Raw genomic sequence first — 71,032 nt, forward strand, 5'->3', positions numbered from 1 at the left:
TGGTACTTGAGGGTCAACAGGTCGATGCAAGTACACTGGGCAGAACGGAAGCTAGACCAATGCATTAGGCTATCCATTGCCGATATGCAAAAGAACGAGTCAATGATGATTGCAGCTGCTTACTTCTGGTCAGACACAACAAACACTTTTATGTTTGGACATGGCCTAGCTACTCCCACACTTGCCGATGTCTACATGCTCACTGGCTTAGACATTTCAACTGCTGATGAAGGCTCCATCTATGGCAGAAAATCTGAATATAGGGTGAATACCCACAACATCGGTGGTTGGACGGGATATATTCAAGAATGCCAGAGGACCGGGACAGTTAACCAGACGGAACATGCCACATTCTTGAATATGTGGTTAGAAAAATTTATCTTCTGTGGTCGATCAGTAGGACCAACCAACGCCTTCCTCCCCACGGCTGAACTCTTGGCCAATGGTGTAAGGTTCCCTCTTGGCCGATACCTTCTGAGCTCCACTTATCATCTTCTTCATCAAGTGTCTCAGAAACTTTTGCTTGGCGAACCCATCGGCAACTTAGGAGGCCCGTGGTGGTTTATCAACATGTGGCTGAATGCCCATATGCACAAACGTTTGCAATGGGACTTCTTTGCCCAACAATTCCCACGAGAAATTGCTGAAGACCACGTGCTTGGGGATGAGGAATCGGCAACACGCTCACCCCTCAATTTTGGTGAAGCCATAATTGTCCTCCCTGGAACAGAGGCCAATGAAGACCAGATCGGCAGATTCTTCCAAAGCTTCTACAATGGTCTTTCTCGTGATCATAGGGCCTGGGTACCTTATATTGACGAAGAAAACAGATTCCCCCTTCTTTTCAACTTTGCCGATGACACTCTGAATCAGGATAATGAACTCATGATGGCCATCATTACTCCCAGGGCAATCCTAGTAAACACATTCGGTAGCGGGAAAAACACCAATATCACGTATGAATTTTACAATCCATCGGCAGTATCCCGTCAATTGGCTTTTGGGCAACTACCAATCAAACTTTGTTTTGCCGATGTGATCAAACCCAGAGAAACAATCACCTGCAGAACAGATTGGAGCAGGGTAGTGCGACTCTCCCCCGATGCCGATACTACAGATGTCGATCTATCCATCTGGACGCCAGCATCTTTCATCACCGAATCATATAAGCAATGGTGGCGAGAGTGGAGGGAACAACTGTTTGCAACATCTGCTCACACATATCGGCACATGATCGACCCTGAATACGCCATTCCCGATGACGCAGTAAGTTTCTTTTAACTCCCTTCTGCTTTTTCCTTTCATATATCGGTAACTAACTTTCTCGTGACAGGTTAACAACCCAGCACCATCTATGAGCAAAAGTGGGAAACCCTTCGATCTTCGGCCTGTTTCCCCGATATCACCGATCGGCTACAACGCCCCCACCTTAGCTGCTTTGACTCACCAGAAGACCCATGCCAAGACCATCACCTCCAAGTCCAAATTGGCTACAGCTAGGGCCACTCCATTGGCTGCTGCTACAACCCTGATCAAGGCATTCAAGGTAACAACCCTGTTTATTTCTACTCATGCCGATCACAGACTGTATTAACATTAATCAACAGGGTGTAAGAGCCGCTGCTGGATCGTCATCGGCAATTCCTCCGACATCAAGCACCACTACCTCTGACAAATCTTCAGAGGTATTCCTTTGATTTTACATTTTATCTATTAAATATCATACCTTACACTTGTTTTGCAGCAACAAATGGGTACATCGGCAAGTGTACCAGATGTTCAAGCTCCACAACCAACAAGTGCCGATGCCCCCCAGCCAACCGTTGCTGAGGCCCAAGCAAAGCGCAAAGCCTTAACAGATGCCGAGGCATAGCCAAAACGATAGAAGTCCATGCCGATCCCCACATCTGCCCCAACGTCTGCAAGCCAGCAAGAATCAGTCGATGCAACTGAGCAAGCAGTTAATCCTCCTGTACAGGACATATCATCGGTCATCATACCCCAAGGGCCAACCACCGATGAGGCCACAGAGGATATCCCATCGGCAAGCTCAGCCGATCCTCCACACGGCATACTCCAGGCTGCTTCCTCCAGCCAAGTACAGGAAATTGCCTTGAAACAGGTAAGCCGATTGACCTAGTCGATTTATAATATTCATACTTATCCTTAACTGACCTCTTTTTCTTTTTCTCAGGAACAAGACTCCCCAAACAGCCTATTTTCCTTTGCCATTGACGTTTCTGATGATGATGGAGAGGAAGCAAGTTCTTCCCTTGCACTGGGAACAATATCGGCAGAAATTAAGTCCAAGTTGGAAGCTCTCCTGGACTTGTTACAGCAGGATACCGCCCAACTAGTAGATGACTCGGACCCCGCAAAGGCAATTTTCAAAACAATCCGTGGCCAGGTCCCTGCCGATGTTGAAGAAGCACTCTTCCCAGCAGCCCATTTAGAAAGCCGCCAACTGCAATATCAACGGACTGCTCAACGCATTGCCGATAGAGCAGCTCAGGCTCAACTCAAAGAAGAGATGCTACAACTGAAACAGATTGCCGATGAGAAGCACAAGGGCATCGGCAACTTGCAGACTTCGGGCGCTGAACTTAAGCAGAAAATCTTAGATTTATCGGCAAAGAGGATGGCTCTATTGGCTGAATTGAAAGAAGTCGAGGCAGCCTTAACTCATGCCCAACAAGAAGAAAGCCAGCTACCCGATGCCATCAAGGCCCTTTCAGCAAGAAAGAGACATCCAGGCTCGCAAAGCCTTGGCCATGAAGAAAAAACTCAAGCCTGTGGAGGGTGCTGCCGATGAAGACATCAAAGAAATGAAGGAAGCCGACCAGATTCGCCTGCGTGCGATATTGGCTATCCAATCCTTGTTAAACTTGTAAATCTTGTCTATTGCATCGGCACTTTATGAGACATTGACATCCTTGTATAATTCTAGCCGATAGGACTGTTATCGGCACTTATACTTTTATGCATCCATCCAGATACTAGGGTAATATTTCTTTAAATATTTTCCATTTAATGCTCTGAGAAACACAACCCCTTCGAGGGTTTCTAGAATATATGAGTTACCAGGAATAGACTGATTTATCCGATATGGACCTTCCCAATTAGGAGACCACTTTCCAAACTTTGAACTTTTAGTCCCAATCGGTAAAATCAATTTCCAGACCAGATCTCCATCGGCAAACTCCTTTACCTTCACCTTCTTGTCATACCATCTGGCTACTCTTTTCTTATTTTCTTCGATGCTAACTAAAGCCCTTAACCAATGACCCGCCACATCTTCCAACTCGTCCTTCATAAGAGTATCATAATCATCGGCTGTCAGCTGATTTTGAGAACGTATTCGCCTAGAGCCAGTTTTAATTTCCCAAGGCAATACTGCGTCGTGTCCATATACTAACTGATAGGGTGTTACTTTGGTTGCACCTATGACATGACATCCGATATGACCACAAGGCTTCATTTAATACTGTATGCCACCTCTTAGGATTTTCTTTAATTTTGCGCTTAATGAGTTTGATGATCCCTTTGTTAGAAGCCTCAGCCTGACCATTAGCTTGAGCATAATATGGAGAAGAATTTAAAACTTTAATTCCCATACCTACAGCAAACTCATCAAATTCTCCCGATGTAAACATAGTACCCTGATCGGTAGTGATAGTTTGAGGAATACCAAATCGGTAAACAATATGCTCTTTCACAAAATCGATCATATTAGCCGATGTCACCTTTTTTAAAGGAATTGCCTCAACCCATTTTGTGAAATAATCGGTAGCAACCAGAATAAATTTATATCCTTTGCTCGATGGCGAATAAATCTGACCGATGAGATCGATAGCCCATCCCCGGAACGGCCAAGGTTTAATTATAGGGTTCATAGCCGATGCAGGCGCTCTTTGAATATTACCAAACTTTTGACACCCCTGACATCCTTTAAAATATTTAAAACAATCTTCAAGAATAGTCGGCCAATAGTATCCATTCCTTCTGATCATCCACTTCATCTTGAAAGCCGATTGATGCGCTCCACACACTCCTTCATGAATTTCACCCATCAAGCTTTTCGATTCATCACTGCTAACACATCTGAGTAAAACTCCATCTATAGTTCGATAATATAATTCATCATCGAGGAGCACATACTTGGTAGCTTGGAACCTTATACGTCTTTCAACCTTTTTATATGGATCCTTTAAATAATCGACAATCTCCTTTCTCCAGTCATCGGTATCGACTGCCGATGTTAGCACTTTCCTGAATAGGCTGATACCCTGAAGCATGCTGAGCTAGTCGATTAGCCTCTTCATTATGCAGTCGAGAAATATGTTCAAGACGAAAATCTCTAAACCCTTTCAACAATTGCAAACATCTTTCATAATACGAAATTAAAACTTCACTTCGGCATTCATAAATCCCAGCCAATTGATTTATAACTAGCATAGAATCACCAAAGATTTCAACAGCATCGGCACGTATCTCCTTCAGCAATTCTAACCCTTTTATCAAGGCTTGGTATTCAGCCTGATTGTTTGTCGATGTAGCAACAATCGGCAATGAAAACTCATACTTCCTTCCTTGAGGTGAAATCAACACAATGCCGATACCTGCTCCTTCACCACATGTGGACCCATCGAAGAAAAGTGTCCAAGGAGCAACCTCCAGAGAGTCCACTGTATTATAATGCTGAGTGACAAAATCAGCCATAACCTGCCCCTTAACTGCCTTAGTCGATTCGTAACGTAGTTCAAATTCTGATAATGCTAAAATCCACTTGCCGATTCTACCACTTAATATCGGCATCGACAGCATATACTTGACTACGTCGTCTTTGCATATGACCGTACATTCGGCAGATAACAAATAATGTCTTAATTTGACACAAGAAAAGTATAAACACAGACATAATTTTTCGATGGCCGAATACCTTGTCTCAGCATCCACTAATCTTCTGCTCAAATAATAAATAACACGTTCTTTCCCTTCAAATTCTTGAATAAGAGCTGAACCGATAACGGTATCATCAGTTGACAAATACAACCTGAAAGGTTTCCCGTGTTGAGGTGGAACTAGCACTGGAGGATTTGTTAAATATTTCTTAATTTCATCTAGGGCTAACTGCTGCTCAGCTCCCCATACAAATTCCTGATCGGCTTTCAATTTAAGTAATAGACTGAAAGTCCTTGATCTTACCCGACAGATTAGATATGAATCTTCTAATGAAATTAATCTTACCGATCAAAGATTGCAATTCAGTTTTATTGGCAGGAGCAACCACCTTGTTAATTGCATTAATAGACTTCCTACTGATTTCGATGCCCCGCTGATGCACCATAAAACCCAAGAATTGACCTGCCGATACACCAAATGCACATTTATTAGGATTCATCTTCAATCCATGCTTCCTTGTGCACTCCAGTATCTTTCGTAGATCGGCTAGATGTTTTGTGATATCTCCAGACTTAATCACTACATCATCAATGTAGATCTCCACTAATGTGCCGATGTATTCATGAAAAATAAAGTTCATAGCTCTTTGATAAGTAGCGCCGGCATTTTTCAAACCAAACGTCATGACTATCCACTCAAACAACCCTACATGACCTGGACATCTGAAAGCAGTCTTGGGAATATCTTCTTCAGCCATGAATATTTGATTGTAACCTGCATTACCATCCATGAAGCTGATAATTTGATGTCCGGCTGCAGCATCAATCAACAAATCAGCAATCGGCATTGGATAGCCATCCATCGGTGTGGCTTTGTTGAGATTCCTGAAATCAATACAAACACGAAGTTTTCCATTTTTCTTATAAACAGGAACCACATTAGAGATCCACTCTGCATATCGACACTGCCGAATAAACTTTGCCTCAATTAATTTAGTTATTTCGGCCTTAATGTCAGGAAGTATATTAGGGTTGCATCGGCGCGCTGGCTGCTGATGTGGTCGAAATCCAGATTTGATAGGTAACCGATGTTCAACTATCGATCGGTCTAATCCAGGCATCTCAGTATAATCCCAAGCAAAACAATCTTTATACTCTTTTAACAAATCAGTTATTTGCTACTTACACTTAGAATCTAACTTAGCACTAATAAAAGTAGGTCTTGGCCTATCGCCATCACCAATATCTACTTCTACTAAATCATCTGCCGATGTGAACCCTTGACCTAATTTTCCATCATCGGCAAACCTATCCATTAAAACTCTTCTTCAGAACCGACTGCTTGGATCGGTGGAATTTCATAATCAGCAACTCTAAGGAACTCTTTTTCCCAAACTTCTCCTGATATGCATTTAGTTCGCTCATAAGTATCTGATTCTGCCGATGCGATGATATAAGAAGAATCACCAGGGACAAACTCAATCTTATCCCCAATCCACTGTACGAGGCATTGATGCATTGTAGAAGGAACACAACAATTAGCATGAATCCAATCCCTCCCTAGAAGCAGATTATATGCACCCTTGCCATTAATAACAAAGAACTGTCGTCGGCAAGGTTTTGCTGCCGATGGTCAATTCAACGCATACTGCCCCTTTAGCCGGTGACACATTGCCTTCAAAATCCTTCAGCATCATATCAGTTTTGGTCAAGTCTTGATCTCCCTTACCAAGTTTCCGATACATCACATAAGGCATAATATTAATCGAAGCCCCTCCATCGATAAGTATCTTAGATACAGGCTGCCCATCAACTCTGCCTTTCACAAACAAAGCCTTAAGATGCTGTCTCTCGTCATCGGTAGGTTTCTCAAAAACAGCCATCATTAGATCTAGTGTCAACTGAGCTACTTGATCAGAGAGAACAACTTCTTCCTCATTATCAGATAGTGCCAAAAACTCCATCGGCAACATGAATACCATATTAACATCTGCCGATGGACCCTTATTTTTGTGTTTTACCTGCCACTGCTGATGACCGGACCTCTCATTGGAGGAATTTTCCTCTCGGTATAAATCCTCCTGATGCTCACGTTGCATCCTCCTTTTCTGTGTCTTTGTCAGACCCTCCGGGCACCATCGAGGAAACTTGGTTTTCCAAACCGACTGATAACAGGTCCCAGTTGATTCTACATGGCGTATATTAGGGTCCCTGTAGAATATTTCTTCATCAGGAACTCTTGCGTTTGCCATCTCCTCAAGCTCCTCTTGATTCCTTGGAAAATATCCAGCGCGTTTACCAAGCCTTTCATGTACACTAAGTCTGCCCCCAGCCGATCATGCACTGATGCTCTGCCTCTGATCGGCTCATTGATAAATAAACCCTGATTGCCAGGTTGAAACCTCCTTTCTGACCGATTGACCCCATAATAACCATTGCACTCAGGGCAATTTTCAACAGTTGGCAATTTAATACCTTCTTCCCAGCAATGGATGAAAAATGGGCACCTCCAATGATCTTTATGCCGATACCATTCTTCCCGACGTCTCTCTTCTTGCTGTTGTCGATATCGGTCCTTACGCTGACGCCAACCCTCCTGCTGCCTTCGATGGGTAATCACAATGCCAGGTCGAGGAGGGTTTTTGGAACTACTGCTTTCTCCCAGCAAACCCTTACTTTTTGCATCATCGGTAGTTATCCGATGTTGGGGATCCACTGATGCGTTTTTCTCAGCAGCCTCTGACGTCAATACCTTGGTCTTCCCTTTGGCCTCCAACATATTTGCTGGAAAAGGGTGTTGATCAATTTTCATCGGCTTCTGGGCCTTGTAAGTACCAAACTTAATTCTCCCAGATTCAATAGCCGATTGTAACTGTTGCCTGAACACCTTGCACTCATTTGTACTGTGTGAAGTTGCATTGTGCCATTTGCAGTACAAGATCTTCTTCAACTCTTCTGCCGATGGGATCACATGATTAGGTGACAGCTTAATTTGGCCCTCTTGAAGCAGAAGATCAAATATCTTGTCGGCCTTGGTGATATCAAAGGTAAACTTTTCTGGCTCTTTCTGACCAAAGGGACAAGATATCGGCTTTTTATTCTTAACCCACTCAGCTAAGCCGATAACTGGTTCTTCATCAGAATCAGAATCTCCTACTTCTTCAACAAATGATACTTTTTTACTCCAATTCTTTTTAGGTTCAAAAACCCTAGTATCTTGATCAGAGATCCTTTGCACAAGATGACTGAGGCTTTCAAACTCCTGAGAAGCATATCTGTCTTTAAGATGTGGCAATAACCCTTGGAAAGCCAGATCAGCAAGCTGCCGATCATCCAGCACCAGGCTGTAGCACTTATTTTTTACATCTCGTAGCCTTTGCACAAAGCTTTCTACCGATTCATCATTACGCTGTCTCAATTTTACTAAATCGGTAAGCTTCTTTTCATGGATTCCAGCAAAGAAATACTTATGAAATTATTTTTCTAGATCAACCCAAGTAATAATAGAATTTGGTGGTAATGAAATGAACCATGTAAATGCCGATCCAGACAAAGATGATGAAAATAATCGAACTCTTAATTCATCTCTGCTAGCTGCCTCTCCACATTGAATAATGAAGCGATTGACATGTTCCATTGTTGATGTATCATCTTGCCCAGAGAATTTAGTGAAATCTGGTACCTTGTACCGATTTGGGAGAGGAATTAAATCATATGCAGGAGGGTATGGAGTCCGATAAGAATAAGTATTGACCTTGGGCTTTATCCCAAACTGATCCTTCATAATTTCTGCTATCTTATCGGCCCAAAAAGCATCAGCCTCCTGCTGACAAACTGGCTGAATTTCTACAGGAGGTGCCTGCTGATATCCCTCCACATATCTTTGTGGCCCACGATCTCCAGCAATCGGCATATTTGCCGTTACTTGTGGTCCATTAACCTGTTGGAAAGGATTCATCGGCTGAGCTGCCGATGCTTGATTCTGGAAACTAGCTTGCATATGACCTTATTGAATCCCTGCAACCTGCTGATTTTGCTGAACTGTATGTTGAACAGGTAACTGTCCTGACCAACCATTATTAGAACTCATCGGTACAAAACTTACCGATGGCTGGTAATTTGCTGATATTGTTGGATAATTATAACCAGCTTGAGGCATGAACTGAACCCCAATTTGACTCATAGCAGGGGCTTTCTGCTGCATCGGCAGTAAGCTTGCTGATGGACTTGAATTGGGTGTTTGAACCAAAGGCATCTGGAAACCTCCTGGAGTTGGTTGCACAGTAGTTGCTGTGGCATATTGAGGCACTTGAGCCATCGGTGAAACAGCCGATGGTATAGGAGCTTTTCCTACTACATCAAACACTTGAGGTAACCCAGGATTGAAAGCAGATGACTCCAGAGGCATACCATATCCCCACCAATTAGCAAGAATCTGGCTATTCTGAGACACAGGGCCTGACATAGCTGATGCCGATAGATCTGTATTAAGCTGAACTCGTCCTCCTGGTAGTACCGGATCTGATCGTATCGGTGTAGATTGAATATTAGGTAAGCCTGCCGATACTGGAGGAGAAGTAACTTCTATACCCACAACGGCCGAGGGAGCCGATGGAGTATTGACAGATGCCGGCTCTGGTTGGTGATAGGCAGGCCCAACATAATGCGGTGACACTTGTCCTTCTTTGAGAGTTCGAACCACAGCATTATGAACAGTATTGGACAGCACATTGGAATGATTAATCAAAGCATGATTTACTGCAGAATTAACCATCTCTTGAAGTTTACCAGGATTGGAGTCAAAGGTAACCTGCCGAGGCAACGGCAAATCTTGCTTCTGAATGACTTGTCCACTCTTGTTTAGGCTAAATGATTTCAGACAAAGCTGCCTGTATTCTTCTACAGCCTTTTCCATAGCCTGCCTCTGCTCTTCCTTAAGATCTTCTTCTGATACCGCGATAATGTTCCCTGAATCGATCTCGAGATTGAACATATTGATCGGATTGATTTGTCCCACCGGGCGTGCCAAAAGATGTGTTGATGCAAAAGTGGATCTGCAAACACAAAGGGCTAATACCCGAATCGATATCCAAAGCGTGCCAGTCGATTTGACTTGTTAATCGACAAGGATGAAGATACGAGCACTTTGGTCCTGACAACAGCGATACGCCCGGAAGTCACGGCCAAGAGGTACTCACACGGAACTCGAGAATCACCGAAGGTCGCACTGAAGCGATGCAACTCGCCGAATCAATGAGAACTCGTAAAAAGGAAAAATATGCAAATTGACGAAGTCGCCGAAAAGTAAGTAGATGCAAATAGGAGTAAAAATTGGTTTTGATATTGATTGATTTTTTATTACATTGCCCCTCAATCTATATTTATACCCTGATCTAAAGAGACATAACCAAATACGACTAGGACACCAAGTCCATATCTAAGGAAACACGTGACTCTTACATGAATCATACTCTAACAAATATAGAAAAGAAAATCAACTCCTATCTATTTCCCTGTCCGCCTCAATTACGATGGAATTCTCACCGACCTCCTTTCCATCGGCATACTTCCTATTTCATCGGTAGTAGTTTTCAAGCCTTCCTTCATCGGCATCGACAATAACATCTCCAACCTTATCGGCAACGCCCGAGTCTAAATCAACCTTTCCATCGATCACCACCATTCATCGGCAACCATCTTTACAAGCTGATTTTCATCGACTGTCAGCGTATACAGTAACTTTCCTCCTGCCGATTAGCCCACTCTGATCATTTTGACATGTGCAAAAAACGGTGTCAACAACACGCAATTGATTCCTTGATGACATGATCTTGGGAGCTTTTAAGTCCCTGTGACTCTTCTTCCAAATTTTGGTGCAAACACATGCCCCCCAATTTTGGGATAAAAGTAATTTTATTCCAAAATTATCAAGTCTGTATCCCCGATTGGTCCGTAGTCATGGGTAGAGAATCTTGATCTGGGGTACTATTTGTCGTCGTCTATGTCAGCTCATGAGCCCATGCCTCAAAACTTTTACGAGAGCATCATTGCTTCACGGGCACTTGGATTTATCCTTCCAGACCGGCTATAAAATGTCTATCCGACCCCGGTGAGAGCAATTCAACAATCCAGCTATGTTTCTCTTCCATATGCCCCCTCGAGTGCTTCTGACTCCGCCGGACCCTCCATGGTCTATCTTTTTGCTATGAAGATCTTGAGTGGTTAGAAGAATTCTTATGCATAGGGTGATTGTGTCGCTCATCTTAGCACCTTGTCGAGCAAGAGAATTAGCTACTACGGTTAGACGAATCCTTGTGATATCTCCTGGGTCTTCTCTCCATGCTCGCAGAGCTGTTCTAGTGTTTGCAAGGGCTAAAATGTGTGGACACCTTCCCCTTGTTTGCTTAATCAAATGACCATCGGGAAAGCCACAAGCTTCTTTCCAGCGGTTTCCCAGTCACCGAGAAATAAGCTAGGCATCTATTGGGTAGGCGACTTCTCCCCTTCTCTGTCATAATTTTATTAACGGGTCGATGTGACTCGTTTTATGGTAACTTTTGGCCCTGTGGGGATTTGGACTCCCTTCAATCCAAAGAAACCTTGGTGGGATGATTGCTGGTCAATATAAATCTTTGGTATCCATCCCACAATATTCTGTAACTTGGGGAAGCAATAAGTCCAAATCTGTTATCTCCTTGTTATTTGTCCCCTAAATTTCTAGAGCGTCGATCCATTTCCATATCTGATTTCAATTTCATACCCCTGGCGAAATCTATCTCCTCGCCTTCCCGGGCTATATATATGGGCCACGGCTGGGGATCGAAAAACAACTCGCTTCGTCTCAAACCTTCTGCGTCCTTAGTATAGTTCCTGCTTCTCCATGGGTCTGAGATCATGGAGAATAGCAAGAGGTTTGCTGAGGAGGCCCTCAATGGACCTGCATCATCGCGTCAACACCTTCATCGTTAGGAGGGTACAACTCGTGATGCCCCCACTGCCTCAAGGGATAGGGCCAACTCCGTTCGGCCTTTAGGACCCTCTTCATTAACAACTCGTCGCCAGCTCCCTTGTTATCAAAGAAGGTGGATTACAATGATGATCTACTTGCCTCCATTGATCAGCACAGCCAGGGTCTCGCTGAATGTCTCTCCCTTGCAGAATCAGCTCTGGCCATGGTTCGATGTCGATCACCTCCTGAGGATGATTCGGTGGAGGATAGGTTGGCCAAGGCCGAGGCTAGAATCATGGGTGAGATATCTGTCATAACCTTTGCTTCCTTTCAATTTCATCCTCAAGATTCTGATCATCTCCCCTTTGAATCTTTTTAGACTTGTCTGCCCAACTGGAGAGCCTCTAATTGGCCGTGGAGCATGCGGCGGGATTCGTCAATGCTAGAGGCACTGTCCTGGTGGTTCGCCTACACGACATCCTGAACCGTGTCAGGGAGGTCGCTCTGCATGGCATTTGCCATGGTGCCGCCATGGCATTGGCTTCTGCGCAAGCCCATTTTGGCCATGAACTTCGGTTCCTCCCCCATGGTTTTCCAGCTACGGCGCACCTTGGGGATTATGAACGCCTAATCAAGGATTTCTTCAGTGCTGCTAACACCATAGCCTTTATCTCCGGGGCTGATGATATAGCAGCCAAAGTGTTTTCGGCCCATAGTTTGTAATAGGTGATATTAGCAAACAATTTCTCCGTCTTGAGTGATTTTTCTTTTGTTTCGTACTTCATACTATATGCATCACTTTGTCTGTGTTTGCTTTGCTCTTGCGGGTGATACACATTGTACCGGCTTTTACCCCTTTGGGTTTATTTTCACACTAGAAGCAATACCCTTCTGGTATCGGCTATTAGAGCCGACAACTGAGCAAATTGGTTGTCAAGTATTAATCCAAACGTTAGGGTAATATTCCTTTAAATATTCCCCATTTGATTGATCTGCTAAATTCTTCCTCTCATTTTAGTGTTTCCAAAATATAAGTATTACCAGGCGCACAACGCTTGATCCGATAAGGTCCTTCCCAATTAAGTGACCATTTGCCGAATTTGTTGTCCTTTGACCCGATCGGCAATTTTACTCTCCAGATCAAATCTCTTTCAGAAAATTGCTCATTCTTGACCTTTTAATTATAATATTTTGCAATCCTCAGCTTATGGGCTTCAATGGTTTTCAAGAGCATACAGCTGAAGGCAACTCAAGTCTTCTAAGTCATCCATCACAAGACTCTTCGGCTGACAGATCACTCCGCAACATAACACGCCTCGATCCAGTTTGAACTTCCCAAGGAGGGATTGTATTATGGCTATACACGAGTTCATAAGGTGACCATATCAGCTCTTTTGCTCTTGGCCATCAAGGGTAATCCATCCCCAGCCCTCTCCAGAGTCTTGTCTCCCTTCTCTATTTTTGAAGATCAGGTCCTGAAGCTGAAATAGGCTCAGAGGAGTCTTTTGATCGTGAAACCCTTTTGGCCAAGGGGAACTCGAACAGGCATGAGGCTAAAGAACTGCCACAGTCGATTGATCACCATTGTTCTAGCTAAAGAGCTGATTTTGAAAATAGCCGATTCTAGACTCTAGGTCTTAATCCTATTTAGGTCTAAAAACATGGCCTTTATTAAGAGAGCTCTTTGATCTTCTATCCTTAGTCATCCGGTGCTGTATTCTCTTCAGTATTTAGTGAGGTGATGCTTTGCCTCCTATTAATTGAGGTTGCCTTTTACACAACCCGAGGCGTCCACCCCTTCGTTCCGTGGCTTCAAATACCGGCCGGGGGCTCCAGCCTTGAACACATCTGCACTTGTAATTGTTCCTGTTTCTTTGCTTTTCTTCACCCTCGTAGAACTCTGTAGTGGCCTTTCTCTCTTCCTGTAGACTTGATAAATTTCATGGCCGGCAAGGTGAACCACGGCAAACGTGTGGCGGAGGAAGTCCCGAAAGAGAACATGCCGATGAGCCAGCGCCTCCGACGCATGAGGTAAGATTGACATCCCCTGTTCATGATGATGATCTTTTCTGACTCGCCTATAGGTTCGTTGTGAATGACATCCTTCGTCCCCTCCGTAGGGCTGGCAAGCCTTCTGACATTGCATCTTTCATGCTAGCTTTGTCGTCAGATTCCTCCAACTCGTATAACGGCGATGATGCCCGGTGCTTCTTCCAAGAATGGAGGGAAGCCGAGGACCGCTACTCTGAGGCGATTCAGAAAAATAGCCAGCTTGAGATCCGTCTAGGGGTCTTCCAAGCGGCCCTTAATGCGGCTGAGGAGGAGGCCAGTGCCGTTCGAGCGCGGCTGGCTGAATCTGACACCGCGGTGGTAGGTAAGACAAGTTCTATGAATGCTTCTATTCTGATTTCCTCTATCTTTTATATTGACATTTCTTCTGTCTTATGTGATCGTCAGCCCTGATAGTGCAGTTGGAGTCTCTCCAACTAGCGGCGAACGCGGCCGTGGATGCCGTCAATGCCCGGGGCTCTCTCATCAATGCTCACCTCCACAACGTTCCGGCCCACGTTTAGGAGATCACCCTCCACGGCGTTCGCCATGGTGCGGCGGTGGCACTGACCGCGGTGCAAGTCCAGACTACGCACAAGCTCCACGCCATGGAGACTAGTTTCCCAATGGGCAACGGTCCTGAGGAACATGAGGACCTGCTCAAAGAATTCGTTATGGCAGCGGAGGCCATAGTAGACATCACATCTGCTCAGGATGTGGTGAACAAGGTCTTCGATTAGATTGTATTTAGGGTGAACTAATGAATGAAATCTTCCGCTTTTCCATGATTGTCCTAGTGCAATGCCCTTGTGTATATCGTGAATGTCTTTGTTTTCATTTTTGCTCTAAATGCGATACATATCGTATCAGCTTTCATGTCTTTGAAGATTTTTCATTTTTGAACTAGAGGCGATACCTTTCTGGTACCGGCTATTAGAGCCGATGGTTAATCGAATCGGCTATCAAGTGTTAATCAAATGCTAGGATGACATCCCTTTAAATATTTTTCCACAGAACTTTTCAAGGGTTAAACGATTGATCAACCCAGGTCAAGCATCCCATTAAGCGAAGCAGAACCTCCTTTAATAGATCTATTATGATTCAACCTAGCATTCACATACGTTGGCCCAAGCCCATTTTTAGGACCAATGCTTATTCTTCCTTAATCCAATGGCCGACGTGAAGCTGTGACTTTTTACTAAAACAAACTCTAAGAGCCAATCGCTTGCATCGGTTGTTGGCTTTCATGGCTGATTTTAATGAAGCCTCCTTCCCATAACTTGCCAGAAAAGCACTCGAAGTCTCCTAGTTCCCAGAAGACTGGATCGGCTATTGCGATGCTCACATACTCATCAGCGCGAACCAGTTCAACATCATCTGCATGTCATTGAATCAAACACTGATGCATGGTTGATGGTACACAACAGTTCGCATGAATCCAATCACGACCAAGGAGTAAACTGTACGTCCCTTTTCCATTGATGACGAAGAATATGGTGGGTAGAGTCTTACTTCCGATTATTAATTCAATATTTATTGCCCCCCAGGTCTTAGATGCGTTACCTCCAAAGTCCTTAAGCATCATGTCAGTCTCAACCAGATCTCCTGGTCCCTTGCCAAGTTTACAAAATGTGGTGTAAGGCATAAGATTGACAGAAGCACCTCGATCCACTAATATTTTCTCCATCAGCTTCCCATCAACAAAACCTTTCATATATAAAGCCTTTAGGTGCCGATGCTTGATTGGTTTATCGAATATCGCTTGTTGTACAACCGTCAACTTGGCAACTATCTCTTCATACTCCGATTCATTGAAATCCAAATACACTTCTTGATCTGCTGAAGCTCTGAATTCTGATGGCAATAGAAAAGCCATTTGGATATTAGCCGATGGTTGCTTTCTATCGGCTGTTTGCTTAGTACGCCACACTTGAGGTTTCCTTAGGCATTGCACCCTTCTCTTCTGGCTTCTTGTCAAACCTCCTGGACACCATTGGCCTTCCTACCAAACATATTCTCTCTCATTGCCTTCTCCTTCATAATCAGCCCAGTCTTGGTCAACAACTCTTTTTCCCAGCCGATTATGAACACTTCCATTTTTAAGCGCCAATCCATGTTATTATGATGATATACATCTTGAGCATGGATAGATCGGTGATTGGTTTGAGATTGCCTAAACTCCCAATATTGATTGCTGCATTCTGGGCAGTCATGTCTGGTAGGCAACTTCAAACCTTCATTCCAGCAATGTCTGAAGAAAGGACAATTCGAATGTGATTCGGCTTGTATCCTTTCATACCTCTCTTTTTCCAGTTGATGCTGGTATTCTTGATCCTTTAACCAATGTTGATAATCCTTTTCCTTCTGCCGCTGCCACTTATTCAACAGAATCCGAGATGTAACTCACGGCTTTGTCGCCCCATCTTTTGACGTTTCTCCCTGCTCATATCGGCTCTTTTGCTTATCGTGACGTCTCTTAATTTCCCTGTATTTGTCGACCGATATTTGCATCTTGGGATCGACTGTTCTAGCTTCTCTTGATTTGGTTGATGTTAGGACCTTAATTTTTTTTTATCAGCCTAGCATCAACCATGTTTTGATCTTCTAGGAAATGATTATCATCAACTTTCATTTTCCAAGGCGTGTCAAATTTGAGCCTTCCTTGCTGAATAGCCCTCTATATATGCTGCCGGAAAATTTTGCATTCATTAGTGGATTGAGAATTAGCGTTATGGAACTTGCAGAACTTCTTATTTTTCAACTAATCAGGGGGCAACAAAACATGACCATCAGGAAACTTGATCTGCCCCTTCTCAAGCAAGAAATCGAAGAGCTTGTCTAATTTAGTGACATCAAAGTCATAGCTCTCCTCAACTCCTCTTCCCCAAGGATTTGGCACCATTACTGTTTTCTTGCCCCAATTCCATTCAGCCGCAGCAACCTCCTCCTCGTCATCTTCATAGCCGTCATCGACTGAGTATGGATTGTAAGCTTTAGCCACTGTGTTACTCTTCTGAAATCGGGTATCTTTGCACATACTCTGGAATTGGCTATTAAGCGCTGCCACTCGTTGAGCCAATTGACCCAAGTTGTCAAATTCTTGTCCCAACAGCTTTTTTTCCACATTGGCAGCATTCCTTGAATAGCTAAAGCAGCTAGTTGATCATCAGCCAAGTTTAATGAGAAGCACAAGTTCCTAGTCTCTCAGAACCTCTAAAGAAACTTAGTGCCCGATTCATTAGTCTTATGCCTTATAGTTGTCAAATCAGTTATCTTCTTTTCCCTAGTCCCAGTGTAAAAATATGTATGAAACTTCTTCTCTAGGTCAGTCCAATTGGCAATGGAATTGACTGGTAGTAATGAAAACTAAGTGAAGGCTAGCCCTACAGGGATAAGGAGAAGAAACGAACTTGATGGGCATCCTCAACTGATGCTTCACCCAATTGTGTAAGATACCGACTGACATGTTCTATCGTGCTTGTACTGTCTTGGCCAGTGAACTTAGCGAACTCTGGGCGCCTGTAATTTGTGGGAAGAGCGACCAAATCATACCATTCTGGATATGGGCGTCTGTACGAGAAGGTCAGCCCTTTTGGCTTTAGACTGAACTTATTCTTCTTCATCTTGGTCACCTTTAGCAACAACTCGTCAGCTTGTGGATTTGGATTTCTCTGCAACTGCTAACCCATCTGTGGATTGAAATCCCATGTGCCTTGATACCCTGGATTTAAAATCATGTGGAGGGTGTTATAATCTGTTCCATAGTGATATCCTTGTGGGATCTCTATCTGTTGGGTTCTTTGCTGGCTTGCTACTTGAAGTCTCTGATTGTAGACATGAGGATCTATATCTCTACAGATCCTTTGAATTGACGGTGCTATTTTTTGAGCCAATGATGGTATGTGGCCTGATGTGCCAAAATTGATCACCTGGTTCTGACCTTGCCCCGTTGGCTGTTGCACAAGCTATACTAATGGTCTAGGATTATATTGTATCTGATTCGTAGTAGTTCCTTGAGCTTGTTCAGATGAACCCTGAACTGCTTGGACATCGTTATTACTAGCTGGTGCTACTTCTTGATGGCTGGTACCGACTTGATTAGTCCCTTGGGTCGACGGATCTGGAATGTTGTAATAAGCCAGCCCACCTTAACCAACTGGAAACCCATGAATCGGCTCTTTCATGGCGTTGTGGAATGTGTCCAAGAAAGCTTCATTACGGCTTGATATGGCATCACGAACAGATTTGTCTACAACTTCCGTAAAGAAACGCCTGTCTTTAACTTAAACTATATCTGTCTGCCCGTGTAATAGAACTCTTGGTAGTGGAAATTTCTGAACAATTGTGTTGTCACATGTTTTGGTGTAGGACAACAAACATTTGCTCTGAAATTCTTCTATAGCTTTGCCGCTGACATCTTTATCTCCATCAGGTAGATCTTCATAATGTACCATAAGGATGTCGTTGTTGTTGTGAACCGCCATGACGATTGTGGTGTCCCTTCGGGCATGCCAGAAACGTTTGTCGATACGGAATTTTTGTCCCGTGCCGAGGGCACACGAGCAAGCCAGAAGGGTCCGCTCGATGGAGATGGAGATCCATCTACCTTCAGTGTAGGGGTGGTCGATCCTGCGCACTCCTCTCGAGACGTGCTAGTCAATTTGACCATGCAATTGATAAGGAGAGAAAGTTTATCAGTAATTTAGGGCGGAACAAGCCGGTGTTGCCAGACAGTCCTGAATGTGCGGCTCTGAGAGCCGATATGAAAGAAGATCGACTAAATAGTCGATTCCAGCATATTCATAAGAATAAATCGGTTAAAGCTCATGGGGTTGCTTAAGAAGAATCGGTTATCGTTCAGGATGAATATCATTCTTTAGACAAATATGGGTCAATGGCAATAAGATATTAACAATAATTAATTTATACTGAGCCAATGACTGCAAGTAACCAAACCCCTTTATAAAAGAAACAATTCATCATCATTCAACCATTTAATAGAGATAAATCTAATGAACATATTAGATCTCATCTATCTCTATGACCAGTGGGGCATGAGGCAGAATCATGCGGGCCGTAGAAACAATAATAGACTCGATGACCCTAACTTATTACTAATATCATTGGGGCATGAGGCAGAATCATGCAGGCCATAATACAATAATAAGATCATGGGGCTAACACATCTTTCAACCTATCGCTACTTCAACGGTCTCGTGATGTGAATTGTTCGTGAAAGCACTCGATATCGGCTAAAACAGCCAATTTAGGCATAGCGCATAGTTAAGATCACGCCCTCTCAGAAACAGATCTACCAAATAACGATCCCCACTCCACGGTGCTAACAGTGGGGTGTGAGGCAGAATCACACAGGCCATGATAACAGGCCATGGAACGGTTTTCGCTAGCCAATAGATCTACTCAAGACCAGACACGTCTTAACCGCATGCTATGCACGATTAAGATTGATATAAAACAGCCGATAAAACATAACTCATCATTTAAAGTGCAGATTGGATCAAATTTAGATTAACAAACGATGGATTAAAAAGGATATAAGGCCGATCTAGATAAATCCCAATCGGGTGAAGTGATATTGCTGTAATTAAATAAATAATAGAAGCAATAAGCAGTATCGGTAACTTAATGAATCTATCCAAAGGAACGACACCCTTAGATAGAGCCGATAACTTGACCTTAATCTAGTTCGAGCAGTGGAGGTCGACCGGATCGATGTAGCCTTGCTTGAACGAGACAAGAGTCGATAACTAACTTATACCCGAGTCGTAGTGGAGGTTGACCGGATCTATGCAGCCGTATGAACAGAGATATAAGCCATGACAGTACTTACAGACAAGCAGTGGAGGTCGACCAGATCGATGCAGTCGTACTTGCTGAAGAACTCGCCGAGATCTACTCTACTCCTACTCCTAAGGGGTGGTCGGAGCCAAAAAAGTAAGTAACTTGTATTTGATTGATTGTGTCTTTAACAATAGCCGGGGTTTGATATTTATACCTGGGACCCTCGCATGACTCCTATCTAAGCATGATTCACCACAATCTTTGACCCTCGAGAAGATATTCCTAATTTAAGATAACTTGGACTCTAATCTTTCCCTTTTTGTAGAGTCCAACATACTTTATCCTGGCGCCGATCGTAGCCTTTGTCGTTATCTACTGGCACTACCTGAAGAAAGCTAGTTCCAGTATTGCATTCGAATCAGCTGATTCCGATCTACATGCAATTGATTCCTTGATGACATGATCTTGGGAGCTTTTAAGTCCCTGTGACTCTTCTTCCAAATTTTGGTGCAGACACATACTACCCCCTGGTGAGTTTACTAATATGGGATTTGGCATGGCACATAAGGGTATGCTATGGTTTCTAACAAATGCTTGTGATATGAATGAATGCGAAGCTCCAGAATGAAAAAGAATAGTGGCAGTGGTTGAGTTGACATCGAACGTACCGAGCATGACTTCTAGTTCTGCAAGCACCGTCTCTGTGGACACATGGTTCACCTTCCCTGTGTTGGGTGCTATCTTCTGCGGCATTCCCTTCTGATTACTATGCTGACCCTGGGTTGTTTGCTGATTTTGCTTCCTTGGGCAATGGTTAGCATAATGCCCAACTTCTCCACAATGATAGCATACGTTGGGAGTACTAGGTGCACTGGTCTTCATGGGAGTGTTGTTGGGTGTTCCCTGTCGTGGTGTCTGCTAGAAGCCTTGCTGAGGGTTGGTGCGTGGACGAGTATTGCTTCCAGAGGCCTATCCCCGAAGCCTCCTCTTCTTGGCCTCCATCTCCTTACGCTTGTTGTCAATAACAATAGCGTGATTCACCAGCGTCTAGAAATTAGGGTACGTATTGGACATAAGCTGGAGTTACAGACCATCATACAGACCCTTGAGAAAGCGGCGTTGCTTATCAGTATCATTAGCCACCTCATTCGGAGCATAAAGTGATAACTGAGTAAACTTGTCACGATACTCCACTACGGACATGGATCCCTGCTTCAGAGCTCTGAATTCTTCCTACTTGAGCTCTCTATCCTTCAGGTATGTGGTAGGATCGGAAATTCTCTCCGAACTCCTGCCAGGTGACAGGAGGAGCATTAGCGGGATGTCCATACTGAAATGCCTCCCACCAGTCTTAGGCTTCTCCCTAGAGTTGTCCTGACGCGTACAACACCTTCTGCTGATCATCACACTACGCTATGTTGAGTTGCTTTTCCACTGTACGAAGCCAATCATCTGCTTCCAGTGGATCAGTGGCATGAGAAAACACTGGGGGATGGCCCTTCAAGAATTCACCACGCTTTGTCACGCGGTTCTCCACCAATAGAAGGATTCTGCTGATTCTGAACCAGAGCTTGCATAAGCTGTGTCTGCACTACCAGAAGCTGCTACATAGTCGGTGGCGGTGGTGGTGGTGGATGTGGGGGAACACCTCCACGACCTCGGCCTCTTCCTCTTTGAGACATCTGACATCCAACACAAATATTCAAAATTTAGAGATTTCCAAGTTATATACACTTATATAGATATAGATGAGTGTCCATGCGTTGCAATGGGTGCAACATAAATTGAATGAGATGTTTGTTAGCCAAGTCAAAATCAAGAATATATCAATTCAATGTTTCACATGCATTATACCATGATAATGTCTAGAAACACATTCATTATCGTAATGAATTTAAAATAAAATCTAGGCTTAGAGCTTGTAGTCTGAAAGTTACGACAAACATCAGTTGCCTCAAAGGCTGAAAATTTATTGCTAGGCATCGAATTGAATTTATCCATGCTCTGCCTTGCCAAAACATGTATACTCGGACTTACAATATCCATATCCGCATGAGACGTGGCAATAATTCATTTTTTAAGAAAAAAGTATTTGTTGTCAACACGCAACGCGAAGGACGACGGACGAGATTTGGATCACGATCGTGATCATTGCGTGGTGATATTCCAATAAATTCTTTTCTCTTCCCATAATTCTCTTTCTGTTTTATTCCATTTTCTTTACTTGCCTTCCAGTATCTCCATGCGGTGATTATTTGCCTACCGGATATGGATCGTATGAGATGCGGTGATTATTTGCCTGCCGGATATGGATCGCATGAGTGTTTTATTCCTGCCGGGTAGATGTTGACAATCCGTATGTTTTAGTTGTAGAGATAGGATACATTCTGAAAATTTTCTGAACGAGTTCCAACATCAGCAGCTCGGTAAAATAGTCATATCTCGAGTTCCAGACATCCAAAAGAGGCATGCTGTACAAGGTTGGAAAGATTAAGAAATTATATACAACTTGTATTGAGACCATATTTCCAAATTCTGTCGTTAGTTTACTCAAAAACAGGATACAACCAAAACTGTTCCAGATTCTAGACTGCACAGAAACTTTAATTTAAAACAGAAATATATCACAAACCCGATCAGATATAGGGGTGATTCTAGAGGCATTGGAAAGATACTTAAGTCTAGTTGTTCCTATAAAAATTTCATGATTTTTGGTCATGTAGATTTTGATTGGCATTGAGATAAGGGCAGACTGCTCCGAAAACAAATCCGAGAGAATATGATGTACCAAATCCAACTATTTATTTATTGGCTCAAACTTTAATATCCTTAACTATGAAACTTGCGAACATGCCCACAAAGTTCCAGCACTCATTACAAAAATCCAACTCACATATAAACATAATAATAAATCAACTAGGCATACCAAAGTTCACAACCCACTTCTCGACTCGACTCGACTCAACTTGACCCGTTCTACTAATGTATTATTACATAAAAGGGACTCCAACATCTATGGGTGAAATTTATGGGGAAGCTCCTCGTACATCTTTGGTAGGTTGAGGCACAACCTTTGCTCGTCTATCACTTGTCGGTATCTCTTAAAGGTTTCCTAATGTGCCTTCAACTGATCTTCCAGTCGCCGAATCTTCGCTACTGACTCACAGCCAAAGTGTTTTCTTCTTCTTCAGGCTCTTCCAGGAATGGCTCCGGCGTAGATGCAAGTGTTGGCAAATCAACTTCTTGTTCCTGGGGTTCCTCCTCCTCATGTGGCTCCATGGACAAGCCACGAGGCGGGTAGTAGCCTCCGGTGCTGATGCGGGCGGTCTTATTGGCATGAGGCATCTACAGAATTAGATTTAGTCAGATTAGAAGAAATAATTTTTATAACAGAGTAAGGCAAAAGAAGCATAAAATTTAGCAAATAACAAGGGTGAGATAGGAAGCATGAAGTAAGTGAAGCAAAAGAAGCTAAGACGACCATTGCTAACTAGGCTTGCGTTCTACAGTCAACACGGCTCTGATACCAATGTGTCACACCTAATTTTAAGGATAAAATGGGATGTAAAATCTTATGTGCGCCCAGAGATCAGTCACACACATAAGCTGACAAATTATAAATAGTAGCATCATAAGTGTTCATTACATCACGAATAATAGAACATAGTCTTCACATAAATATAGCGGAAGTAAAAAGAAAAGATCTCTCGCGAAAGCTTCATATCACAAGGATGTCGACTGGTTGACCACAAGTCTAGTAATCCTCAGGAAAATCCTCATTACCATAGCCATCTGTTACCCATCCAGGATTTTTATCAAATAGTGAAAATAAACAAGCGTAAGTACATGTCATACTCAACAAGTGTAACATGGGGTTCATGAGGCTCAAAAGGCTTGACATAGGTTTAACAACATTCAGCTTTTAGTTGTCAGAATTTTAGCATAAGAGTAGAAACAAGTTGGTTCAATTCAAAAACTAAAATACATGATCAATGTAAACATGAATAATGAATAGCATAAACAGATAATTTCTTAGTGATCATCTATTCCATAAATGTTCCAAGGCCGCTCGTGACCGTGAGCACGACTGATATACCAGTTTTATACTCTGCAGATGTTGTACACTTTCACTGTAAGTCGTGATACCCATATGCCCGAGTTAATTACTCCCAAAACACTTCCAAGGTGAGCAGGCAAGGGTCACTATGAAGCCTTTCAAAGGTTCATCTAACAAGTTAGGGTCATTAGATTCACTCGTCACGTCAAACAGATATAGGAACCCCCTGTCGAATGGCACAATTCTATCGCACCTATACACATAAGAGTAGAGGCTGTCCTATACCCGATTCGTCAAGCCATTCTTACGCCAATGAAGATAACCACTAACAAGCTAGAAAAGGTCCTCATACTGAGCTAAAGCCAGAGCCATATAGCCCTCATAGCTGTACTGTAAGTCCCGGATGATCACTTACAGATAAGTTCTTAGGGAGAGGAATCTGAAGCATTTAGAAAATAGCTAAATACTCCGGACCCCTGTTTCCATGTTGCTAAAAAGTCATATTTTAAAGTTTATTGCATATACCATTAGTCAAGTTACAAGATCATGGTTTAATTGAGCACTAGCAAAGCTACCCAATGCAAATCCCATAGGTGACAAGCTATAAGTTCAATTCTAGGGAGTTCCTATCAAGGTGACACATGCAACATGAATTAAATGTATTAAAGTTGATAGGAAACAAGGATGATCCCATGCTATACTTGCCTTGAACAAAATGCTTCTGCTGATCCTGCTCGTCAAAGTAATACTCTTGGTCTCCCACGAATGGCTCACCTTCTATACTCGATAATCACAGCAACATCCAAGCATCCAGAGGCAATCATGCATAGCAAACAAAAGCTATAGATTAGAATAGTACACCAATTAGCATAAAATCAAGATAAAAAGTTTGTAAAATAGATCTACGTCTCGCTACGATCACATAGATGCGAAGATCACAAAAATCAGAGCTAAAACGAAGAAATTATGAATTAAACAAGATTTCCTTTAGTAAAATAATAGGTTAAATCTAACCTCAAATTTTAAAAGTTGAAAACATACTTAACAGTAGTATAAACATGTAGATTACGGAATTATGAACCTAACGCAAGTTGAACGGACCAAATCGGAGTTAAAACGGAGATTTTATGGCCTATAGAAGGTAGTGGCAGTTCTGTAAATAGAGGAAACTTGATTTTTAAATTAAAATAAAGAAAACCTGATTTTTAAACCGACATAAGAACTGCGGGCATGATTTAAAGAAAAGTCAAGGGCTCCTTAGAATAAAAACAGGGACTACGGGTTGAGATCGGAATAGTTGTAACGACTCTTTTGCAATATAGACCGGCGAAGGGGTATCATTGAATCTAGGCCGTTGGATTAGAATTGAACGGCATAGATTGAATAGGGCAGGGGAAGAAAGAACCGGCCGGCTGGAATAGGACCGACGTGGCGACGCCATGGCTGGAGCGAGCGGCGCTAGCGATTCGTGGCCTACGGACCACCGTTTAGCGAACCAAGAGCACGAGGAGAGAGAGAGGACGATGGTGGACTCACCAAAACCGAAAACAGGGGCAGGAAACCAACGAAGGCGCGTGGCAGCTGCTTGAATCCGACGGTGGTGGCGGCGGCGGCGCTAGGGCTACGGCGGCTACGAGCTCTAGGTGAGGCGGAGGCTTGCTCTAGGGTTAGGTAGGGGAGCGGCGCAGGCACAGGCTCGACTTTTATGAGGGCCAGAGGTGTGGGGCGCAAGGCAAAGGGAACAGCATGGGCAGCGTAGACTCCATGGACGGCGGTGTCCGGCTCGGGCACGCACATGAGGAAGACGATGAAGAGTGGGGCTGAGTCGTCAGCGTCACAAGGAAGGAAAAGGCGGCGCGGCGCGCTGCTGGCTGCGGGCCGCTTGCTTTGCTAGGCCGCGAGATGGAGCAAGGGGAGCGGACGGCCCAAGAGTGAGAGAGAAGCGCGGCTGCGCGGAGAGGAAAAGCGAGCCGGTGGAAAAAGAAATCAGGCCGCGCAGGAGCTGTGCCAGCAGGCCGAGGAGAGCAGGCCATCCTGGCTACAGCGGGCCGAATTCAAGGAAGGTGAAATGAAATCCTTTTTCCTTTTTCTAAACCAATTTCCAACCAAGTTTTGAATGCAAATTCAAATCATTTTGAAATTTGATTTCAAACCACACAATACAAAAGTAATATGCAGTAGCATGAATGCACATACATGTATGTAGACCTATATTTGATTTTAATTTTGATAAAAAATATTATTTTCCTAAATTCAAATGCTCACAAAAAATGCATAATTAAAATATTTTCTCCTGTTTTAAAATTATGCAAGGCCTTCTGTCCGGCCCACTCGCGACGACGCTCTCCAATTGAAAAAGAAAAATAATCTCTTCGCATCACTCTGTCCGGCGCTTTCCTCTTCTACTCCGGCCGTCACCGCGCCCCTCTCTCCCTCACCGGCGAGCGCCTCCATCTCCTTCTCCCAGTCTGGCGGGCGGCTAGGGTTTTGGCCGGCGGCGGTGGCACCCGGGGCGGGCTCCCTCGCTGGCCGCGCCTTCCTCTCCCTCTCCTACTCCGGCCGGCCCCTCTCTCCCTCCTTGTACAGCGCCTCCCTATCCTGCTCCCAGTTCGGCCGGTCAAGGCCAAGGACGACGAGGGCGAGTCCTCTGGGCGGGCTGGGGGAGCCAGTGCGTAGCTCTCGGCTGTGCTGAGGGATTTGGGTGAGGGCGTAATGCGGCTGGAGCGGCGCCGCATGGAGGTGCAGTGGGAGATCGAGCGCGGGTGGCAGGAGGCGGACGCCCGCCACGCCAGGATGCTTGGTTTTGGTGCCAATGGGAGTGATTAGAGGCGTTGAGTTTTCTATTGGCACTGGCAATTTGGAGATGGGCACGGCGTTGAGGGAGAATAGAGAGGAGGTGCTGAAGCTGTTGGCTTGTAGTGTTTGGTGGAGAAAACCAGAGAGGTATGAGCTGCTGAACCGAACGAATCAAAGAGCGATCTCATAAAGTAGCTGTTGGAGGTGGTAGGGATTAGATTGGGGGCCGTAGTTGCTTTGAATTTTGGAGAACAAACTAGGGGTTGTGATGTTCCAGCTTGGCTTGTCGTTTGAGATTGCTACTTAGTTGTTACGAAGTAACTTCCAAAGTTGATAAGCTATTTGTCGATAGTCGATACCAGGTCAGCATCACTACTATAAATTGAAAAAATGCCCATTGCATGTTCTCTACAAATTTCCTATCATAACAGCAATAGCTAATGACAATTTAAGATATCCTGCAATCTAATATGCTCAAACTTGCTGCTTCCTTGACCTGAATACATATTATATATTTCATCCTTCATATCTCAATTTTTCAGTGAAATGCTAGATACATACCATGTTCATCATTAGTCATTATGTACTTGCATTTGTTGATGCTTGCAATTTTTTTCTTTTGATTCTTTGGCACTCTTTGAGAATCACTCCTTGAAATCTTGCCTGCAACTATCAAGGCTATACATTTGGCAATCATCTTGAGTGTTACGTATCTACATGATATAGTTGTACTTGCCAAATCCACCTCAACGAGGGTCCTACATATATTAAGGTTTGAGGAGTATTTACTTATACATAATTTATGTGTGCATTCAGTTTTAGGATCTATTTGTATGGTCTAAACTTCTGTTAACTATGTGATTAGCAGAACAAAGCTCCGCATCTCTCTCTTAAAAAAGGAAATTGAAACCAGGTGCATGTTTCAATGAGAATCAAAATGAAGACCTCCAAAGCTAAAGACGTCTCCTGTGATGGTAAGCACATGGCACAGAGGCATGTTTTGCATGAATACCAGAGGCTGATTTGACATGTTTCTATTGTATAGCTATGCTGATTCCACAAATACCGGATTGAACTGCACTAGAATGTTTGGCAGTTACTGTCTTTTTCACTTTGCCTGAGCATCAGCTTGGGCGTGTCATCATTCATCAGATTATTCTCCGAAACAAGTTTCCCTACTCTATTTTTGTACTATTGTTATGCTGTAACTACATTACAACTTTAGTAACCATTTCACTTGCTGTTGCACAAGGTTTTTTCCTGCGCTTGTTAGTTTATTATTCTCTAGCCTGTTGTTTCATTACTCTTACCGAAGCACACATTCAATCTATCATTGACAATGTCTTTATGCTCTCAGGTAGCAAGTCTGTACCTTCTCATTTCTCTGTCTTGAATCTTCAATCATGAGATAAATGAGCCTCATGGTTGATGGGAGTCTCCCAGCGCGGAAATAGTCGAGGAGTGCAGAGGCTGCATGGAATGTTGGGATGAATAGCAAGAAGGCACACCGCACATGGATCCCATTGATGCTCGCATAGAAGAGTCCACCAAATACAGCCGCCATGAGATATAAAAAGCATGGAACCGCTGCTTACTCTGTGCAATCTGGTCTCCTATCGAGGAATCACTACGTGAAAAACGGTTTGTAGCAACAGGATAAATTTTTTGTAGGGACGGCTGGTGATGGAGCCGCTCCTACAGTGGCGTGTTCGGGAGCCCAGAGACTAGCCGCCCCTGGTGTCTCTCGTATAGACGTGTTCCACGAGCCTTTGATGCAAGAAATGGAAGTTGTCATTGATATAGACGTGTTCCACGAGCCTCGATACAGGTGAAATCATTTATTGGTTGAAAATTAGGTTTGAAGTTATCATTTTTTGAAATTCAAAATTTGAACGGTTCAAATTTTGTCAAATAAAAAGATGATCAAAATAAAAGTTGTAGATAGTGATGTGTTCAACAACTTTTATATTTACAGGTGAAATCATTTATTGGTTAAAAATCAGGTTTGAAGTTGTCATTTTCTGAAATTCAAAATTTGAATTGTTCAAAATTAGTGACAAAGATAGATGACTAGACTAAAATGATAGAGCATGATTTTAGAAAATTTTAGAAAAAAAACCATCACATTTGGAGTTAGTACGAGGGAGAAAAATTAGTTACAAGTTTCAGCCACAGATTAAAAAGAGAAATCACACTTGTTCATCATTGATCATCATGAACAGTTGTGATTTTTCTTTTTAATCTTTAGGTAAAATTTGTAACTAGTCTTTCTCCCTCATACTAACTCCAAATGTGATGATTTTTTTCTAAATTTTTCTAAAATCATGCCCTATCAAGTTACTGTGTTGATTTGGTCATTCTTTTCATTTGACAAAGTTTGAGCAATTCAAATTTTCAAATTTAAAAAAAATAACAAGTTCTAACGAGATTTTCAACCATTAAATGATTTCAGCTGAAAAAGTGATAAATACCAAAGTTGTATAACTCATCAAGATCTACAACTTTTATTTTGGTCATTTCTTCATCTGACAAAGTGATATTAAACATTGTTCACAAATCAACATGTCTCTCGTATAGTTCATGAAACTATGAGTCATATGTGAATTTGTGAACAATGTTTACTAATACTTTGTCACATGAATAAGTGATCAAAATAAAAGTTATATATAGTGATGAGTTCAACAACTTTTATGTTCACGACTTTTATAGTTGAAAGCATTTAAGGTTTCAAAATCTTGTTTGAAGTTGTCATTTATTGAAATTTAAAATTTTAACTGTTCAAATTTGATCAAATGACAGGATGACCAAAATAAAAATTGTAGACAGTGATGTGTTCAACAACTTCTATGTTCATGACTTTTTTATTTAAAACCATTTAAGGTTTCAAAATCTTATTTGAAGTTGATATTTATTGAAATTCAAAATTTGAACTGTTCAAATTTGGTCAAATAAAAAGATGACCAAAATATAAGTTGTACATCTTGATGAGTTCTACAACTTTGATGTTTACAGAATTTTTATTTGAGGTCATTTAGTGTCCTAAAATTCTCTTTGTTTTTTTTAAATTCAAATTTTAAAATTTTAAAATATTATTTTTGTAAAGAAGAAAATATAAAATTATATATGTATACATATATATATATGTCATGAAATTGTTTATATTTATATTTATTTATACATATATAGAATAATCAAAAAAATATTATATAAATTTACATTGTGTTCTTTATATATAAATTACAAAATTATTAATTAAAATAAATTGAAAAATATTTGTAGGGGCGGCTTACTCAGGAACCGCCCGTAGAAATGACCTTGGGTATATAATCAAGAGCTCGCGGGAGGCCAAAACAATTCTAAGTCCTGGGCGCTTTCTTCCTCTCGAACGTCGGCAGGCTGCAGATTTTTTTCTCCGCCGCCCCCATTGCCGCCGCCGTCTCCGTAGCCTACAACCGCCTTCTCTGACCTCCTCCATCCTCACCTAACTGCACCTCCGTCCACCGTTCCCCAACCGTCGCCTTTCCGCAGGCCGCCGGGGCGGCTAGGGTTTGCCAGATCGAGCTCGCAGCGTCGGCCGCCCTACCACCGCCCTATCTGGGACCTGTACCTCCGACCTCGCCGGCCCGCGTGCGTGCTCTGATGACATCGGCGGGGGCAAGGGTTTGAGCTCCGCCGGCTCGGCCTCGTGCTCTAGCTGGTGTCCCCGCCACCGGCGCTCCCTCTCCGACCTCGACCACCGAACTCGCCGGCCCGCGCGCGCTCTCCGGCATCTACTTCTGCCGTCGCCGCCTCCCGTGCTCTCTGGCATCCGCGCTCCTCCAACGACGGGCTGCACGTGCTCTCCGGCTCTACAGGTACTCCCAACCCCTTCTCCATTCCCCAGCCCTGCAGGTCTATCAAACCGCGAACTTGTAGACGATGGATAGCTTCCAGATGATATTTGATTAATGGAACTAGCTATTGACGATACATTACTTCTTCGGAATCTTTCAGCTCCGAGAATACACAACTGAATCAACAGAAAAATACCCAAGATCTGATACCTGCAAAAGGTTGCGAGCTAACTTTTATCTGTTGGTGAATTTCAATCTTTCAAAAGGGAAACAGTTTACATGAATATGATAAAGTAATTGAGATCTGCAAATTCATTTGTTGACATGTAAATTCATGACATCCTTTGTTGTATCAAAAAATAAAGTAGATAAGAAAATAAGTAAAACATTACCTAGGCCTTTGATTCATTGGCTTGTCAATGAATACACTGGTCCTCAATCATACATATATATATAAACTACAATTTGATCTTACATTCTATAGAACCTAACAATTAGTTCAGGATCCAAATAGGTATGAACTAACAACTAGTTGGATAATTTTAATTAGATGGCTATTTTTTAACCATAACTAAGAACTAGTTCTAGTCCATCCAAATAGGGCCTAACGTTCACGCTCCCTATGCTATAGAGCTATGACACCGTGATATTTCGTACACTAGTATGAGGAAGCAACTCTTATCTATCCACTGATCTTATTAGGAGCCGGTGGGTGAGGCCGCCTCGCGTCCTCCGCATCCTCCACACGATGGACGCACGGTCAGTCCTGGGCGCTGCCGGGCAACGTCATTGCCTGACCCATCATCTTCTCCTTCTTGTGGGATCGCCTTCCATTGATCTAGGGTCTGGGAGTTTCTTTTTGGATGGGAATTTCGATCCACACTATGCGGACCAACCCCGCGCCCCCATGCATGCACATCGGCTAGGCCAGGCGGCGGCCGAGTGGCCAGGCCATGGTCGGAGGCCCCCGCGCGCCCGTGCCCCCGCTCGCGCTCGCTGGCTAGGCCAGGCGGCGGCCGGTGGTTGGGGCTGTGATGGTGTGACCTCTAGAGTGGTTGCAGAAGCCGTGCGCGTCCATGCGTGCCTAAATCTTCACCAGTGTGAACTGATCGGCCGACATCTGCGCCCCCATAGCGGCGGCAGGCGCGCTAACCTGCGGGGCAGCAGTGGCCTGAGAGCCAGTGAAGATATCAGCAAGGAGGAGGCGGATCCCATTGGCAGTGGCGGCCCTAGGGGTGGCGGAGGCCTAGGAGTCCAGGCAGAAGAGCATATCCTCGGTAGTAGTGATAGAGGACTCCGGCAGAGGCAACGACCATGGCCCCAACGACGGCAATGGCCTTATGGGCACTGTTAGCCTAAACAGTCATTTAGCCCATTTAAACACCGTGTAAATGCTACATAGTGGTGCGTCGTTTTGTTTAATCATCCGTGTAACCCTTTTAATTGGCCGTTGAGCCTGTTTAATGGACCGTTTAGCCCGAATAATGGCTAAACTGTAGGGGACCAACTGTTTACCATTAACGTTTAGGAAAACACTACCTATGGGCGGTGGAGGACTTGGAATCTGGCGAAGCAGAAGTGGACCCCGTCGGCTCGCGTCTGATCGGCTAGTTCTAATTGGACAATGACGAATGAAGGTGGGCTAACCGGCGACACATTATGTCGCCTCACTTGAAGCGGGTGAAGATGGCACCAACGGAGGCTCGCAGCGATGGTGCACTAGGGTCGGCGGTGACTTGATGACTTCCACCCACCGAATCTAGCCGTTTCAGGAGTGGACGTCGGGAAGCGTCGGAAAGCAGGGAAGTGCTGAGGTCGTAGTTTTTTCCTAAACGTTTGGTGCCCCTTGCTGGATCTGAAGCAAGGGGCAGCAAAGGTTCGGAAGAGTCTAATTATTTTACTTTGCACGTGAGACGAGACCCACGTTTCCTTTTTTTTACTCAAAGAGTCGATTCATCCTCAGTACTGTACTCACCACGTGGCTGTTCTCCGTGCCTCTGTTTGTGCCAAGCACAAAGAAAACACAACAGCTGAGGCTAAGTGAGGGGTCGTCAAAAAACTTAAAATCCTTGGATTGAGCTTGAGCATAAGGTTTGACGGAGGCATTATTGCGCAGACCATTACCATCAATATAATATAATGCCGTGCGGGTGCAGATCAAGAACTTATCTTATGAGCTAAGAATTATTGACATACTGGAACCCAATTAAGTATGTTACAGAATATCAGCTGGGAAGTATGTGCAAAATGAGGTAGAGATCGATTCATCTGAAAGATGAAGCAGAGACTGAAAAAAGCAGAGGACTTCTAGGCTACCTGCAGAGGAAACCATCGACGTGCGGGCAGGCACAGGCACATGTCCGGTGGAATGGAAGCTAGCTGCAGGCTGCAGCTGCCTTCGCTAGACTATGCTGCAAATAAAATGCAGTCCTGCTGGTTACCTTGTTGATCGGTGAAGACCGTGGCAAATAGCAGGTCGATTAATAAGCTTACCACGCGACTCCAATTTCTGATCAGCTCAACGTTGGCCTACGAACAGGTTCCGTCTATCGCAGGTTACACCTCTTGCTCTATGGTGAATCGCGGGAAAGAATTCCCTGGCCTTTAGAAGGTTCTTTGAAAAATGTTTGCTGATCAGCGTCACAAAGGCTGGGTTGGAATCATTAGCAGAAAACAATGGACCTCAAAACTCTGTCCTTACTTGCCATGGAAGATGTACACCCAAATATAGGCATATGCATGCAAAGGAAGGCCTTAGAACAAGTTACATGCAAGATGGCAAAGTCACACGTGTCAAGCTAAGTCAGATGCTGACGCATCTAGCTTTGAGGCATTATGAAAATTGCTGGATTTGGACGATGATTGTTCGTCCGGGATGGCCATCGGAGATTCAGGTCAGGAGACAGGAGAGGACAGGGTGGTGTTGTTCATCTGATGGATTTTCTTCAACCACGGGCAGCACATTTTCAGCGTAGATGAGCTTGCTGTCTTCTTCTAGTTCACTGTCTTCCATTTTGTCGTCATCTAATGAGACAATGCCATGGGTAGTGAATCGATGAAAATCTATTATCTCGCAGTTTTCACGGCCATATGTTGAGGTTTCCTGTGCCAGCCTTGATTTTTCGATCAACAATGTCTCCAGATGCATGCAAATCTGTTTCAGCAATTTGCTGTTCAGAGACTATTTTTCAGTGTACCATGGAGAAAATAGGTTATACTCATCAGCTCACAAGTACAACATCATGTTCTATTTACATAGTTCAAGGGATGCAGTGATACTCTTTAGGTGTTGTTAAGAACAAGCTGACAGTACCAACAATTTAACGAGATACTGGAATCAAACTTCTCATCATATGAATCTAAATTTATGTAATGCTGAATTTTCAAAAGAAGCAGAGTACTAATAATTTGACCCTTTCATGCAAGTGTTCAGAAATGGCATCAGCATTAACAACAACTTATTTAATTTATTTAATCATAAGATTCACATGTAGTATCGGTTTGATTATGAATTATCACCTATTCAATTTTCTTGACGAATTGAAAATCAAGATGTATGTAATTCATGAAAAGATGTTAAAGATGATAACAACCAAGTTTGATAGAAAGATGATTACCAAGTCATCAACGTCTTTAATTTTTTCCCCTTTCTGCTTTGTTTCTAGCAAGAGCTTGTTCTATACTTCTAGCTGAACGCATCTCTGCTTCGCAAAAATCTATATTGATTTAAAAGATTTCTGTTCACGGAGTAGAAGTTTTGCTTTAGCAGCCATTGTATTAGCAACCTGAAACAATTTATAGGTGGAAAGACAAAGGGATCATGTCTGGTAGATAGTACAAAGAATAATCCATTACTTATCCGAAGCATTCATCTAACGTCATAATGATCATGAAAAGACAAAAAAAAGTGTTTTATGAAAAAAAAGTTTGGCTAATTCATTGTATTCAGAGAAAAAAGCTTACTTTGCTAATCATATGGCCACGATGCTTATGTTTCGATAATGCTACAAGCCGTAAGGAAACACCGGGAAACTTCAGCAGGTATCCTTGTCAATTCTTGAGTCTCAACTACACTACAGTCAACAACTTAGGCCCTATTTGGATTGCAGCTGCTAAATTTAGTCCCTCCTAAATGGTTTAGTCCCATTTCGTCACTCCAGAGTTGCTAGAGAGGACTAAAGCCTTTTTAGTCCCATTTAGTCATAGTGTTTGGGTAAAAAGTTACTAAATGGGACTAAATAGGACTAGATTTAGGAGCTTCTAGCTGAACCAAACACCCCCTTAGTAGATGGGCAAAGGAACTAGAAATAAATAGATTGGCAAATTAAAGAAACGGGAAATAAGCAGATGGGCAAAGGAAGTAAAAATATTTCTTGGTAGATAATACAAATATCTCTCTCATTGTAGTTTGAGAAAAAAAGAAAATACAAATATCTGTACTGAAGACTAATGCTGTACCCAATTTCATAAGATTAGAAAACAAAAACTTTGATGCTAATCAGACTACAAGGACCATTAAATGTTTGCATGTTCCCCAACAAGGGACTCTGGTTTTCTACATAGAGGATGTATACTATCGTATTTGTCATCAAGATATAAGCATGTGGCACCTTACGTCGTTAGAAGCTTACAGTTCAGTCTCCTGAGATGCAGATTCAGGTTGATGATGAGAGATCAGGATTCAGGAGTGCTGGGTGTATGTGTATCTACTGCTGAATTTGGCATATGTGAACTTGAACTGGCAGGTTTCCTTCTAAGTTGAATTTTCTTTGTTCCTCAATGATACTAGATGTCTTATTATCCACAATTGTGAGCCCTTCCTGTTAAACAAAGGAAGTGTCAGATCATCAATTTACGAAATAGCTCCATAGGATTATGCCATTGATAGAAATAAAGAAACAAAAGGAGACGTACAGAGTTAATTAAGTAAAAACACATTACTTCCAAAGCATTTTTGTACTTCCACTAAGATGGTTGACTGAAGCAGAAAGAGCCTCCGGTTTGATCCGTGATGCAGCATCTCCTGCCTCCAGTGGTTTTCAAATGACCAACAAGAGTTAGGGACCTAAAATTACAAAAGGTTGCGTGAGCCTTAAACATAAGGCATCCTAGAACAATACTGAAGAGAAAGACAACGCCACACACGAGAAGTACACTTGTGTCTATCAGTATGCTGAGATATTCAGATACACTTGATGCCTCACCTGATCTTTGTTGGGTGGACCGGTGTTGCTATGATGCTGTGCTTTTCTTTAGTCGTCAAAATTATGTGCCATTCTGTCCTCGTTGAGAATTCCCATGGTTTTACTTGCCAAAGTTTGGCACAATCCATGCTTGGGGTCATTTATGGTTTTGAACGATGTGTAACCATATGATAAAGCAGAGTCATGCAAAGGGAAACCAGCATATGAGGAAGCAAGGAGGGAATTATATTTACATCTGGCCTTGTTGCGCATCTCCATCGATCCCGCACTGAAAACCTCAGGCATCCAGTGTGTTTGGGCACCTGTGACGGTTACTGACTACTATGGTGCAGCTGAGGACAGCCTGGCCCGACGGCACAGCTGCTGCCAGGCCAAGCGCACGGCGGCCAGTGGCCTGCTCGCCCGGTGGCGCAGCTTCTGCTGCCGGCTGCATAGGGAAGAGGAGCAAGGACAGCATCGGCTCGGGAGGCGCTGGGAATAGCACGTAATCGACCGGGCAGGTGCGGCTGCCAGTGGCCGTGGCCATCCAGCGAGAGATAGCACGCGCGTGACACTTTCCATGGTCAGAACTTTGACGGGTGAGAGAAGACCATGGTCCAAGAGATGAAGGAGGAAGAAAAGGACTAAAATGACGGATTTACCCTTATTCGAAAATAAAATAGAAAATAGAAAATAGATCTTATCCCACATATTTTGGTACTAGCCCCACCTAATTTGTTACTATCCCCACATGTTTGGTATCTCTAGGTACTTTCAGTTGGGTACCTTCTATTTTTCCACCGTCCCATCTTACCCAATGGATGATCCATGTTTTTTCCAACCATCGTAAAATTTCTCTTATAGAAATAGAGAAACAAAAACAAATGCGTTAAGTAAAAACACATTACTTACAATGCATTTTTTATTGTTCCATCCACTAAGCTGGTTGACAGAATCAGAAAGAGCCTCAGTGGTTTTCAAATGATCAAAGGTCTGACTCGTGATGCCGCATCTCCTGTCTTCCAGTGGTTTTCAAATGAACTAACAAGAGTTACGGGCCTGAAATTACAAGGAAAGAAAGCCTGGAATAATATTAATGAAGTGAGAGACAATGCCAAACACAAAAGGTTCATTTGTGACTGTCAATATCTTCAGATACTGTTGCTGCCTCACCTGATATTTTCTGGATGCACCGTGTTGCTACATGGTTGTTCTTTCCTTCAGTTCTTAAACGTAGGCACCAAGCCATCCTTGTCAAGAATTCCCTTGGCTTTACTTGCCAAAGTTTGCCAGAACCCAAGGTTGGATCATTTATGATTTTGAACGATGTGTAACATTATGATGAAGCAGAGTCCTGCAAAGGAAAACCAGTATATCATCTCATTGTGCTGTGGGCCAACTACTAGTGCTGTGATACAAACAAGGTGATTGTGCATATCAGATATTCAGATCACCAAAGTAGCTTACGTGTCATGATTTAGGGCGTCTAATATAATAAGGTGGAACCAAACAGTCAGCAGCCATTCATGATATGCCACAATACATGGTCTTTGTTGAGCCAGTTTTCTTTCCTTCTGAAAAGTACCAATTAACGGCATGAGATTCAAATAAAACTAAAGAAGGGTGCAATGATGCAATATTGTACCTGAAGAGGAAAATTGCTAGAAAGTATCATCAACAAGGCATATGCACCATGATCTTTATTCATTGAAACAATTCTCTTTTCCTCCTAAAAGTACCAATTCACGGTATGAGATTCAGTGCAATAATGCAATATTCAGGAAAAATGGTAGAGAGTGATATGATCTAGGAACTGAACTTGTAGGAGAGATTGAATTTGTTGGATAAAGAAATAAATAGTTGGACATGATATGATCCACTTGTAACACAGAAGCATATGGCAATGGGTCATATCTATATGCAAAAAATAACTAAAACAGTTCGGTTTGCACAGTCATTGAAACCACAAATCCAAGAGCATAAGCTGTTTTTTTTATTTGGAACTAACCTGCAGATCGATGTATAGTGAAGAGTTAGAGTGCGTGAAAGGCAGGGAGAAGCAGAGATTCAGCTTTCCGCATCAGGAATGAAGGAAGGCAATTGTATGTATATCTGGCCTTGTTCCCTTTAATTTCTGGCATTCCTCATAAATCAGATATGGGCAGCGATCTCATATTTTGAATTGCAATGATTTGTAATTCCTGGAGAGAAGGGAGGGCCAGCAGAGCCCTGCAGTCTTCAAACGACAGGCTTTGGAGAGATGTCAGGAGCTGAAATTATAGATCGTAAATTCAGTCTACAAAAGAAATAAAAAAATCAGTTTGCACACTTAATGAAATCATAAATAGAGGAGCAAAAGGTGTTTTCTTTTAATTTGGAACTAACCTGCAGATCGATGTACACCGAAGATTTGAGCGTGGTCTGAAAGGCATGCAGAAGCAGGGATTCAGCTTTCCAAGGCAATTATACGTATATCTGGCCTTGTTCCCCTTAATTTCTGGCATTCCTCATAAATCTCGGGACTGCAATCATCAATGCGCAGCACACGAAGTGAATCGGGGAGGCCCTCCTTGGGCAGCGATCTGATTTTATGAGGCCCCCAGATTAGTAATTCCTGGAGAGAAGGAAGGCGATGCAACCCTTGGGGGAGGGACCGCAGAGCCCTGCAATTCTCGAACCACAGGGTTCGGAGAGACGTGAGGAGCTGAAGCGCCTCGTCCTGCTCTTCCGTGAAGTTCTCTGTCCGCCAATCATAAACGAAGTGTAAGTTCTGGAGGGTAGCGGAGAGGCGGCTGCAGATGGGAGCAACAAGCACTGCGGAGATGCTGTCCACAAAAAGGCTCACTAGTTGGAAGGAACCGGCGGGCATTGCTTGGGTCCTTGCCACCGCTGCAAGTACATCAGCTGCTATAGAGTATGGCTCAGCCTCACCACCTCTCCGATTGTCCACCCACAGATGCTCGAGGTTGGATGTGATGAGGGGATCGAACCCATCCGCTGTGATATCCTTGCAATTAACAAGATCTAGACAGGTAAGAGATGTGAGATTCGCGAGCAGAGCCATCGGCAGCGTGCTTTGCTCACCCATAAGGCTGAGTTCCTTGAGGCACGGAGGGAGAGGGTAGATGATGCTCTGAGTCTGAGATGCAACTCCTCCCATGGACCACCGAGAGAATAGCTTGTCACAATTTATTATGGTCACAGACTCGAGCGACGAGAGGCCACAGAATCCAGCTCCTTCCTCTAGCTCCACAGGCAGGATCAGATTCTTACACCCATCGAAGGAGACATCTCTCAGCGAGCTGGAGGGTGGAAACTGCAGTACCACTTCCTCATGATCCTCATCTGATGATGCGGTCACAACCAAATGAGAAAGAGAAGGGAAACACTTGAACAAATCTGACAAAGATTTTCTGGTAAGAGGAAATTGTGTGAGTTCGAGAGATTGGACTTCGTGGAGCACAACACCATCATCCAGTCCTCTCAAAAACATTTCTTCACATCTATTGACCGTTGTATATTTTAGGGAGTGTAGCTTTTGAAGATCCATAAATGAGAAGCATGATGCATCCTGAATTGTCAACCTTTCTACATCACCAAGATTGTGGAGGGCCAATTCAGAGGGCTTCCAAATGTTCAAGCCAGTACGATCATAAGTCAAGCACTCCGTCTTAATACGGGATACCATCATCGTGTGAGGCAAGGGAGGAAGGTACAACTTTGGGCATCTATGAATGTCAAGATCACAAAGACTAGGGAACCATATGGTGTTCTCTTCTGTAAAAGAAATAGGCCAACCCGAGAATAGCAGCGTAGTGAGCATGGGACAATCAGTGCAGCTGATTTTTTCAAGCCTTGAGAACAGATGACAGTTAGGTCCCCCAACCCACTCCACGAGTTCCGGCATATCACAAAACTCAACTTCCTCCAAGTGTGTGAAACTTTTTTCTGTGGTGCCACCGAAGAAGTCAAGTCCAATCTGAGATAACCCAATAATGTTTTTCAGCTTTAGCTTTCTTAAGTGATACATCTGCCCAATAGGTGGAAGGTTGGCCCACGACACACTCTCTAGATGTAGGGTCTCCAAGTTTTTCATGTATAAGTTGTTGCTGCACAACCAACCAGGACCAATGGAGCCATCATGGTTTACAATGCAGAGTCTTCTAATATTAGAGTGTGGCTGGATACTATCTAGGATATCATGTCCAGTGGACTCTTGCTTCTCATTCCAAAGTAATCCCAACTCAACTAAATTTCTCTTTGCCATCAGTTTGGCTTCTTTAGCTTCTTGCCTGGTTGTTACATTTTCAAGCCCATGTATATTGAGCACTCCTCCAAGTTCTTCTAGTTTCCCCAACTCTCCTAGCTCAAAGCCAAAACTCTCTTTCTTGACATGGAATTCTTTCAATTCTTGTAAAAACTTCATTTTCCCCACCTCAGGAACATTGGAATGAAAATTTTCCGAAGCAACAAAATGGCGTAAATTTTCAAGACGGCTAATGTCCTTAGGCAAAGAACAACCACTTTCCCATTGTTTAAGATCTAGAAATTTCAAGTAATAAAACGTAGACAATGTGTTTGGCAAAGACACTTTTGAGTAATCAGGGGAAATAAGTTTTAAGTACCGAAGATGGACAAGGTTTGAAAAGTTGTGTGGCAAGGAACTATGGGAGTTCATGAATATAGATAGAACACGAAGACCTCTTATTTCCTTAAATGTATCCCTTAAAATATTGACTAGGCGTAACCTACTGTATTCTCCAAAAATCATCAAACTCCGCAAATTTTTAATGTCTATCCTTTCCTTCAATTTACCCATGTCTTCATCAAAATTCTGAATATGAGTATCATGCATGAAAATGGATAGGTAACGAACAGTTTTTGGGATTTCATTTGCGTCAAAACTAGAACAACTGATATAGGCACATTCTTCTAATGAAACGATCCTTGAAAGATCATGAAGTAAATCATGCATTACGTAAAAATTATCATGTCCTTTTATAAGAAAACCATTATCTAATAATTCATCCAAATAATCTGATCCTATGTCCTCAGTTTTTTTATTCTTCCTAGTACAGTCTATGATGCCTATTGAATCCCAAAAACAAATAATCTCAAGCTTCTGAAACTTATAATCGTCAGGGAAAAGGGAAAAACATGAAAAGCATTTTTTCAGATGGAAGGGAAGGTAGTCATAGCTAATTTTCAAGGCTGGGATAATATCATTGTCATGATTTTCTTCTAGCCACTCTTTGTTGTCAAGAATTTTCATCCAATGTTCCTGAAAGGGTTTTTTGATCAATAACCGACCAACTGTTTTGGCTGCAAGTGGGGAGCATTTCAACTTATCTGCTATTTGTTTTGCAATACCAATTAACTCTCGATCACCATGCTCATCTTGGATCCTACCAAATGCACATATTTGGAAGAATTTCCAAAACTCATCAGGATCCAAACCACGGAGGTCAATTGGATTAGTTCCTTTTGTCACCATTTCTACAATTTTTGGGAACCGAGTTGTGACAAGAATCATGTTGCCACTGGTCTCATCCTTTTTTAATGGAGCTAATAGTTTTTCCCACTCTTCAGTACTGCTACATTCCCATATGTCATCCAAGACAAGTAGAAACCTTTTGGATTTCAACCTCTCTGCGATGGATTTCTGAAGCTGGTCTAAGTTGGCAGTAGTATCATTTGGTATTTTATTTCCTTCATTATCAGTTGCAGGTAGGCAGCTCAGGATCTCTTTGGTGAGATTAAGCACGTCAAAATTAGTCGATACACATATCCAGACATTAATATCAGGAAAACAGTGCTTAATCCTTGGGTCATTGACTAAGTGCTGGGTGAAGGTAGTCTTTCCAATACCCCCTGGGCCAACTATAGGAAGAACAGACAAGGTTTTACCACTCTGTGTCACACTGATAATCTCCTCTATAGTTTTCTCAAAGATGGCATCCCTCCCAAACAACTTCTCCTGTGTGATTTGAGAGCTTGTGTCGGGCCTTTTAGTGAAGGCAGGTATGTGTGGCTGAGGGTTACTGTCTGACACTATCTTGAGCAAGTCAGAGACAGGAGTACAGTTAGAGTGCAGCTCCTCTATGAGCTGCTTGATTTTGTTGGACATTTCCACCCGGTTGAATGGCAACTTTTCAACATGGCCACCGTGGTGAAGAGACATGGCAGCAGCAACATCATCTTTTGAACGGCAACAAGAGAAGCATGAGAGCCAGTTACCAGAAGTGTGGCGAGCAGCATGGCGGGCATGCTGAGCTTTGGCGCCGAGGCCACCGCCCAAGTCCGGAGTGGCCTCTTGAGTCCCGTCCAGCTTATCCTGGATGATGAAGTAGTGTAGCTCGTCGAGAGCATCCTCAGCCTCGTCGGCCTTCTTGCCGAGCTTCTCGAGCAGCCCCTGCAGGCCATGTTTGTTGGTGAGGTCCCTCCCCTGGACCTCGTCCAGCAGCCCTCTGGTGTACATCATCTTGCTTTCGATCTCGTCAAGGTTGAGGCCGAGCTCGGTGCTGGACACGTAGGCTTTCACCAAGTCGTCGGAGAGCTTGTTGAGGACTTGGCCGAGGAGCCAGTTCGCCGCTCCGAGAGCCGCCTCCATCTCCTCCACCGGCACCGGCAGAGATGGATTTGGCTGGCCGCAGAGGAAATTGGTTTGAGTGGTTGGTGGACTGATCAGTGGACAGTTTAGCAATGCAACGAACAGTGTGCTGCAAAGGCTGGATGTGCGCACACTTATTATAAGCAATGGAACCGGTGGTTCCTTGAATGGCCACAGGTTGCGTAGCAGCGACGCGACTACATATAAAATAAAATACATTTTCTTTTGCCGGCCCACTTTTAGGCCCTGGGGAGACAACTAAACAATGGCTTACGGTACACGATCAAGATGCGGTGGAAAAGATAAACAGTCTGTTCGTTTTAGTTGAAACGATCGTAAATTATTATTGTTGATCGAGGAAAAATACTATTATAACTTATAATCTACGATGGTTCACGAACTGTCAGTTGTCACATCACATCACGGCGCGTGCTCAGTAGCGTTGGCACCATCCACCCACCCACCCACCCCACGGGCGGACCCAACACAGGGTATGCCTGGGGCCCAGCAATAAGTCACAGATGGGTGTGCGGGGGCGGGACACGAGTAGCGCGGCATCTACGTTCGAAAAGAACGGGGACAGTGGGAGATGTTATAGTAATTATTTGGAATGATGTTTCATTTAGTGGAGTATGCCACGTGGCTTGCATGTGGAGATTGAAAGATAGTGAGGTTTGCGTACCAGAATGAACTTAATTGAGCTAGTCTCCCAACTAAAAGCGTATAGAAATGGATACAACCCAACTTAACCCAGTTCAACACTAGAACCAAACACAAGCCACACTAGCAGAGAGTTGGTAGAAAATAGAGAATCTTTTTAAACTTTTAATACTGTTTTATACTAGAATACATAAATAACCCCTCACACAATTACAAGATATACATCTTTCAACATTTGATGTTGGCCATTTCAAAAATAAAAATTCCCATCATAACGATGTTCACCACTGATACCCATACTTGTTGCAGTGAACTTAAAAGCATGAACCTTTGACCACCGACCATAGAAACAAGATAAAATTTTGGCCATCTAGATGATTTGTTTTAATGGTGGTTTTTGTGTGGTCTAAAAATAATAAAAATCTTTTTTTTAGAATTACATAGTACAACGCAGACGCCCACAACATGCACGCACACTCACCCTCTCTGAACACATGTACGCAAACTCTACCCCTATAAACACCTCCGAAGGACTGAGCCTAATTTTCTTTCAAATAATATTAATTCGTAACTACTCAATTTAAATGGGAAAAGTATCTCACGTGGGTTAGACTTTGGGCCTGTTTGGATGGACTAAACTCAAGTTCATGTTTTGGATGGCCAATAGAAGGTCTAAACATTAATTAATTATGGTCTAACAGTAGAGGCTAATTGATGAGTGCAACACATTAAAAAAAGAAAATTTTAATTAGTCTATATTTAACCTATTATCCAACAACGGACTAACATGGCCTTTGCCGTAACCATTCATCTCCTCGCAGATGCCGAGGTACGGAGCAACACGCTTGCTGAGCCTTGGGATGAAGTCCCCGTTGGATGCACTAGCTAAATTTTAGTTGGTAAATTTTAGCTGTAGTGCATTCAAACAGCCCATTGTCCTCCCAACAAATAGGAACCAGCTAATCCCATTAGCTATTGGGACCCGGCTAATCCCAGCTAAAATTAGCAAAAGACGAATTTACCCTCCCGCAAAAATGCTTTGGACCACATGCTCCCCTTCCGCGTCCATATCTGCTGTCTTTTCCACGAGCGCCGCTCGGAGCTTCAACCCACGCCGGCGCCGCCCATGCCACCCACGCCGCAAGCAGTCCGCGTCTTTCCCCTTCCTCGCCCTGTGCTCGGAGCTTCAACCCTAGCCGCTGACCGCACAAATCGGCACAGCCGCCACCGGTCCCCGCCGCCCGCCACTGTCCCCCGAAGCGCCATGAAGATCCGGCGGCGGCAGCCCGGTACACACGGCGGGCAGATTCGGTAGTGGATCCTCGGTGGCGGTGCGTCGCAGCACTCCTCGGCAGCATCGCGTCGCGGCTGGCGCGGCCCTGATCGGCGGCGGCGCGGCGTGGCTCCCCCACCTCACCGACGGCGGATCCGGTCCCATCGTGGCTCCTGGCAGCGGATCTGGTCCCCTCGTGGCTCCCAGCGACAGCTCTAGAGGCGACGCCCTCCAGCACCCATGGCGGGCGGCGGCGCCGGCCACATCTACACCACCGGCGGCGGTGCCCTCCTCCATCGCCAGGGCCCATGGCACTGAGCCGTCGTCAGCGGCCAGCTGTGGTTTCTCCGTGCAGTCTCGCTCGGTCAGCTCGCGTGGCGCAATTCTGGTCTTCTCTCTTCTGGACGAGCGATAGCTAGGAAAGGGCAATATGGTCAAGAAGCACCAATTAACCAGAGGATCCGAACATCATCAGCTAAACTTTAGCTGACTAAATTTTAGCGCGGGTGCATCTAAACAGTGCCGAAGTCGGCATCAATCAATTCATCTACAAAACAAACCAAACACAATAATCGCCCTGTTCGTTTGGTTTATAAGCCGTAGTTTTTCAGCCAACGAACAGTATTTTTCTCTCACAATAAATCAGCCAACGGTACTTTCAGCCATGACTTATCAGTCAAGCGAACATGACAGATGTCTCGAAGATAGCAGCGTTTTATTATTCTATTTTTTTTTGGTTTTAGCGAAAAACCAGTTGGAATTTTCTTTTCTTGTCGCCACTGACAGTGGGTAAGCTCCTCCGGTCGTCCCTCCCCTGCATCCAGTGGTTGCCCTCTTGCTTTAATTAAGCACATCACACGTACACTAGTATGCATCCGAGCGTTGGGGAAGAAATTAAAGTTAGCACGGAAACGTCATAAGCTGTGCTGTACTACTTCTCTGTTGGTAGCAGACCAGATGTACATCCTTTCCGTGTGCGTGTCACTGGAAGGAACGAAGGAAAGTATGCGATGCGGCGAGACAGAGTGGTGCACTCATCACTGCTGTGTGCTGATGCCTGATTGAGGCTGCTCACGGGTGGTCCTCTATTTCAGCAATCAGCACTCACTGCTGATGCCTGATTGGTAAAGTGTTGCTTTCGTTTCCAACTGGAAAAGTGTGGACCGCCGCCCCATCTGGAAAAGTGTTGCTTTCGTTTCCAACTTTTCTTCTCCCAACCATCTCCCCACCATGTTGACATCTGTAATCTACTAGTACTATAGTTGTCAAAGGATTAGAGCGTTTCCTTTCAGCCCGGATGCTTTGCTTGTGGTTTTTATTTTTCTCGATGGATGCCCATGTGCAGCTCAGGCTTTTGACACCTCTGCAATCTCTCTATGCTTGCTGCTATTAGTATACTTCTCTGATTAGATCTACGTACTCCTTTGTGCACACGTTGCTTGCTACCCGTGTCTGGTGACACGCTGTCGTACCAAATACTGTATACTTGCTTTGCTAATGCTAGCTGGCACAGGGTAATTCTCTTATTTTTTACATGCTACCGTACCTATTACCATAGCACTTACAACTGTAACAAACTGGGGGTCAGCTATCTGAAAAATGGTTATCAATTTACTGCACAATACTACCTTCAAATTTGTACTATATTGAATAAATTGGTTGAGCCTGATTCCCATTTCCGGTTGCTTCTTGCCTTGTTTGCTGGAGGTTCTTAAGGTGTATGCAAGGGTCTATCCAGGTGTCCACCGCTAGACTGCACCACATGGTGCTCAGAAGGTCCTGACTTGGGCTGTACGAGTATACACGAAACATGAGCATATCCATTGGCGTGACTTTTGTTTCTTCATTCATCCAATCGGTTATACAACGGTTTCATCCATGCACGAGTAGCTACATGAATGGATGTACCCCTAAAAGCTTGTTACTTGGAATGCTTTCCGTGTGCTTCCAGCTGAGGATTCTTCAGTGGGTGGTCATCGCCGCCAACAAGTCAGGCACCTTTGTGGCTGGGCGTTTCCCTCTTTCTCTCGCACCGTTATAGCTTCCTACGCATTATCTCAAGCTTTTGAACATCGTAGCCCTCTATTCTGCTCGAGCTATGTACTCTGGTGCGCATATGAGAGTAGAGTAGTCTCCCCAGTCGCCCAATCTAAGAATGAGGCAGGGGCAGCGATTTCAAGCTTGTCGCTTTTGCTGATGCCCTGGCAAAGTGCACCACCATGTGGGGCTGTCTGCATTCTTTAGCATTCTGCTGGGAGGACGTGTGTTAGTGACTGACTCAAGAATCTTAGGCGTGCGATCAAGTTGGGCAGGGCATATTTTGGCCTTTTGGCTGGTGCCAATACTGACTCCAGACTGCAGAGAGCATGTGTTTGTATCTCGTCACATGCTAAAGTCATATGTATAATTGCACAGTCTTGTCAGGCTAAAGTTTACCCAAAAAAAAAAGTTATGACAAAGAATTGATTTAATAAGGACCAAGTGTGCATATGAGCATATCTCGGTTCAGAGTTTCAAACTCATACCAGGGGATTTTTGATTGGAGAAATGATGCTTAGCCTCACCCTCATATGAGTGCATTCAGTTTCTAATTTTTTTTATTCGGACAAATGGATTGTTCCACTCTTGTGCTGACAACTCATTTCTTCTATCTGGCTTTGCGGTCTGGATCTCCAAACCCATCGCCAAATCCATCTCCGAAGCCAAGTCCCAAGCCGTCACCAAACCCCTCGCCGTCAGGCGGAGGCAAGTGGTGTGTGGCCAAGTCCGGCGCGAGCGCAACCGACCTGCAGAACAACATCAACTACGCCTGTGGCTATGTCGACTGTAAGCCGATCCAGAGCGGCGGCGCGTGCTTCGACCCCAACAACGTGCAGTCACATGCTTCGTACGTGATGAACGCGTTCTACCAGGCCAAATTAATGGCCTGCACGACTACGACTGCGACTTCAAGGGCACCGGCGAGGTCACCTCCAGTGACCCCAGTAAGTTCCCAATCTGACCTGCATGATCTCTGAACTGCAACTGATATATATACATTATCATGGCGTATCTGAATCTGGATTATATTGCAGGTTACGGGAGTTGCAAATACGTCTCCTGACGGGGCGCAGCAAGTCCAGGCAGTGCGGGGGCAGGGGCACCAGCCTCGAGTCCACATCGTCCTCCAGGCTCCAGCCACGGCAACGCCGGGAGGGGTCGATACTGCCGGGCTTGCGCCACATACTTCTATACTCATGTCAGACACCCATGCTTCTTGCTCTCAATCACTACTAGTCGTTCTTAATCTTAGAAGAGCCGCCATTGCATTGTTATCATCATCCGTCCCTCTCCCTCAGCACGACGGGGGAGAGTAAACTGATGTGGTGTAGTGTATCCCAGCTGTTCTAGCTTTGTGTTTTGATGATTTGGTTGGTGGCGCGTACGTGTTGCAATTCTTTGTCGTGTGTAGTAGTGGTGAATAAAGGGTTACTTATCATTCCATTCGATGTCGGCACACAAATTGAAGTAATTAACAGAGTGAAACGAGGCCTCCTTGTTTCACGGTGTTAACTTACACTGAACATTTGCCCAGCCTAGCTACGTACACTGAACATTTGTTCTTAACTTATCACCCCTAAAATTCTCCCAACTTGTCCTGCACAACTAGTTCAATGTTTCTTCAGATCAGACTTACCGTGTGGCAGTTATCCAAGGAAAAGTTAGTTATCGTCCAGGCAGGCTAGCGAGGATGTGATCCAACTGAACAGTCAGTTACACTTGTAGACCCCTGCTATGTATCGACTATAGCTCCCTCCCTTCACCATTATTCAGGAATTCGGCATCTTGCACTAGCAAAACGCTGCTATTGGCCTGAAATTATTTCGATTTACTAGCCATCGTTGTTCATGGTACCTTTTCTTTTTCTTTTAATTTGAATTTAAATACAGTGACAGTGCCTGCAGTACCATCCACATAGCAGTGACGAACGGAGGCTTCTAGTGAAGCAGCATGCAGGTTACAGACCTCAAGTAACAGGTACAAACCCTTATTGCGAAAAAAAAAATAGCAGATAGAGGGACTGTTTGGTCCCTGCCTCCCTAGCCAGCGCCAGCCACGCCAATTGTGGCGCCACCGAAGGCAAAGTGGAGAAAATGGCCACCACAGCTGTGGCAAGAATCAACACAAAAAATAAACTGAAGAAGCTTGTGGCTGCCATAGTTTTCCCGCAAACCAACCATCCAGCTTTCTGTGGCTGCCGCATGTCTGGCGTGACAAACTTCGGTGGGGAACCAAACAGCCCCATGAAACCCCCTAGTAATTCTAGACAGACTAATGACACGGTAAACTCGCAGTAGTAATAGTTCTAGTTTTTGCCATGCATTTTTCTTGCTCTTATTTAGGATCAAAACGTGCATACATGGACTTTAATTTGGAGCGAGTCGCGGCCACGGTGTGGACTGGGCATACATGTCTCCGTCCACCCGAGGTTCTACGCGGTGCAAAATAGTGAAATACATGCAGCTGTACAACGGGATTACAAAGAAACACAAACAATAGGAATGAAACAAACACAAACAATTCAGATATACTACGACATAGATCATATGACCATATATATGATCAGTTCATCAATGCATGAGGAATCATGCATTGAACAGTGTGATAATGGCGACGGCAGCCAGTGCCAGAGCGGCGACCAGCATCGTCTTGCCGACCAGCAGCGGAGGATCGAGGTGCAGACGACCCTGAATAATTAATCCACAAAAGAGATGAGCATATCAAATGCATGCATGCATGCATGCGAATACACTATAATTCAGTGAGCATTGTAATTAATCACTAATAATAAGGACGCATGCATTAGCTAACGACAACTGGTACACAGGTCGGATTCAATCCCGGTTGGGAAGTGGCTTTTAGTCCCGGTTTTCCAACCGGGATTACGGATCCAGGACTAAAAGCCGGGATCATTAGTCCCGTGTCACGCAATCGGGACTAAAGCTCATCATCAGAACTAAAAAAAAATAGTTTAAATTCTAGGAGACCTCTCTTGCGGTGAGATTCGAACCCAAAATCCCTTTGCTCACGCGTAACTTCCTTACTAACACTACAGAAAACTGGCTCTTTGCCGACTGCAATTTTATTTGCCAACTGTTTTTTTTCGACACTCGGCAAAGAGGTCCCTTTGCCAACTGGAATTTCCTGCAGTCGGCAAAGCAGGATTTGCCGACTGCCTGGATTTGCCGACTGCCAGGCAGTTGGCAAAGAATTGCAGTCGGCAAAGGCAGGCCATGATTAACGCCATCCACGCCGTCACCTTTGCCGACTGCCACTCCGTCAGCAGTCGGCAAAGGCGCAGGCTTTGCCAACTGCCATCCTCCCTGGCAGTCGGCAAAGGCTCTTTGCCAACTGCCACTGATGGCAGTCGGCAAAGAATTAATTTTTTTTTTCGATTTTCGATCCCAGTTTTTTTGTGTTGCCTTGCTACAGTAAGTACATGATATATTCCAAGTTTGGGGTCATTTTGATTTATTTTGCTATATTCCGTAGATTTTTTCTGTTTCTTTGATTTTTTCCGACAGCTCCAGATTTGAACTGCAGGTACATGAAATAATGGAATCCGGCCATTCAGAAAATGATATTCATGATGTTTGGAGCATGTTGAGGCCGTGTGCGGGGCCTCGCGTGAAATTTCGACCGTGTTGGTGTCGGAACACGCCGAGCCACGCGCGTGAAAAGTGTTTTTAAATTTTATAAAATCGAAACGGAGTCCGAAAATGACGAAACTTGACGACGTGTCTTGTCATCGCATGCGGAGGCTGTGATAAAAATTTGAGAAAGTTTCGAGCAAGTGGCGACGTCGGGTGGCTAAAACCTGGACATCTCCACATGTGATAAAGTTTCGAGAAAGTTATCACGCGGGCCCACGCAGCTTCCTAGGGTGCGGCCGCAATTCCACCAGCGCCCGGTGATCACACCCGTGGGCCAGACGTAAGTAACCATTATTGATTTCACTACTTGTTCATATGACATGTCAAAAATCGAACTGAAGACTAATAATTGTTCTTAATGACTCGTGCAGTTCCTGGAAGATTGTGAGTGGAGCAGGTCAAGCACGCCATATCAATGGCATCCAGGGCCTCCTGATTAAGGAGTACTACCCTGGCCTTGTCAACGTCAACGGCGAGATGAAGGTGCCCACCAAGTGGTCCCACTTCTACCTCGTCGAGGAGGGTGGCGAGACCATCGCGGCAAAGATAAAGAGGGAGTTTTGGGTGAGTCTTTCATCGCACCGCATTGCTAAATAGTACGCATTCGTCGGACTTCTTGCAAAAAGGAAATGCTACATGATGTGTCTGTGTGCAGGACTTCTTCACGTGCGAGGAGGGTAAAGCAGCCCAGGCGGCGCGAGTGCAGGAGGCGGTCTGCAAAGATCGTCTCAAGGACCTGTACCATGAGGCGCGCATACAGGCCATCCGCGACTTCCACGCCAACGTGCTTGGAGAGAACATCAAGAAGCCCCAAATCCGCCAGAGAATGAACTCGAGGGAGGCCGACCTCACCCAAGCGCAATACGAGCAGGTAATTAAGTATGACAACATTCGTTCAGATTCCTTCAGTGAAACATTACACTAATCTTCTCGCATGTCAAATACTTGATGTCATGCAGGTGTGTCCGTCGTGGTGCGACAACCACAGGGAATGCTGGACGGAGATTGTGCGCATGTGGCGCACGGATGAGGCGTACGCGAGGCGCGCCGACCGTCAGGGCCGCCGCACGCAGATGCGAGGGGTGTCACACCACCAAGGGAATCAGCCCCTCCCCCAGTTCGCGACAAGATGGGTATGCGTCCGTTCATGTCTTAATCCTTGCGCTCAATTGTCAATACTTGTAACCATGTTTGTGTTTTCAATGCAGACGCAGACGCACGGTGAGCAGGAAATCAACGAGTACACCGCGTACCTCCTCTCTCACAAGGGCAAGGCGACGGATCCGAACAACGTCTACAACCCGGAGGACGGGCCCGATGCGTACACCAACCCCACCGCCTACGAGAAGGCCACCGAGTACACCGTCGCGGCTCGCCAGCGCTACGGGGAGACGTTCGACCCCACCGCCGAGCCCCTGGACACAGACCTCCTGCAGAGGTTGGGACCAGGGAAGCAGCATGGCCGCTACTACATGGCCCACAGCGCCCTCGACCCGTCCCAGGTTCCTACGCTGACCCAGGTTCGATCCACGCCCACGAGCTCCAGCGACATCCCCGTAGCGCCCCGGCGGCAGTCAGCGTCACAGGTAAGTGCCGTTTCGTTCATCGTTCACTCGTTTTGCACCTGTACATACAATCAACACTGCGGATGTAATATTGCAGGCCCAGATGGAGGCCAAGATGGAGGAGAGGATCGCCACGTTGCACGCGCAGATGATGGCGCAACAGATGGCTTACCAGCAAAGCCTGCAGCAGCACTACAACACTCAGATGCAGAACATGGCCAGCTTCTTCCAGTCCATGCAGACGCCCGGGGCGTCTACACCGCCTCCTCTTCCAATGTTCGCTCCACCGCCTCCTCCTTCAGAGTTTTTTCCTGTGCCTGCTCTTGTCGCTCCTGGAGGGACCCCGGTGAGTATATTGACTCTTGCTTTAACTTGTGCGTCCATGCTGCAGATACTAATGACATCACTTGGCGTTTAACTTGTGCAGGTACAGTCGACGGGTTCGAACCCGTCTCCTGGAGGTCCCGGCCATCAGATGATGTCGTATCCACCACCTGCACCCTATCCACCGTATCCACCTCCGCGTGGCCCTCCTCCGACGTACTCGTGGCCGCCGGTGCGCGGAGGGTGGCAGTACGCGCAGGCGCCTCAATTTGGTCCAAGGGGGTTTCCGTGGGCAAACCCTGGGGGCTCTGGGGGTGGAGCGGACGACGAGACCGGGGACGGCGCGACGAGCTAGGTACTTGTCAATTCTGTTATCATGTATCCACCGTATCGTCGAAGTTGTTGTCATGTATTTCTTTTCTTCGTTATGGACCTAGACTTGTTATGTTGAACTTCGTGTGATGGACGTCGACTTGTGGTGTTCGACGTGTTGGACTTCATGTGATGGTTGTAATGCACTTGTGTGGTTGTTATTGTGACATATATGTGAGATATATGTGATGTTGTGCGTTATTGTGATATATGTGGTGATGTTGGCGACAAATGTGATGAAATTGTGATATAAATGGTGCTACCGGTGCTTCTGGTGAAATTGGATTATAATTTGTGATTTTGCAGGGTTTTGATGCGAGAAAACGGAAAACAAAAGCAAAAAAAAAAAATTCCAGCTTTGCCGACTGTTTACAGTCGGCAAAGCTGGGCAAAAAAACCCCAGGACAGAGTCTTTGCCGACTGCAATGGGAGGCAGTCGGCAAAGAGGTCAAACCTTTGCCGACTGCAACTCCGAAAGCAGTCGGCAAAGAACATTTCAAAAAAAAAAATTTTCTTTCTTTGCCGACTGCCGAGCTGGCGGCCAGTCGGCAAACAATTTTTGAAAAAAAAATTCGTTGTCGACTGCCGAGGAAACAGCAGTCGGCAAAGCCTGCCGTCAGGGCTGACGGCGCCACGTGGCTATGCCGACTGCTGGCGTGGCAGTTGGCAAAGGATTTGCCGACTGTGTGCCACGTGGCAGTCGGCAAATCCGCCTTTGCCGACCCAGGCTTTGCCGACTGCTCTTTGCCGACTGCCACGTGGCTTTGCGGTCGGCAAAGCCTTTGCCGACTGGGTTTATGCCTTTGCCGACCGGGGCAAGCAGTCGGCAAAGAGGCGTTTTCCTGTAGTGTAACTCAACTGCACATCACATGTGACAAAGTCTTGGGCACTCTCCTTTTGAATTCACCCGCGGGGGACCTTTAGTCCCGGGTGGAAGACCTTTAGTCTGGGTTGATATTACCAACCGGGACTAAAGGATGACTTTTAGTCCTAGTTAGTGTTACCAACCAGGATAAAAGGGCATTCGGTGCATGTAAAATTTAGACCCGGGATTAATGGTTACATTAGTCCTAAATCCCAACCGGGACTAAAAGGTGCGAACCGAAAGTCATTTCTCTACTGCTGGAAGTTGATGAGCGAGCTGCTGGACGCTCGTCGGCAGTGGGTGGCGGCGACGGTGGCTGGGCCAGTCCGGCGATGTCGATAGGCTTGTTCAACTGGTACCTGAGGTAGCAGCTGAACCCCATGACGATAGCCGACGCGTCGTTGGTGACGCTCATGTCCCTGTACATGACGGCGAGGTTGTCGAGGAGGCAGCTGGTGCACTCGCTGAGCGGCAGGTCCCTGGTGCACTGCGGCATCCCGTACACCACCTGCCGGACAGCACGGAGAGGAGCTCGGCGAGGTTCTTCGCGTACGGGCTATTGTCGGTGTAGTTTCTCGTAGCCGAGCAGGTGAAGTTGTTGAGTGTTGACTACCACTTGCGCCGTGGTCGTGGTCCCGAGCAAGACGGCGGTGGTGACGACGGCGAGGAGCGAGCAGAGAAGGCGAGCTGGATGCATGGCGGCCAAGACCCGGTGTGTTCTGCGCTACGTTCTTCTTGATTGACTCACACTGACTTGCGCATGCAGGTTGCATATTATTATGTATATATATGTGTGTGTTGCATCTATACACGACACGACACGCGACGCGGGAACACGATGGAGCAGGCGGCCAATCCGCCAATGTCAAGACGGGCGTAGAAGACGACGAAGGAGCAGTCAGCAACTCCGTCCTCGTTTGGTGCAAGCCTGCCCACTGGTCGATCATGCATATGGTCTCCACGAAACGTGTTGCCGCGCCGGCACCAAACAAATTAAACCTCGTACTGTTGTGAATTTCACGTATACCTTTGTCTACTAGTACTAATCCGCTACGGTCAACATAGAAGGTAGTTCTTGGAAGCAGGGTTTACAGTTTCAGCGAAATTTCACCGTAATTTCCGAAACATCGTCTTTTTTATTGGGTCCGAAAATTTTAATATCAGTCAAAATTTTCAGTTTAATTTATATTTTACTCCAAAATTACACCAAACTATACTAAAATGACCCTCCATATCATATAGCCTCACCAAAGCACCTCAATTTCTTCAAACCTATTTAATTTACTCACTCATACATTCGATCGGCACTTGCATATGCAGCTTGTCTACCATCAGCCGTTGTATTTACCGCTGCTGTACTTATGTGATACGGAGTATATTGTGTTATTTTGTCGGGATGATATAAATTTATGCTGCACGATAGATAAGAGGGTTTTTTTTCTAGCGAAATGAGGCCAATTTTTTCTAAAAAAATCAATTTGAACTTGTTTAAAGTTTACCCGAAATTTGACACTCCAAGGTAATTGCTCATTTCCTTAAGTGCTAGTCCAAACCGCCAAGGTAATTCTGTGTTTCCTTGAATGTTATTATAAACCGCTAAGCTAATGCTTATTTTCTTGGGTGCTATTCGAAACCACTAAGGTAATTTGTATTTCCTTGAGTGCTATTCGAAACCGCCAAGATAATTCATATTTTCTTGGGTGTAATTGGCATCCCCAAAGGAAATTCTCATAGCTTTAAAATTCATTTTTTTTGAATTTTCCAAATGACCTCGGATGGAGATTAAACCTAAACCAAAGTTATAATATTTGACGAGATCTTAAACTTTTCGATTCAAACTTTTTACATTTGAAATCGTTTAGGGTTTCAAATATTTATTACAATATTCAATAAAGTGAATACAAAAGAAAAGAATAATTCACTTAGTCTCAAGTTACTTGGAGGTGGACACAGGTTCGATTCCCACGAGGCACATGAGAAAGGGCATTTGCTGATTTATGTTTTTTTTGCTCTTGCTTGCTGGCCCTCAAGTTTGCTCTTGCTCTATATTTCCTTGGAGATTGTTCGCCCTCAAGAAAACTAATTTGATTCCCATGAGTCGCATGAGAAAGGGCTTTTGTTGATTTATGTTTTTTTGCTCTTGCTCTGTGTTTCCTTGGAGGTTTTTCACCCTCAAGAAAACTAATTTCCTTGACGGTTAGAAATATTTTCTTGGAGGTTGCTGGCCCTCAAGTTTGCTCTTGCTCTATATTTCTTTGGAGATTGTTCGCCCTCAAGAAAACTAATTTCCTTGACAGTTAGGATTATTTCCTTGGAGGTTGCTAGCCCTCAAGTAAACTAATTTACTTGACGGCTGGAACATTTTCTTGTCGCTTTGGCAAAATAGGTGTGATCCTAGTTACCTTGGCAGCCAGCCTCCAAGGAAATCATCTTTGATTGCCAAAAACACCAAGGAAAACTAAATTTTCTTATCCTCTATCCTTGACGGATTATGCTTGATAGTTGGTGGCCAAGGATTATTTCCTTGGTTGTTTTTTGCATGCACTCAAGGTAATTCAAGATTGTGGTAGTGGCCCGTTCTTCACCTGATAGACTTCTGAACACCTTCCAGGAAGACCTGTCGGGGAAGGGCACAACGAGGTTGCACTGGGATTGGCAAGGCCACCTAGAGCACCATCAAACTCATCGAGAGATCAGAGATGTGGCGAACAACAGAGGTTGGAAGAGATAGGGTTAGGAGTTAAGAGTAGTAGATTGGTTTTTTGATGATCGGAAGTTATTAGAATCCTCAATTGGTCATGATCATCTAATATATACAGATGAGGGGTGGTCTTATCCCAATAGAAAATATCACCAAAACGAAATCCATAGTTGCCCACAACAAAAATTAATTTTTCATTGGGTTAGATCCAACCCGGTCTTAGAACAGGAAAACCATCCTGGCTGGTTCTAGAATCTAGACTGACCGGTTTTCTCAGGGCCAGACATGGCTTGCTAGCAGGGTGTAGGAAACCAGCCAGGCCAGTTTTGACTGATCAGCTGCACAAAATTGTGTTTTGTTCGTTTGAATTCAAAATGCGATGATTGCTCCTTGATCGTCTTGACGCCAGGAACTTAATGGTGGAGCATATTACACATGTTGGCATATTTTTGCTATCAACATATGTCCCTCCAGCTTGGTGAGGTTCGGCTTCGTCTTCCTGATGTGGCCGATGCAACCGAATGTCCGGAGGAAGGACACGCTCGGCTTGCGCCCATACCAAGCTTCGAACGGCGTCTTGCCCGTCAGGGCCTTGGTCGGAGAGCGGTTGAGGATGAACACCGCCATGGTCACCGCCTCTCCTCAGAACCTTGCCGGCATGCCTTTGGCCTTCATCATGGATCGGGCCATGTCGACCACCGTCTGGTTCCGTCTCTCCACCACGCCATTCTGTTGTGGCGAGTACGGCGCGGTGTGGTGTTTCGCCACACCCTGATCCGTGCAGTACGCAGCGAACTCCACCGAAGTGAATTCATCACCGCGATCAGTCCTCAGCACACGGAGCTTCTTGCCGCTCTCGGCCTCCGCGCTCATATTGAACTTCTTGATCGTCGCCGCCGCTTCATCCTTGCTCGTTAGGAGTTGCAGCCACATGTAGCGACTGCAATCATCCACGAGCAGGAGGAAGTACCGCCGACCACCGTTTGTAGCAGGCGTGATCGGCCCGTAGAGGTTGCCGTGGATGAGCTCGAGAGCGTCCTTCGCCAGGCAGCTGTCACACAGCTCGCCTTCATGCTTGATGTGGGGTAGCCCTAGGACCATCTTTTCCAGCCGACCAAGCGCGTCGAAGCTGAGATGTCCGAACCGGGCATGCCACATCCACGGTTCCTCAGAGTGCCTTGCCACCAGGCACACCGGCTGCTTTACCTTTTGGTCGAGCAGGTACTACCGGTTCAGGGACCTCTTCACCTTGACGAGAAGTCGCTGCTCTCGGTCCCTGATCCTAAGGACCTCGTCCTTGATCAGTATCTCGCTACCGCGCTCATCCAGCTGACCAATGCTGATGATGATGGAACACAGCTGCGGGATGTAATATACATCTGTTAGCACGCGGTGCTCCCCGTTCTGGCACCTGAAGATGATGGTGCCGCGCTCTTAGATTGCCACTCTTGAGCCGTCACCAAACTTCACCGTACCGGTAACATCGTCGTCGAGCTCGGAGAAGGATTCCTTGGAGCCCATCATGTGGTTGCTGGCACCAGAGTCCAGATATCACTGCTGCTCCTGGTCGGCGCCCACACGTCCGAGGTGGACTTGGGCGCGTGGTTCGTCGAGGTTGACAGTCTTCAGGGCCTTCCTAGATCCTTTCATCGTCGTCGCCTCTTCCCTCTCCTCGGCCTCGGCGTCGTGCATTGCACAGAATGTCGCCATCAGGATAGTGGCCTCATCCTCATCATCAGCTTATGTCAGATGAGCCTCAGCCTTCTTCTCCTGCTTGCGGTTTGGGCACTCCCGTGCCCAATGGCCCATCTTCCCGCAGCGTCGACAGGCGTGGGGGTCGACCTACTTCTTCTTCTTCGAAGAAGCCTTGCTGCGGCGCTTGCCATCGCCACCGCAGCTGGAGGAGGCTGCCTTCCCGGAGTTCCTCCGAGCAGCCCACTCCTCTTCCGTCAGCAGCAGTTTGCCGCTGTCCTTCGTTGTTGTCGCCGACTCCAGGCGCTCGTCCACTGCCCGCAGACGGCCTGTCACATCCTCAATGGTGAGGGTGGACAAGTCCAGCATCGTCTCTATGGAGAGAGCGATCTGGATGTACTTTGCTGGCAAGGAGTGGAGGTACTTGGAGATCGCCTCCTCTTCATCGATGGTGAAGCTATGGCTCTTTAGCTTGCTGATGAGCGTCTACAGGCGGAGGGAAAAGTCCTCCACCGTTTTACCATCCTTGAACTTGAGGTTGGCGTACTCCTGCTTCAGAAGCTGGGCCGTCGCAGTCTTTGCGCAGTCGGAACCGACGCGCATCGCTACAATAGCCTCCCACGCCTCCTTAGCCGAGCTCTTCGCCCCCAACGGCTCCCTATACTCCGCCGGTACAACGGCGAGGATAGCCTCCAACGCTGACATATCATCTTTTTCATTGTCGATGCCCTTGTCAACAGCATTCCAGAGCCGTCGAGCTCTGAGCTTGACCTTCATGGTCACCGACCACTCTCCATAGTTGGTGCGAGTTAGCGTCGGCCAACTGGTGCCGCTGACCTCCTGCACCGTGCAAACAACGACCTCCGGTCATGGCTGGGCAGCCACAGCAGTGCCACTGCTATCGTCCATCTCCGAACCGTCCGTCATCACCAGCGGTTAGTCTGGCGATGACGCTTGTACGGCTCCGATACCACTTGTTGTGTTCACACAAGGTAGCAGTAGATTATCTAACAACCCATAAGTTAACGCTGAGCGCCAAAATGGGAAGAAACTTCTCCTTTTGTACTGGAGATCCAGATGTATAGGTAGTTTCTTCTTTCTCACAGCCTTTCCAGCATGCAGATTAGTATCCTTGTCCTTGGTAGCAAGAGCAACAGTGTTCCCAAGTTCATCAGCTATGACTCCACTGGGCAATGGGCACTTATAGCGGGAGAGGTCTAGGCTTTCAGTGCTGATGACAACTTCTCCATTAGTAAGGACAAAATTTATAAAACTTGAGAATCGACGAAACACGTTCAAGGACCTCCATACGAGGCGGTGGCATCTTTGAACGCCTTTGAATGTATTGACTGAGAGCTTTACCAGCCCTGGACGACAATGCTTGAACAATCCACAATGTTGACGAAATATAGTTTTCCTTGTGATGTGCCTCGTCCTCCTTTCCATTAGGATTCAATTTAATGGCGCTGCTGTGCTCGGCGATGAATTTAATGATATCACCAAACCCATCTTGTTTACTGATATGCTCTTGAGCTGCCAGAAGCAAAACCGCAGTCTGGAGAAGTTTCCCATGCTTTATGTAATTGCAGATCTCACCAACCAGATCATCTGTGTGCTCTGCAATCAGCCTTTGTCGTATCCATGAAGATCTTCAGTTCTGGCAGGCACAGGAGATGGATAAGCTTGTAGACATCGCTGATGCCAGCCTTACTATAGTCCGGATTAAACTCGTCAGGGAACATATTGTCGTCAAGATACTTATGCATGCAGGTGTTCTCAACAGCGATATGGAGTGGGAGCAGGCCCTTGATCACCTCGCCGCCGATTGTGCGCACGTTCACCAACGCGCCATGGCGAATGAGCAGCCTGATCTTGTCGACATTGAATATCTCGGCAGCCTGGTGGATCGGGAAGAAGCCATACTGGGTGACGCAGTTGGGGTAGGCACGGAGCCCTTGCAGCTCCGGGGCTCCGCCTTCCAAGACGGCTTTGGCGCACCGCACGGAGTTCTTGATGATGATGTGAAGTAGGGTTTCTGGGGTGACCAAGTCCCAGGTCATGGAGTGCATGTTGCCCTGGAAGAAGTGGAGGAAGGCTTGGGGTGACCAAGGCTTGGAGCTCATTAATGGCTTTGGCGCACCGACGAGGCTACAGCTCGCACCTGACGTAGGGCGGCGGCGGCGGTAGGCTAGCTACCTTGACGAATTGCTGAGATGACGTGATGGCAAACATGTAAAAACAACTGGCCAAGTTTTCCCCAATAATCCAGAGAAAATATAAAAAATACCCCTCCCGTCCGCAGCCCTAACAAACCAGTACTTGTACCGAGGAGGCTAAAAAGCTTCTCTACGTAGTAACACTCAATCTGAGTATTACAACATATTTGCACAAGAAACCAAGAGTGATATTGCAATAAAATATTCTTTAATTGTATGAAGATTGCTCGGGGCAAACTATAAATAAGGAGAAATCTTCAATAATGTTTAGTATGAATACTAAAAGTTCAGGGAAAATCACTTGATGACAACCTTGGGTATTACATTAGAAGCATGAAATGAAAAGTATTGGGACTTCCGGTATATATAGGGAGATTAAAAAAACTTTTGAATATTTGAAGGAAAGAGTTTGGAAAAAAAATACAAGGGTGGAAGGAGAAGCTTTGATTGAAAGCTGGCAAGGGTGTTCTTATTAAGGTTGTGGCAAAAACAAGCTATGCAATGTCATATTTTGATCCAACAAAAACTCTGTGTGATAAGATTAGTAACGTGATAAGTAGATTCCGATGGGCTCAGCATGATAAGAAAAATAAAATGCGTTTTGCGAGCACTTAAATTTAGAAAAATAATAACTTTGTTAAAATTAAAATCAAATATAGGTCTACATACATGTGTGTGCATCCATGCTGCTGCATATTTATTTTGTGATGCTTTGGTTTGATTGGAATTTGCAAAAGAATTTGAATATGAGTTTAAATTGGATTTGAAATTGTGTTAAGAAAATAGAAAAGGAGTTTTATTTTTTCTTCTCTCCCTTCTCTTCTTTCGGCCCGAACAACCCAGCTCGGCCTGGCTCCCCCGCGTCGCCCGTTTTTCCGCTGGCCCCCTCGGCTTTCTTTTCCCGTAGGCCCTCATCTCTCTGCAGCAGCCCAGCAGGCCGGCCCAGTCGAGCCGCGCCCGTGCTTCCACTCCCCTCTCGCCTGTCACTGACGACCCAGGCCCGTGAGTCAGCCGCGCCGTCGTCTCCTACCTTCCTAATCGTGTCCGAGCAGGACACCGCGCCGCCGAGTCCGCCTCCGCTACGCCGCGCCTGGCGTGACCCGCAAGTCAGCCCTGCGCCCGCCGTCTTTTCCTAACCCTAGAGCAGACCGCTATCTCGTCCTAGGCTCGCTGCAGCAGCCCTCATTTGGATCTCGTCGGAAACGGAGCTCGACCTGCCGCCACAGTCGCCGTCGTCCGCGGCTTCCTTGCCCCTGTAAGCTGGTCTCCGAGCTTCGCGTTGGTTTTGCGAAGTCGCCGAGCCTGTTTTCCCTCTTTTCCTCGCCCTCTTTTACTTACACGCCGACGCGAAACCCTTACAGGAGCTCGCTGTCCGCCATCCCGCGCCGCGCATCGTCGTTGGTCCGCTCCCACCTTCGTTCTTGGACTTTGTGAGTTCGCCTTGATCTCCTCTATCTCCCGGTGCCCTTGGTTTGCTGTTTCATGGTCTGTAGACCGGATTCCATGAGCGCCGCCCGTCTCCGGCCGTGGCGCCGCCGTCGGAGCTCGCCGCCGGCCTCGCCGTCCGCTCTCTCTGGTTTATTTCCAACTGTCCGATCCAAAATCAAGGGCCAAGTTAGAACATACCCCTTCGCCTGTCGTTTTGCAAAAAGGCCCTTATAATTATTTGGATCTTAACCCGTCGTCCCTGTATTTATTCTAAAGAGCCTCTGCCTTTTCTTTAAATTGTATCCGTAGTCCTTAGGCAGATTTAAAATCAGGTTTTAATTATTTTAAATTCAGAAATTAAGTTTCATCTATTTACAAAAATGCCACTACCTTCTGTAGGCCATAAAATCTTCGTTTTAACTCCGATTTGGTCCGTTCAAGTTGCGTTAGGTTCGTAATTGCGCAATCTACATGTTCATATTACTATTAAGTATGTTTTCAAGTTTTAAAATTCGAGGTTAGATTTAATCTATTACTTTGCTAAAGGAAATCTTGTTTAATTCATAACTTCTTCGTTTTAGCTTCGATTTTTGTGATCTTCACGTCTGTGTGTTCATAGCGAGATGTAGATTCGTTTTACAAACTTTTCATCTTGATTTTATGCTGTTGGTGTACTGTTCTAATCTATAGCTTTTGTTTGTTATGCACGATTGCTTCTGGATGCTTATATGTTGCTGTGATTATCGAGTATAGACGGTGAGCAATTCGTGGGTGAACAAGAGTACTACTTTGACGAGCAGGATCAGCAGGAGCACTTTGTTCAAGGCAAGTATAGCATGGAATTATCCTTGGTTCCTATCAACTTTAATACATTTAATTCATGTTGCATGTGTCACCTTGAAAGGGATTCCCTAGAATAGTACTTATACCTTGACTCGTATGGGATATGCATTGGGTAGCTTTGCTAGTGCTCAATTAAACTATGATCTTGTAACTTGACTAATGATATATGCAATAAACGTTCAAACATGACTTTTTAGCAACATGAAAATAGGGGGCTGGAGTATTTAGCTACTTTCTAAATGTTTCAGATTCCTCTCCCTAAGAACTTATCTATAAGTGATCATCCGAGACTTACAGTACAACTATGAGGGCTACATGGCTTTGGCTTTAGCTCAGTATGAGGACATTTTCTAGCTTGTTAGAGGTTACCTTTATGGCGTAAGAATGGCTTGCCGAATCGGGTATAGGACAACCTCTACTCTTATGTGTATAGCCTGATTGAATTGTGCCACTCCATAGGAGGGTTCCTATATCTGTTTGCCGAGTGAATCTAATGACTCTAACTTGTTAGACGAACCTTTGAAAGGCTTCGTAGTGAACCCTACCTGCTCACCTTGGAAGTGTTTTGGGAGTAATTAACCTGGACATATGGGTATCATGACTCACAATGAAAGTGTACAACCTCTGCAGAGTGTAAAACTGGTATATCAGCCGTGCTCACGGTCACAAGCGGCATTAGAACATTTACGGAATAGATGATCACTAAGAATTATCTGTTTGTGCTATTCATTATTCATGTTTGCATTGATCATGTGTTTTACTTTGGGATCGAAACAACTTGTTGCTACTTTTATGCTAAAATTGTGACAACTAAAAGCTGAATGTTGTTAAACCTGTGTCAAACCTTTTGAGCCTCATGAACCCCATGTTACACTTGTTGAGCACGACACATACTTACGCTTGTTTATTTTCACTATTTAGATAAAAATCCTAGATGGGTAACAGATAGCTATGGTAATGACGACTTTTCTGAGGATTACTAGACTTGTGGTCAACCAGTTGACGTCCCTGTGATAGGGAGCTTCCACGAGAGATTTTTCTTTATACTTCCGCTACATTTATGTGAAGACTATGTCTTATTATTCGTGATGTAATAAACACTTGTGACGATACTATCTATAGTTTGTCGGCTTATGTGTGTGACTGATCTCTAGGCGCACATAAGATTATGTATCCCATTTTATCCTTAAAATTGGGTGTGACACCCCGACGCCATCCGTACGTAGTCCATTGACGATGTTTACTGACATTATCTATAAAATAGCCGATTCTGATACTGCATCAAAACAAGCCAATATCGCTTCACATCTCATCGATTCCTCGATGATACAATCTTAGAAGCTTCGAGTCCCCGCGCTCTCTCTGCTAAATTTTGGTGTAAACAACTCCAAGCTTTAAAACATTGTAATTTCAAACTTTACATTTTAAATTCAGGAACTTTATGCTAGCACATATAAAACTTTCTACGATAAGATATAAAAATTTGTAATTTCAATTTTTTTTTTAAAAAAATCCAGGAACTTTATACTAGCACATTTAAAACTTTATAAATGCACATTTAAAACTTTGTATTCTAAACTTTAAAACTTTATAATTTCAAGCTTTACACTTTAAATTCATGAACTTTATACTAGCACATTTCAAACTTTGTACTTTAAAATTTAAAAATTTGTAATTTCAAACTTTATTTTTAAAATTTAGAAACTTTATACTAGCACATTTAAAACTCTATATTTCAAACTTTAATACTCTAGAATTTTAATTTTATTTTTAAATTTTAAGAACTTTATACTAGCACATTTAAAACTTTATATTTCAAGCTTTAAATTTTTTGTAAACTTACATTTTAAATTCAAAAAATTTATACTAGCACATTTAAAACTTTATACATTAAGATCCAAAATTTTGTAATTTCAAACTATTTTTGAAATTCAGGAACTTTATACTAACACATTTAAAGCTTTGTATTTCAAAGATTTAAAACTTTGTAATTTCAAACTTTACATTTTTATTCAGGAACTTTATACTAGCGCATTTAAAACTTTCTACTTTAAATTTAAAACTTTGTAATTTCAAACTTTATTCTTAAAATTCAAGAACTTTATACTAACACATTTAAAATTTTGTATTTCAAGGTTTGAAACTTTATATGTTCAAACTTTATATTTGTATAGAGGATTAGAAAAATGAAGATCACCTCAACAGTTGTATGCTGCAACATGCTTCATGTTGCATATGGATCAGTTATTTCCGACCTTCGAAGACATTTACGTTCAACCTAGACTGGTGGCTGCAACCTGCTATCTATTGCATAAGAGCATAGGAGCATCAGTTTGGAGTAATCGCAGGTAGAAAGAGGTTGAAATGAAAGCCATGAATATACCTTAGAAGCAGAGGTTTCTTAACTTCATCCAATGATTTTAATGCATTACAAATTATTGACTCTAGATCATCAATCCTCACGTGTGGCTCATGTGCTGTGTTGACCGAGAAAAATAGTGTCATTTCAATGCTATTTTTATAATCCCAACTTTTAACAGAATAGCTAGTCGTTGAATCCTGAAAAATGGTAAGGCACGCCACTTTCATCCATCTGAATCATCAAATGAGCCAAACTTTGTGCTCATCTAGACCAATGGTCCTGGGTGCTGTAGTATTTTGTGGTATACTTCATTGGTCTCCAGATGCATAGCCTTAGCACTTTTCTATACATAATTGTTGCACCTACACTTAAATAAGGTATTGTTTAGATCCAGCCTGTAAAGTTTTGGGGTGTCACATCGGATGTTATATGGGGTGTGTGTAACACCATAAAATTTGTTCCTTTTGAATTAGATGTAAATTGAGATAATTTTGAATTTTTGTGCTCATGAAAACATAGGGAAATAATAATTTTTCATTAAATTAAAATTTATTATAAGGAGTAGCAATATGGTTGTGCATACATGTCGGTGCATTTGATTTATTGATTGAGTGGTTTTGATTAAAATTCAAAATGAATTCAAATCAGTTTTGAAAATGAATTTGAAAATGGCATTGAAATAAAAGAAAAGAAAATTAGAAAATAAAAGAATTTAAAAAAGTTGTAGAATTTATTTTTGGAAATCCTACCAAAATCTGCTCATTTTTATTTTGAATTGAAAAGTGTGTTTGAAACCCCATTTGAATTTGACTTGGGTCATATTTGAAATTTGGATTGAAAATGGGAAAATGGAAACGCACTCCTCTCTCTTTCGGCCCAGCAGTCGGCCAGCTCCTCCCCATCTTTTTCCTTTTTCTCCCGCGCGAGCCCAGCTGGCCGCTCTCTCTTCCCCTGCCTGCCTCTGTTTCATCCGCACGCAGGCCCAGCTCCTCTCCCCGTGTTCGGCCCAGCAGAAGCCTGCGCAGCCGCGCACCGGCCCAGCGTCGTCCGCCGCTCCCGTCACCTCTCTCTCTCTCTGTGACAAGCCGGTCCCACTCCTGCACTCACCGACAGGTGGGCCATCCCTATCAGCTCTATCCCCCTCCTCCCACTCGTACCCGACGTGGACTCCACCACCGCCGCCGTCCGACTCCACGCTGCCCCCGCCTCGTTCCTTGCCGTGTTCTCCACGCTACTTTCCCCCTTAAATAGTAGCCGAGCCCCGCGCCGCTGTCCTCGAGCCCTATTGCAAGCTGCCGCATCGCCTCAAGCCGCGCCGCCGCTGTGGAACCCTTGCGCCGCCGTCGCCATCTACTCCGTCGTGTCCCGTGCCCTTTTCGTGCCTCACCGTCGACGATAACCTCCTAGGTGAGTTCTCCGTGCTCCGCTCTCCCTCCCGGTGTCTTCCCCATGTCGTAGCGTGGCCCGTAGGCGTTTTTCCATGAACACCAGCGAGAGTCTCACCGCCGGCCATGGCCTCCACCATGCCACCCTTCCTGTTCCGGTGGCGCATCCCTCCAACCATCCTCAGCCGTCCGATCTTAGATGAACCATCCAGATTAGAATCCCGCATACCCCTTCATAACCGGTCCATGAGCATAGTGTGGACTATGTCAACAGCTCTGGTCCATCACCGGTGCATCATCCCCGGCCAATCCTACTTCGCCACGTCATCCTCTGACCGTGTCAGCGCCGACAGCTGCCGCACTTTTGCAAAAGAGACCCTAGTGTTTTGCAAAATTAACCCGCCGTCCACCTCAGTTCAGAACTAATTCTAACCGTGCCCCTTCTTTTTATGTTTTGGACCCTGTATTTTTCCAAAAATGAGGCCTGGTCCATTGGGCGTTTTAAATTCGGTTTTTAATTATTTTTAATACGAAATTGATTTCAAAATATTTACGAAATTGCCACTATCTTCTATAGGCCATAAAATCTCTGTTTTAACTCCGATTTGATCCGTTCAACTTGCGTTAGGTTTGTAATTTCATAATCTACATGTTCATACTACTGCTAGACATGTTTTCAACTTTTAAAATTTGAGGTTAGATTTAATCTATTATTTTATTAAAGGAAATCTTGTTTAGTTCATATCTTTTACGTTTTAGCCCCATTTTGACACGTTCAAGTTGCGTTGGATTCGTAACGACGTAATCTACGCATTAGTAATAATTTTTACCATGTTAATTACTCTAGAATTTCATGGTTTAAACTCTAACTTGAATAATAATTATGCAATTGGGTTTTATAAATAAAATATGATTTGTTTTACTTTAGTATTATAATTCAAACCTAAATTGGACTTAATTTATATTATCCATAAAATATCTTATATATGTTTTTATATAGTTAAAACTCATGAAGCTAATAGTTTTATATTTTCTTTTATAAGTAGATCTCTTGGTAGTTGTATCTTTTCAACCGTAGCTTCGATTAGCGTGCCTCTCGTGATTGTGTGTTCGTAGCGATGCGTAGAATAGTATTTCAAACTCTTTTACTTATTTTTCTATGATTGATGTACCATTCTGATTCAGATCTATTGTTTGCTTCATGTATGATTGCACGGATGCTTGTGGTGCTTTATGATCATGTCCAGTCGGTGAGTTTTACGTGTTGATCAAGAAGGAGTTCTATTGAAGTTTTGGACTTAAAGAAAGATCTGAGTTTAAGGCAAGTATAACATGGGATATTTCTTGTTGTCCTATACACCTTTAATCATTTAATTCATACTGCATGTGTCTACCTTGACTACCACTAAGGATTTCCAAGTACTTTGTACCTTGTGCCTTGATACATATGGGATATTGCATTGGGTAGTATGATGCTAGTGCTCAACTACAACCATGATCTTGTAACTTGACTAATGGTATATGCAATAAACACTAAAAGATGCTTTTTAGCTACATGGAACAAGGGGGCTAGAGAATTGGGCTGTTTTTTTGTGCTCTAGATTCCTCTCCCTAAGGACTTATCTGTAAGCGAACATCCGGGACTTACAGTACAACTGTGAGGGCTACATGGCTCTAGCTTTAACTCAGTATGAGGACCTTTTTCTAGCTTGTTAGAGGTTACCTTATTGGCGTAAGAATAGCTTACCGAATCTGGTATAGGACAACCTCTGTCCCCTTGTGGACAGGCTGCGTGTCATTGTGCCATCGAGAAGGGGGGTTCCTACATCTGTTTGCCGAGTGAATCTAATGGCCATAACTTGTTAGACGAACCTTTGAAAGGCTTCATAGTGAACCCTACCGACCTTCCTTGGTAGTGGGTCAAGAGGCTGATCACCTCGGATGAAAGGGTAAATCACGACTCACAGTGAAAGTGTACAACCTCTGTAAAGTGTAAAACTGGTATATCAGCCGTGCTCATGGTCACGAGCGGCCTTGGATCCTTACGGAATAGATGATGAACACTGATGATACTGATGAGAAATATACTCACTAATGATTACTATTTATGCTATTCATTATTCATGTTTACCTAATCATGTGTTTATATGGGCTTGTGAATAAACTTGTTGCCACCCAATTGCTAAAATAATGACTTATTAAAAGCTAATCGTAGTTGAACCAGTGTTTGCCTTTTGAGCCTCATGAACCCCATGATATATTTATTGAGTACGACATGTACTTACGCTTACTTTATTTTTTCAATTATTTGGATAAAAATCCCGGATAGGTACCAGATTGCTAGAATTTGGAGAAATTAGGCTTATGATCAACCAGTCAGTTGTCCCTGTGGAATTAGAGTCTTCACCAGAAGATCGGAGTTGTCTTTCCGCTGTTAGCTATCTAAGGTTACGTCCTTTATACTAAGTACGTTATATATTGAGCATTGTCTATTGATATTACCTTTATTTGTAGCTATATGTGAGATTTGACTTCCTGGTCTCACATATGGTGTGTATCTGGTTTTGTCCTTAAAACCGAGTGCTACAGTATCACATGGGGTATTCGGATACTAATAAAAAAACAAATTACAGAATCCATCAGTAAATCACGAATTGAATTTATTAAGCCTAATTAATCCGTTGTTAGCACATGTGTTAATGTAGCACTTTGTTGTTAAATTATGGACTAATTAGGCTTAAAAGATTATCTCGTAAATTAGTCGTAATCTGTGCAATTAGTTATTTTTTAGTCTATATTTAATATTCCATGCATGTGTCCAAACATTCGATGTGACAGGTGTAAAGTTTTAGGGTGGGAATTAAACAAGGGCTAAGCCAGACCATCAAGTAATGCCAAAATGTAACATCATACTGCAAAAAAGTAGTGTTGTATTTAAATACCTAAATGAGGAAGCGATGAATCGAATAGAAGTATGTCATTTTTTCACAAAGATTTCTCACAACAGAGAGCTAATGTGGAAGCACCAAAAGAGTAGTTACTAACATTTTCTCATACGTCAAACAACACAAAGCTAATGTGCAAAGATCATAAGGCAAAGGTGCAGGTGGTGCTCGGTAAGTGTCCAGAGAGGATGTATCAAGATCTGTGTCAAGTGCAACTATAGCAGAAGTTGGAGATGGTCCATCAAAGGCTAAAGACAAGGGTTCATGCTCCTCGGGATTTTGTCATGCTGAATAATGCAAAAGGAAAGTAAATTTTCACTACAGGAAAACGCCTCTTTGCCGACTGCTTGCCCCGGTCGGCAAAGGCATAAACCCAGTCGGCAAAGGCTTTGCCGACCGCAAAGCCACGTGGCAGTCGGCAAAGAGCAGTCGGCAAAGCCTGGGTCGGCAAAGGCGGATTTGCCGACTGCCACGTGGCACACAGTCGGCAAATCCTTTGCCAACTGCCACGCCAGCAGTCGGCATAGCCACGTGGCGCCGTCAGCCCTGACGGCAGGCTTTGCCGACTGCTGTTTCCTCGGCAGTCGGCAAAGAATTTTTTTTTCAAAAATTGTTTACCGACTGGCCGCCAGCTCGGCAGTCGGCAAAGGTTTGACCTCTTTGCCGACTGCCTCCCATTGCAGTCGGCAAAGACTCTGTCCTGGGGTTTTTTTGCCCAGCTTTGCCGACTGTAAACAGTCGGCAAAGCTGGAATTTTTTTTTTTGCTTTTGTTTTCTGTTTTCTCGCATCAAAACCCTGCAAAATCACAAATTATAATCCAATTTCACCAGAAGCACCGGTAGCACCATTTATATCACAATTTCATCACATTTGTCGCCAACATCACCACATATATCTCACATATATGTCACAATAACAACCACACAAGTGCATTACAACCATCACATGAAGTCCAACACGTCGAACACCACAAGTCGACGTCCATCACACGAAGTTCAACATAACAAGTCTAGGTCCATAACGAAGAAAAGAAATACATGACAACAACTTCGACGATACGGTGGATACATGATAACAGAATCGACAAGTACCTAGCTCGTCGCGCCGTCCCCGGTCTCGTCGTCCGCTCCACCCCCAGAGCCCCCAGGGTTTGCCCACGGAAACCCCCTTGGACCAAATTGAGGCGCCTGCGCGTACTGCCACCCTCCGCGCACCGGCGGCCACGAGTACGTCGGAGGAGGGCCACGCGGAGGTGGATACGGTGGATAGGGTGCAGGTGGTGGATACGACATCATCTGATGGCCGGGACCTCCAGGAGACGGGTTCGAACCCGTCGACTGTACCTGCACAAGTTAAACGCCAAGTGATGTCATTAGTATCTGCAGCATGGACGCACAAGTTAAAGCAAGAGTCAATATACTCACCGGGGTCCCTCCAGGAGCGACAAGAGCAGGCACAGGAAAAAACTCTGAAGGAGGAGGCGGTGGAGCGAACATTGGAAGAGGAGGCGGTGTAGACGCCCCGGGCGTCTGCATGGACTGGAAGAAGCTGGCCATGTTCTGCATCTGAGTGTTGTAGTGCTGCTGCAGGCTTTGCTGGTAAGCCATCTGTTGCGCCATCATATGCGCGTGCAACGTGGCGATCCTCTCCTCCATCTTGGCCTCCATCTGGGCCTGCAATATTACATCCGCAGTGTTGATTGTATGTACAGGTGCGAAACGAGTGAACGACGAACGAAACAGCACTTACCTGTGACGCTGACTGCCGCCGGGGCGCTACGGGGATGTCGCTAGAGCTCGTGGGCGTGGATCGAACCTGGGTCAGCGTAGGAACCTGGGACGGGTCGAGGGCGCTGTGGGCCATGTAGTAGCGGCCGTGCTGCTTCCCTGGTCCCAACCTCTGCAGGAGGTCTGTGTCCAGGGGCTCGGCGGTGGGGTCGAACGTCTCCCCGTAGCGCTGGCGAGCCGCGACGGTGTACTCGGTGGCCTTCTCGTAGGCGGTGGGGTTGGTGTACGCATCGGGCCCGTCCTCCGGGTTGTAGACGTTGTTCGGATCCGTCGCCTTGCCCTTGTGAGAGAGGAGGTACGCGGTGTACTCGTTGATTTCCTGCCCACCGTGCGTCTGCGTCTGCATTGAAAACACAAACATGGTTACAAGTATTGACAATTGAGCGCAAGGATTAGGACATGAACGGACGCATACCCATCTTGTCGCGAACTGGGGGAGGGGCTGATTCCCTTGGTGGTGTGACACCCCTCGCATCTGCGCGCGGCGGCCCTGACGGTCGGCGCGCCTCGCGTACGCCTCATCCGTGCACCACATGCACACAATCTCCGTCCAGCATTCCCTGTGGTTGTCGCACCACGACGGACACACCTGCATGACATCAAGTATTTGACATGCGAGAAGATTAGTGTAATGTTTCACTGAAGGAATCTGAACGAATGTTGTCATACTTAATTACCTGCTCGTATTGCGCTTGGGTGAGGTCGGCCTCCCTCGAGTTCATTCTCTGGCGGATTTGGGG

The 71,032-nt window shown here is 44.6% G+C and overlaps 4 protein-coding genes, 1 long non-coding RNA gene and 1 pseudogene across 14 annotated transcripts in view; 2 read left to right on the forward strand and 4 right to left on the reverse strand.

The window, feature by feature from the left end:
- The first annotated feature begins 26,120 nt into the window (after positions 1-26,120).
- Positions 26,121-28,342, forward strand: LOC136505935 (uncharacterized). The gene is made up of 3 exons (XR_010771353.1): positions 26,121-27,326; positions 27,423-27,528; positions 27,912-28,342. It is a non-coding gene; the product is annotated as an uncharacterized lncRNA (long non-coding RNA).
- A 4,645-nt stretch (positions 28,343-32,987) lies between these two features.
- LOC136502820 (disease resistance protein RGA2-like) lies at positions 32,988-42,347 on the reverse strand. Of its 10 annotated transcripts, none has more exons than XM_066498064.1 (10): positions 37,956-42,347; positions 37,579-37,866; positions 37,216-37,299; positions 37,038-37,144; positions 36,744-36,924; positions 36,483-36,652; positions 35,329-35,452; positions 35,019-35,207; positions 34,005-34,172; positions 32,988-33,541 (listed from the first exon to the last, which is right to left on the reverse strand). In XM_066498064.1, the coding sequence occupies exon 1, from the start codon at positions 42,178-42,180 to the stop codon at positions 38,017-38,019; it is 4,164 nt and encodes a 1,387-aa protein (XP_066354161.1). In that variant the 5' UTR covers positions 42,181-42,347; the 3' UTR covers positions 32,988-33,541; positions 34,005-34,172; positions 35,019-35,207; positions 35,329-35,452; positions 36,483-36,652; positions 36,744-36,924; positions 37,038-37,144; positions 37,216-37,299; positions 37,579-37,866; positions 37,956-38,016. The 10 variants fall into 10 exon arrangements, with proteins under 10 accessions (XP_066354161.1, XP_066354164.1, XP_066354163.1 ...); XM_066498067.1 differs by having other exon boundaries at positions 32,988-33,557; XM_066498066.1 differs by having other exon boundaries at positions 35,003-35,207.
- LOC136505639 (uncharacterized) lies at positions 33,278-36,117 on the reverse strand. The gene is made up of 3 exons (XM_066500806.1): positions 35,914-36,117; positions 35,121-35,207; positions 33,278-33,541 (listed from the first exon to the last, which is right to left on the reverse strand). Exons 1-3 carry the CDS (start codon positions 36,115-36,117, stop codon positions 33,278-33,280), a joined length of 555 nt encoding a protein of 184 aa, XP_066356903.1.
- A 5,899-nt stretch (positions 42,348-48,246) lies between the features above and the next one.
- On the forward strand, positions 48,247-52,190 carry LOC136505641 (uncharacterized). Its single transcript, XM_066500808.1, has 9 exons — positions 48,247-48,435; positions 48,754-48,828; positions 50,007-50,086; positions 50,178-50,370; positions 50,462-50,677; positions 50,766-50,939; positions 51,015-51,392; positions 51,469-51,717; positions 51,799-52,190. The coding sequence occupies exons 1-9, from the start codon at positions 48,247-48,249 to the stop codon at positions 52,048-52,050; spliced, it is 1,806 nt and encodes a 601-aa protein (XP_066356905.1). The 3' UTR covers positions 52,051-52,190.
- Positions 52,191-58,308: 6,118 nt separating this feature from the next.
- LOC136505645 (uncharacterized) lies at positions 58,309-59,385 on the reverse strand (annotated as a pseudogene).
- Positions 59,386-70,123: 10,738 nt separating this feature from the next.
- Positions 70,124-71,032, reverse strand: part of LOC136504412 (uncharacterized) — a 2,202-nt gene continuing 1,293 nt past the window's right edge. The window contains exons 4-7 of the mRNA XM_066499329.1: positions 70,970-71,032; positions 70,708-70,881; positions 70,268-70,632; positions 70,124-70,178 (exon numbers count right to left, since the gene is read on the reverse strand). The exon at positions 70,970-71,032 is cut by the window's right edge and continues 153 nt beyond it. Of these exons, the coding sequence (XP_066355426.1) occupies positions 70,124-70,178; positions 70,268-70,632; positions 70,708-70,881; positions 70,970-71,032 (657 nt within the window). The remainder of the gene's footprint in view (positions 70,179-70,267; positions 70,633-70,707; positions 70,882-70,969) is intronic.

This window comes from Miscanthus floridulus, chromosome 14 (assembly GCF_019320115.1).
Source record: "Miscanthus floridulus cultivar M001 chromosome 14, ASM1932011v1, whole genome shotgun sequence".
NCBI lineage: Eukaryota > Viridiplantae > Streptophyta > Magnoliopsida > Poales > Poaceae > Miscanthus > Miscanthus floridulus.

What these genes read in the sequence shown, in the direction of transcription:
- LOC136505639 (XM_066500806.1), bottom strand. Translation starts at nt 36,117, where the DNA reads ATGGCCACGGCCACTGGCAGCCGCACCTGCCCGGTCGATTACGTGCTA. An exon ending in CTGTCCTCAGCTGCACCATA is followed by an intron (nt 35,208 to 35,913) that starts GTAGTCAGTAAC and finishes TTTGTTTAACAG; the next exon opens with GAAGGGCTCACAATTGTGGA. An exon ending in AAGGAAACCTGCCAGTTCAA is followed by an intron (nt 33,542 to 35,120) that starts GTTCACATATGC and finishes TTGCTGAAACAG; the next exon opens with ATTTGCATGCATCTGGAGAC.
- LOC136505641 (XM_066500808.1), top strand. Translation starts at nt 48,247, where the DNA reads ATGGCCACCACAGCTGTGGCAAGAATCAACACAAAAAATAAACTGAAG. An exon ending in ACCAGCAGCGGAGGATCGAG is followed by an intron (nt 48,829 to 50,006) that starts GTGCAGACGACC and finishes GTTTCGAGAAAG; the next exon opens with TTATCACGCGGGCCCACGCA. An exon ending in GGCGGCAGTCAGCGTCACAG is followed by an intron (nt 51,393 to 51,468) that starts GTAAGTGCCGTT and finishes GTAATATTGCAG; the next exon opens with GCCCAGATGGAGGCCAAGAT.
- LOC136502820 (XM_066498069.1), bottom strand. Translation starts at nt 42,180, where the DNA reads ATGGAGGCGGCTCTCGGAGCGGCGAACTGGCTCCTCGGCCAAGTCCTC.